Below are 71,802 nucleotides of genomic sequence, written 5' to 3'. Positions count from 1 at the left end.
GATGAAGCTCCCACAACTTCCAAAGGCAACTTCTGTTCCATTTGGTTGATTGTTCTCCCTGTCAGAAAACTTCTCCTTATTTCCAGGTTGAATCTCTCCTGGTTCAGTTTCCATCCATTGTTCCTTCTCTGGCCTTCGGGTGCTTTGGAAAATAGCTTGACCCCTTCCTCCTCTCTGTGGCAGCCCCTCAAATATTGGAAGATTGCTGTCATGTCTCCCCTGGTCCTTCTCTTCACTAGACTAGCCAGGCCCAGTTCCTGAAACCGTTCTTCATATGTTTTAGTCTCCAGTCCCCTCATCATCCTGGTTCCCTCTGAGGTTCCCTTCCAATTCTGTTATTCTGTACCTTGATTTACAACGGTTCATTTAGTGACTGTTCCAAGGTACAACAGCACTGAAAAAAGTGACTCAACAAACATTTTTCACACCGAAGACTCTTGCAGCATCCCCGCGTCACATGATCAAAATTTGAACCCTTGGCCAATGACTCATATTTATGACGGTTGCAGTGTCCCTGGGGTGGGTGGGTGTCGCATGATTTCCTTTTGCGATCTTCTGACAAACAAAGTCAGAAGGGGGAAGCCAGATTCACTTAACAACCACGTGGCTAACTTAAGGATGGTAGTGATTCACTTAACAACCGTGGCAAGAAAAGCCATAAAACGACGCAAATTCGCTTAACCAACATTTTACTCGGCCACCGAAATGTTGGTCTCGATTGTGTAAACCTCAGCACTGCCTGTGTTCGATTCTGAAATGGGAAATTCGCTTCAGCCAATCGAAACAGGCGTTTTGTAATTCTGCCGGATTTTATTCTTTTATTTTTAATCGTTGCAAATCGTGGCGTCGGCATTTTGGGGGACAGTCAGTGGCAAGTGGTAGATAAGCCAGCCTCAAAAGAAGCCCTGATAACTTCACTGATTTTCTCTCTCTCTCTCTCAATCTCTCTCTCTCTCTCTCTCTCTCTCTCTCTCTCTCACACACACACACACACACACACATACACACACACACACACACACACACACAGAGGACCCCCTGCAGTGATTGTTGTCATGCCTACAGTTGATGCTTGATGCCTCTCAACAGGATGTTATTTTTAATTACCCCTTTCACTTTTGTGTTGTGACACTTTCATTGCAAACTGAGGTGCGGTTGCAATGGAGACGCCATGCCTTGCAGAGCGGAGGATGCAACGAGGGGCCAATTTCGGAGGCTGGAAGTGTCAAAGATTTCAGCCCATGCGCTAGTCAAGACAGGTGCCATCCATTTTCTCCTCCAGTGAAATTTTACATCCCACGTTTGGGGACCGGTGCTTGGCAAGAAAGGAAGAGAAGGAAGAAAGAAAACAAAAAGAGAAGAAAGAGGAAGGGGAGGAGGAGATGAAGGAGAAGGAGGAGAAGGAGGACGGAAGGGAAAGAGGAAGGAGGGGAGTAAGAGAAGGAGGAGAATAGGAGAAGGGGAAGGAAGGGGAAAGAACGAGAGGAAAGAGATCATCAAAATACGGGACCACCCCCTTTGGTCCTTGCAGAAGGCGCTCCATTAGGCTTTGGAAAATGCCCGGGGCCACACTGACGTCAAATTGCAGTCTTTTGCATTTTAATGCCCCCCTGTGCGTCACAACTGTCTGTGCCTCTGCTGTTTCGGGGTCGACTGGCAACTGTTGGTACGCTTGCGCAAGGTCGAGCTTCACAAAAACTTTTCCTCCCCCCAATGAATGTAAGAGATGCTGGACCACTGGAACGGGGTATGCGCTTGGTTGTAGCGCGTGGTTGAGGGTGGCCTTATAGTCTCCGCAGATGCACATTGACCCATCTGGCTTAACGGGAGTCAAAACTGGAGTTTCCCATCTCGCGTGATCGATGGGTTCCAACACCCCCTGTGGGATGAGTTTATCCAATTGCTCATCGATTTTCGCTTTTAGCGCGAAGGGAACTCGTCTGGCTTTTAGCCTGATTGGGGCTATATTAGGGTTCAAATTAAATGATATAGGGGTCCCTCGGTACTTGCCTAGCTTCCCGTCGAATACGTCCTGGAACGCCTTCATCGGGCTCTCCTCCCAGTCCGTCTCGGTGACGCTGTCGATTCCGGTCACTCCGATTCCCAGGGCTGCGAACCATTCGAGTCCAAGCAGGCTAGGGCGATCCCGGTCGACGATCGTTAATGGGAGGATTTCCGTATGTCTCTTGAACTTGACATTGAAATGTCTGAGTCCGACTACAGGGATCCTGTTTCCCTGGTAGTCTTTCAGGATCAGGTTTTGTTTTTCCAATTCTTTTCTTCGTATGTCTGGTACCAAGTTCTTTATGGTATTCCATGATACCATGGATAGATATGAACCGGAATCCATCTCGCATGGCTGCCCTTCTATGTTGACTTTGATGCGTACCTTTCTTGCATCGGTTGCGCTTGAATGGCCAATGATTATTGTTTGGTGTGTTTCCTCCTTTTCGTTGAACCGCTTACTTCTGTTTTCTTGGCTCCAATGATTCCCAGTCTGTCTCTCTCTGGTTCTGGGAGGGTGGTGCTGCCTTGTCTCTTAGGGCTGTAGCTTTTTCTGTTCCGGCAGACTCTAGCGATGTGCCCCCGTCTCTTGCAGTGTCTGCAAACGGCATCGAGGAAACGGCACTTGGAACGTGGTTGGTCTCCTCCGAACCCGGCTCAATGGAATTCCGATTTCCTTTCCTTCTTCATTCGCCAATTCCGTTCCGACTGGAGCCTATGTATGTCTTCTTCCTCGTCGTTGGTGTCGGCCGAGGAATCGATGTCCTCATGGTGGGTGGTTGTGGTGGTGGCGGACTTCTGAATGCCCTCTGATTTCTTGTCTCGGGCTTGGCTCGAGTCGGCCTGAGTTTCTTGGTTTGCTGTATTCATTAGCCGCATAGTGGCTGCTGATTTTTTCACTGCTTAGCGGCAGTAGCTTCAGCGATGGCCTCAGTCACGGTGATATTGGGTCGGGTCAGCAGTCGGCTTTGTAGGGTAAGGTCTCTCAGTCCGAGGACCACGCGGTCTCTCATGGCTTCGTCCATGTTGAGAAACTCGCATGCCCCTCCAATGTCCCTTAGAGCCACCACGAAATCCCCGATGCTCTCGCCTTCTCGTTGGTCTCGTTTGTAAAATTCGTGTCTCCGGATAAGGCTGGAGACAGCTGGTGCGTAATGGGCTCTCAGTAGCTGGTTCAAATCTGGCCACACCATCTGTTTAACGTCCTGGGGTTTGGTCAATGCCTTGGCCATTTTGAAGACTGTGGGCCCACAGTGCATCAGGAACACAGCTCCCTTCCTTTGATCGGTTATCCCCTGTAGCTTGTTGCTCTCAAGGAACATGAGGAATCTGTCAATGTACGATTCCCAGTCCTCTTCCGCTGGGTTGAACGGTGCAGGTGGCGAGTTGTTGCCGGCCATTTCGTCGGTTGCTCGGCTCTCGTTGCCACGTGCTCAACCGGCCTCCTTGTTTCAGAATCCCACCTTCGTCGCCAGTGTTCTGTCGCGGGAACAGATCTGACTCGAGACCAGTGTGAAAATCGGCTCTTTAATTTGCTCTCAGCAACTTTAACAAAACCGGAGCCGCGGCAGCCTCTTTTATAGCGTCTGCTCGCGGCTCGCGGCCAATGATGTCTTCTTAAACTTCCCGCCGTCAGGCGGACCAATTATAAAACAGTATTCAAGCATTCAGGAAGAACCAATCAGTAATCAGCATGGGCGGACCAATCATAATGCAGTATTACAAGTATGCAAATATATAACAAAAACGTGATTGAGCAAAGAGGAAGGGGGGAAAATCAAGGAAAAGTTGGTTTGGATGGTATTGAGGAGAGCCCAAAAGGAGAGAGGGAATAAGTTTTTTTTGCAATACATGATGTGTGTAAATATGATGGCAGCAATGACAATTTGCAGAGATGAAGACTTAAGAAGAAATATAGAGAATTTGGTATTTGATATTTTTAGCCTATTCCCAAAGGTTTGAGATAACACAGTGTTTTGCTATGTGCTGGTTCAGGCAGACCAAATTAATCTCTTTCAAGGGTTTGGGGAAATGTCAGGATTTGAACTTGGGACCCTCAAACTAGTAGATCTATCACTAAGCTATAGTCTGGCCTATTAGCAATAGAGGAAAGCCCAGATAAGGGCTCTGAAGAACAATAATCAAGCACAAAGAATGTTTAAATCACTCTTGACAACTTTAAATCCATATGTAGGTGCTCCAAAATGAATTGATCAATTCGGTTTACTGCGTAATCTCATTTGTTGATTCACAAAGGAATGAAAATTTTCCAGTTGATTTGCAAGACAGGGAAACGGCAAATTCCAAGTGATTAAAAGTGACGTGGAAGCACGCAGTTTGTTTGTTTTTTATTTGCACCCCACTTTTATTACAGTATTTTTATAAATAACTCAAGGCGGTGAAGATATGCTTCCTTCCTCCTATTTTCCCTTGCAACAACAACCTTGTGAGGTGGATCGGGTTGAGACTGGCCCAAAGTCACCCAGCCGGCTTTCACGCCTGAGGCAGGACTAGAACTTTTCTGTTGCTGCTTTCTAACCTGGTGCCTTCACCACTAAACCAAACGGGCTCTAGCTTCATTTAAATGTAAATATAACATCGTATAAATGCTACTGTGTAAGAAAACCATCGTGAAATGCAATACTGAAGCGGGAAAAAAAACACAAGAGCTGGATAATAAACTCTCAGACGATGTAAACAGATGGGAAATTAAATTACGTTGTGGTTTATTGCTTTGCTTGCATAACCCAAAGCCAAAAGGGGCGGGGGAGGGGACAAACTATATATTAAAATTGGAAAAAGGCTGAACAGCTGGAAAGTTAAAATGCCCAAGGTTTGTGAATTACCTAAACAGAATAGTTTGATCTAGTTGGTTAAGGCAGATGAGAAAAGAGGAGGCTGCAGCTGGGTGATTTTGGCCCAATCACCAGGAGACGGTGAGTTCTTGTCCCGTCTTAGGCATGAAAGCCGCCTGGGTGACTTTGTCCCGATCTCTCAGCCCAACCCATACCACACAGGGTGGTTGTTGTGGGGAAAATAGGGAAGAAGAAAATGCGTCGCCTAGGTTCACTATCTGGAGTTATTTGTAAAAATAATAAAAGTGGGATGTAAATAATAATACTTTAAAAAAACAAAAAAACCAGACTGGGTGTTTCCACATCTTAGACGTTGCCCATTTCCCTCCCATGCAAATCGACCCAACTTGATTTTTAAATATTTTGATACCTTTTTGAATCAATGAATGAGGGAAGGAACTTCAGTTCAGATAAAAGGAATTGTTCAGATTTGAGGATGTGGACGTGGATCCAATGCTATCTAGAGTGATTTAAATATTATTTGTGTTTGGCTTGTTATTTTTCAGAGACATTCCTCCCTCCCATTTCCTTCCTTCCTTCCTTCCTTCCTTCCTTCCTTCCTTCCTTCCTTCCTTCCTTCCTTCCTTCCTTCCTTCCTTCCCTCCCTCCCTCCCTCCCTCCCTCCTTCCTAGTCCCTCATTTATTCATTCCTTTCTTGTTCCTTCCCTCCTTCCTTCTCTCTTACTCCTTCTTTCCTTCTTTCCTCCTTCCTTCCTATTCCCTCCTTCCCTTCTTTTCTTGCTCCTTCCTTCCTTCCTTCCTTCCTTCCTTCCTTCCTTCCTTCCTTCCTTCCTTCCTTTCCTCCCTCCCTCATTTGTTGTCTCCCATCTCCCCCTTCCTTCCTTCCTTCCTTCCTTCCTTCCTTCCTTCCTTCCTTCCTTCCTCCCTTCCTCCCTTCCTTCCTTCCTTCCATCTCCTTCCTTTTTCCTTCCTTCCTTCCTTCCCTCCCTCCCTCCTTCCTATTCCCTCATTTATTCATTCCTTTCTTGCTCGTTACCTCCCTCCCTCCTACTCCTTCTTTCCTTCTTTCCTCTTTCCTTCCTATTCCCTCCTTCTCTTCTTTTCTTCCTCCTTCCTTCCTTCCTTTCCTTCCTTCTTTCCTTCCTTTTCTTCCTTCCTTCCTTCCTTCCTTCTTTCCTTCTTCCCTCCTTCCCTCCCTCCTTCCTATTCCCTCATTTATTCATTCCTTTCTTGCTCGTTCCCTCCTTCCCTCCCTCCTACTCCTTCTTTCCTTCTTTCCTCCTTCCTTCCTATTCCCTCCTTCCCTTCTTTTCTTGCTCCTTCCTTCCTTCCTTCCTTCCTCCCTCCCTCCCTCCCTTCCTGATTTCTTCCACATCTTAGACGTTGCCCATTTCCCTCCCATGCAAATCGACCCAACTTGATTTTTAAATATTTTGATACCTTTTTGAATCAACGAATGAGGGAAGGAGCTTCAGTTCAGATAAAAGGAATCCTGCAACTACCTTAATAGGGTTTGGAGAAGACAATTTTTCACTTAGTTTTAAAAAATGGAGCTGTCTTGTTTGCTGCCTTCTTTAATGGCTATTTGTGCTGCTTTGTTTGAGTCTATGTCCCCCGCGCTGAAGAGAGAAGAGACAGCTTAAAACAATAAAGCACTATTTTTGAAAAGTGCACTGGGTTTTGATATAACTCTAATTGCCTGCTGGCGCACACAGGTGTGGGACATCTGGCTTAGATCTCTACACATTTCAAAGAAGGCATCCCACGTGGCAGTCTGCCTTTTAGTTGATACCTCTGAAATATACAACCCTGATCACAAAACTACACTGTGTTGTCGTCCCCACCTCCGCGATACAACCTTGTCTCCAATTCTCAAGGATATGAAGTTTTTCCACAAACATCAGAACTTAGAGATATGTTCAGACTCTCAACAGGATCCAATAGCGGTCTTCCAATATTTGAGGGGCTGCCCCAAAGAAAAGGGAGTCCAGCTATTCTCCAAAGCCCCTGAGGGCAGGACAAGAAGCAACGGATGGAAACTAATCAAGGAGAGAAGCAACCTAGAACTAAGGAGAAATTTCCCAACAGTGAGAACAATTAATCAGTGGAACAACTTGCCTCAAGAAGTTGTAGGTGTTCCTTCACTGGAGGCTTTTAAGGAGAGACTGGACAGCCATTTGTCTGAAACGGGATAGTGTTTCCTGCTTGAACAGGGCATTGGACTAGATGACCTCCAAAGTCCCTTCCAACTCTGTTATTCTGTTATCCTTCCGATTTGTGCTTTTGTTATTTTTAAAAATATTATTTCAGTTTCAATTTAATTTGGGGGAAATTGCAAGGGGCATTTGGAGAAGGAGGGAGCATCAGGCAATAAGCAACTCGTTACCTGCCTTTGATCCTGAAAAATATCCTTTTCATTTCCTGCTGTCAATGATTCACAAAATTTACAAATTATACAACCCAAAATGTAAGTCAAACTGGTAAGATATCATGCCAGCATGACAGGGAGTCTCTGTAATAAAAGTGTAGCGCAAAGCTACTGTAATGGTATACATTAATTAGCACATTTAAGTCTACAATATTGCAATCTATGAAATAATTTCAGCGGAGATCCAGCTGTCCAGCTGTTGATGTAGTCCCCTATTTATTAAATTACAACCATGAATGTATTGTTTAAATACAGGCTCCAGATATTCAGAAGACAATGAGAGCCAAGGACATTTCTGAAGGTCTTTGCCAAACTCAAAGACTTTTTCTCATAACAATACAATGACATCCAATTAGACAATGTAACCTGTACTAATAGGGGGAGGGAGAATTCTACACTTTAATTATGTGGGTTTGAGCAGGAATTAGCTAGAGTTGGTTTTTCCCTAATCAGTGCCGAAATGATGTATCCAATAACGTTTTGCATTCAGAGATTGGATCGTCTTGACTGTGCTTGCCTTGGTTGGGTTGGTCAGTCGAAATGTCGACACTATGTGATTCACTTAACAAGTTCAATGATTTGCCTAACAACCGTGGCAAAAAAAACATTGTAAAATTGGGTGTGACTCATTTACCAACTGCCTTGGCAATATAAATTCTGATTCCTATTGTGGTCGTAAGTCTAGGACTACTTGCAGTTCGATGTAGTGGCTAATGTGCCAGTCTAGAAATGAGATTATGAGTTCTAGTTCTGCCGTAGCCATGAAAGCCAGCTGGGTGATTTTGGGCCAGCTACTCTCTCCTGGTTCAACCCACTGTGAGACATTGTATATAAAAATATATATTTTATTCTTTATACTGTCTGTATCTTTCCTTAAATATTAATTCTACAAATCAGTATCTCCACTAGATAATCAACAGTCAAGCTGAAACTAAATTAATTCAGTAAAAATAGCAAACAAGGGGAAAACATTTACTCAAATTTCCACAACCCCCCTAAGAAGTTATCCATACCTAATCCACATATCAAAGGAGAAGGTCTGTAAACATAAATAAGAGTTAATTAAAGTGGTTTCCCTGCAGAACTGCATGTTCACAAGAATAAACATCAGATAACCATTGGATAACCATTTGTCTGAAGTGGTGTAAGGTTTCCTGCCTAGGGAGTGGGTTGGACTAGAAGACCTCCAAGGTCCCTTCCAACTCTGTATTCTATTCTATTCTATTCTATTCTATTCTATATGACATGTGCCTACAACCAACCATGACCTTCAAGGGTTCCCTTAGAATCAGCACATATGCTCGAGTTGGAACCCCAAATTATTCTTCTGACACCACCTCACAAGTTTGTTGTTATGTGGAAAGTAGGAGGAGGAAGGTGTATCACCATCTTGAGTTACTTATAAAGTAATAAAGGTGGGATAAACAAAAATCTAATAAATAAATAACTATTTTTACGTTGCTTCCATGATGAAACTTGGCAACCTCTTATTCTGAAGGCTCATCCATTCTTTTGACCAGATCAGACCGCATGCTTCCAAATATAATGTCCTATCTGGGAAGATCCAAACCTCCTCTTTCCTTCTCATCTTGAAGTAGCTTATATTTAATTCTTGGTATTTTTCCCCTTGCCCTATGAACTTATAAATATCCTTCTGACATTGTTTAAATGGATTGTCAGTTGTAAGTACTGGTAATGTCTAAAATAAAAAAGCATATTTGCTAAAATATTTATCTTGATTACAGAGATTCTACCCAATAATGATAAGTGCAGTTTAGCCCATCTTTGTAAGTCCTGTTTAATATTCCTCCAAAGAGGAACATAATGGTTTTGAAATAGTTTTATATTTGTATTTGTCAACATAGCCCTTAAATATTTCACCTTTTTCTCAACCCTAAAACCCGACTTTTTCAATATATCACTATCCCGAGAAAACATATTCTTGATCAGCATTGTTGTTTTCTGATTATTTATTTTGAAACCTGCCAAAGCCCCAAACTCATTCCATTTCTTCGTCAAATATTCTATACTGGGGTTTTTAGGTGTGTGTGTGTGTGTGTGTGTGTGTGTTTGTGTGATGGTTCCTGTAAAAATATAACCAGATCATCAGCAAATGCCCTCCATTTATAAACCTCTTTCTTAGTATTTATACCCCTTATTTTATAATCTTGTCTGATACCTTCTTAGTACCTATCTCTTCCCATTTATGACCATAACCATGTTGATTGTATCTTTACAATTTATATATTGTTTTATTTGTTTCCTACTATGATTTGATTGCATATTAGTAACCTATGACTATCACTAAGTGTTGTATTTTATGATTCTTGATAAATGTATTATTTTTCCTTTATGTACACAGAGAGCACATGTACAGAAGACAAATTTCTTGTGTGTCCAACCACACTTGGCCAATAAAGAATTCTATTCTATTCTATTCTATTCTATTCTATTCTATTCTATCCTATTCTATTCTAATCTTTATCCCATCTATTCTGTTCTGTTCTATTCTGTTCTGTTTTATTCTTTATCCCATCTATTCTATTCTATTCTATTCTATTCTATTCTATTCTATTCTATTCTATTCTATTCTATTCTATTCTAATCTTTATCCCTTCTATTCTATTCTATTCTATTCTATTCTATTCTATTCTATTCTATTCTATTCTATTCTATTCTATTCATCTTTATCCCATCTATTGTATTCTATTCTATTCTATTCTAATTCTATTCTATTCCAATCTTTATCCCATCTATTCTATTCTGTTCTGTTCTATTCTGTTCTTTTCTATTCCTATTCTAATCTTTATCCCACCTATTCTGTTCTATTCTATTCTATTCTATTCTATTCTATTCTATTCTATTCTATTCTATTCTATTCTATTCCTCTACTCAGAACTTCCAATATCAAAAGAAACAACAGAGGGGACAAGGTTCCTGCTACAATAAGCTGGGTGGTTGACTGTGTAACCCAGGGGTGTCAAACTCAGGACCTGTGGGCCACATCCAGCCCACGGGGTAGTCAGATCTGGCCCACAGGGCTGCCCTGGAAACAGCGAGGGACTGGCTCTTGGTGCCTCTACCAGCGAAAATGGAGCACAGGAAGACCGCACAGTTCCCTTTTCGCTGGGAGAGGCTGAGGGAGGCCATTGTTCTGACCTGGCCTTCGCAGAAGCAAGAAACAGACTCCCCACAAAGAAAAACTTATTCTCTCCTTATTTGCACCTTGGGAATTAACGGCATTCACCAGCAGAAATTCTCGGCAAGAGTTTTGCAAGGAGTTAACTGAAGCAATAGTCCTTATCAGCTCGTCATAATAAATGCAAGGCGGTGAACTCCCAGATGCAAGGCTGCAAATTCAGTCAGAGAAATAGAGAAACCTCCGTTCTGGCAAGGCAGTCTTTGTCACGCAAGGAGTAAACTTTCTAGAAATGCCGAGTGGTTGTTTGCTACAATCCAACTACTCCCCTTTCCTCCTATTTATTCCCCAGCCAGGCAGGGGCCATTCAGCGTCCACGTTTGTTTGGCTTCTCAAGCCGACTCATTGTCCTCCGTTGTTCACCTCTCCTATCTGCTCTGTGCATACGCGTACGTATGGAACGGGCCCCAGCTGTTCCTCTTCCTCACTCATCTTTGACTCCAAAGGCAGCTGCCTCTCTCTGACTGGGAAATGCTGGACGGCCCTGGCTCTATCTCCGTGTCCAATGCTGAGCATCCATCAGAGCCTTCCTCAGGCTCCAGAACTGGTCCAAGTTCTCCCCGGGTCTGCGGCCAGGTCTGCTGGCAGCTGGTGGGATACAACAGCCATCACATCTGAAAACGGGACCCAGAAAACGGGATATGCGTGACCTACCCGAGCTCTGTTTTTACGGGCAGAGGGTTGCCGGAGGCTGTGGCAGCCCAAAAGTGAGATTGGGAGCCCATTTTCGTTGGCAGAGTGCTTGGGCACCCCAGGTGGCACCCGCTAGCTGGCCACGCCCAACCTGGCCCCCGAGGTCAAACACAACCCTGATGCGGCCCTCAATGAAATTGAGTTTGACCCCCCCTGAGGTAAACCTATTCCTCTGTCTCCATCTGTTTCTCTCTGCCAACCTCCACCGGCAAGGAAGATGAGACACATCTCCCAGTCTGCTCCGTCTTCGGAAAAGGAAAGGAAACTTGAACTAATGAGCAAGACTAATTAGATTGTGGGCATTTGCCAAAGCTGCTTATTCTTCTCTCTCGCTGCACCTGGGGATATTCGTATCCCTACCTCAGATTGGCTTAAAAAATCTAGTTGCTGGCTCAGCCCCCAGAAAGCAGAAAGAAGACAGATTTGGCTTTCTTCAAAGCCAGAGGAGAAATTCGTATTTATGTATCGTTGACTCACCGCATTTAATCATATAGGTGGGGCTGCAGGTGGTATTAACCAAAAAATGAATTGCCGTTCAGGTTCCGCTTCCACAGGTTCGACTCGGATTTGATTTTAGGCCATTCTGGAAGGCAGGAAAATGCCTTTCTCTGGTTATGTCTCCCCCGAAGCATCGACTAGCCAAATTCATTTATATCTACCGAATCCAGCCTGGAGGTTTGTTGCCAGCTGTGAACTCAGCCCTACAAAACTGGTTAATTTGTGCAAACCCGGTACTTCCTTCCAAGTAGATAAATGAGCTGTTTTGAGGAGCTGGGGTGTTTTTTGGTTTTTTTTTTTTTAGCCAATGTTGAATCCTTCTAACATTTGTAGCATCCATCCTGCATTTGACAATCCTTTTCAGAAGAATATCATGTGAGACTCTGCTAAAGTCTGAGATATATTATGTCTACCAAATTCCCCTGATCTACTAACCCAGGGGTGTCAAACGCGAGTCCCACGTCAAACCCACTGTGACTACCCCCACCCCCAGCCATCCCCGGCCTGCCGAGGTTGAACACAACCCTGATGCGACCTTCCATGACATTGAGTTTGACACCCCTGCCTTATCACAAGCACACTAACTCACAATCCATTTGGAGACTGGCCCAGACTAAATTTCCAGCCCCCTGGTTCTGTCATTTTGTGGTTTCACCCAGGGTGAGATTCAAATTTTGTAACAACCAGTTCTATGAGTGTGGCCAGGTGGGTGTGGCCATGTGACTGGGTGGGCGTGGCTTTCTCCCCCCCATTTTTTGACAGCAACCCCCCCACTCCATTTTTTGGGCCTTCTGGGCCTCAGGGAAGCTTCCTCAGGGGTGTTTTTTGCTCCAGGAAGGCTTCTCTGGGGCGCAAGAAGGAAAAAAACAGACAGGGTGGGAAGTGCTATGCCCCCTCCTCCATTTTTCGCCTTCCTGGGCCTCAGGGAAACCGCCTGGGTGAAGCAGTAAGCAAGCGAGGGGAATCTAGGCACGGCTGATCATAGGAACAGCTGATCGTCGGGAGGGGGGGAAAAAGAAATACCTTAAGGAGTGACAGGGCGGGGAAGAATGCAGTCAGTGATGTCGGGCATGCACACAATTTTGCGCATGCACGATAAGGACTGATGGGGAGGGGTGAGGCCAGCCAGGGGCACGATTTGTCAGTTCCCCAAACAGCACAGAATCATAACAACCAGTTCTATAGAACCAGTCTGAACCGGTAGAATTCCACCCCTGGTTCTACCTCAATCTCACCCCAGATCTTCTGGGCCCGTTCTTCAGAGTTTCCAAATATTATGGGCGTCTGTTCTGTGATCACCAGTGCTAATTCCTTCAGACCCAAAGAGTTCGTTCATTTGGTCCTAGAAAATTTGTCTAAATTAGCTTATTTTTCTATTGCTCTTTTTCCTTTTCTTTTGTAAGTTGCACTTTCCTTCGTCCCCCAATAGTATATAGTCCAGGTAGTCCTCAACTTATGACTACCCCCCGGGAGCAGAATTCCTATTGCTAAGTAAAGCAGTTGTTAAATGAGTCGTGCTCAACCGTGACTTTTGCCCTGGTTGTTCAGCAAACCGCAGCAGTCTTTAAGTGAATCACATGGTTGGTAAGCAAACCCAGCTTCTCCCATTGACTTTCCTGGTCAGAAGCTGGTTGGGAAGGTCACCGTTAATGATGATATAACCCCAGGATGCTGCCGCCATTGACAACACATGCTGGTTGCCAAGCACCCAGATTTTGATCATGTGACCATGGGGGAGGGATGCTGCTAACATTTCCCCTGATCTTGACTCCATCCCCCTTGTTAATTGGCTGTTTTGGCTGCCACCACACGCAGCTGGATCCTATTTAAGTGATTGTCCACGAGGACTACAAGATCTCTATCGCAGTTACTGCTGCTGAGCCAGATTTCACCTTACCCAGAGGTGTCAAACTCAATTTCCTAGAGGGCCGCATCAGGGCTGTGGTTGACCTTGGGGGGCTGGTGTAGCTGACTGGATGGGTGTGACGGGATTCTTTTTTTTTTTTACTACCAGGTCTGTGGGTGTGGCTTGGTGGGTGTGGTTTGGTGGGCGTGGCAGGGGAAGGTTACTGCAAAATCCCCATCCCACTAACCTGCTTTCCAGCTCCGGTCTCCTGCGCAGGGTGACCAAAGGAGACCCAGCCGATCCACTGGGACTCAGGAGGCAAAGAATAGATGGGGGCAGGACCAGTCAGGGGTGGGATTTGCTGGTTCTCTGAACTACTCAATGTTTCTGCTACCGGTTCTCCGGAACTGGTCAGAACTGGGTGAATAACCACCTCGGGTGTGGCCAACTGGTTGGGCATGGCCAGTTGGACACCACTCCCCAAACTTCTGCCGTGTTTCCTCTTCGCATTGGGTAGACCGGGCCGAAGCGACGTGGGGCCAGCCCCTTACATTTTCCAGGACGGCCCCATGGGCTGGATCCAACCACATTGCAGGCCCAGTCCAGCTCACAGGCCTTGAATTTGACACCCCTTGACCTAAACCGTGAGGAAGCTATCAGCAGCCAATCCCAAGCCTTCCGGGGATTTCCAGTGGCTTTTAGCCATCGATCCATCAGGGCATTATGTTTCTATTCCTCTTGGTGCTCCATCCCTCTTTTGCTCACCTTGTCAACTTCCTCGGTACGCTCTCAGCTGCCACATGTCCCTTCTGGAGATCCTGGAGTCCTGCTAGAAGCTGTGCTATCTTTTCTGATCCAGGCCACAGCAGCTGGCGTGTTGGGTTCCTTCGCCAACGGCAAGTTCTGGCAAGCTTCTCTTTCTCACACTGTGCTCGGGGGAAGCCCTGCCAAGCAGGAGGGGAGGGAGGGGAGGGGGGGGGAGAGCTCAAAGCAGAGAGCCAGGGAACATGTGGCCAGGCAGATGGGCGAGGTGCTAGGCCATATGGAGGAATGCAGCCAGCAGGACTGAGAGCTATTCTGGGGCTGAGATGGCCCTGCAGCTGTCTGCCTGTTGCAAGCGGTGGGCCCTGATCCAGAAAAGGGAGAATTATGGGTGGGTGGCCCCCCCTCAGGCCCTCCATTTGAAATCCACACAAAGAGCCTAAATATAACCCACTTAAGGAGCCTGGCGTTATTTAAAGTGGGCAGGGAAAACAAGATGATTAATGGCTCCCACGCTGTCGTAGATAGCCTTGGTGTGTTGGGTTTTTTTAAATGCAAATTTATCTGTGTGATTAAGGATAGAAGGTGAGAATGAGGCTTTGAGAAAGAAAGAAAGAAAGAAAGAAAGAAAGAAGAAAGAAAGAAAGAAAGAAAGAAAGAAAGAAAGAAAGAAAGAAAGAAAGAAAGAAAGAAAGAAAGAAAGAAAAGAGAGGGAGGGAGAGAAAGAAAGAAAGAAAGAAGAGAAAGGGAGGGAGAAAGAAAGAAAGAAAGAAAGAAAGAAAGAAAGAAAGAAAGAAAGAAAGAAAGAAAGAAAGAAAGAAAGAAAGAAAGAGAAAGAAAGAAAGAAGAGAGAAAAAGAAAGAAAGAAAAGAGATGGAGGGAGAGAGAGAAAGAAAGAAAAGAGAAAGGTAGGGAGAGGGAAAGAAAGAAAGAAAGAAAGAAAGAAAGAAAGAAAGAAAGAAAGAAAGAAAGGAGAAAGGAAGAAAGAAAGAAAGAAAGAAAGAAAGAAAGAAAGAAAGAAAGAAAGAAAGAAAGAAAGAAAGAAAGAGGGGAGAAAGGAAGGGAGAGAAAGAAAGAAAGAAAGAAAGAAAGAAAGAAAGAAAGAAAGAAAGAAAGAAAGAAAGAAAGAAAAGAGAAAGGGAAGAAGAGAGAAAGAAAGAAAGAAGAAAAAAGAGAGGGAGGAAGAGAGAAAAAAGAAAGAAAGAAAAGAAAGGGAGGGAGGGAGAGAAAGAAAGAAAGAAAGAAAGGAGAAAGGAAGAAAGAAAGAAAGAAAAAGGAGAAAGGAAGGGAGAGAAAGAAAGAAAGAAAGAAAGGAGAAAGGGAGGGAGAAAGAAAGAAAGAAAAGAGAAAGGGAGGAAGAGAGAGAGAGAAAGAAAGAGGTAGGGAGAGAGGGAGAGAAAGAAAGAAAGGTAGGAAGAATGAAGGAAGAACAAGGAGACTGCTGACATGTGCTGATGGCTATTAAGGAAGGTGGCTTTCCAAGAGCAAATTTTTCCATTTCTCATTAAGGGAAATATAATATTCTGCCTTTTTAATATTTCTTAAAACATCTCATTCTTCTAGGAGGCTTCCCACAGTTTGAAATGTCAGAAATGCTTATTTGTACATGTTGAGTTGCTTGTTTATTATTCTCACCTCAACAGATGCAAATAAAGGAGTGAGATGGGCAAAGTTTCATAATGGTTCACATATAAATATTCTCCTAAGAAAGCCAAAAAACCTCACTTTTACTTTCTTAAATATTCAGGTTTGATTTTTTTTTAAAAAAATTAACATTTTGGATTGACTGAAAATGCTGCAGTTGTTCGGTAATAAAATTAACCTTCCAATATACAACTGGCCTAATCCTTGTGCTCACAGTGTACAACTTCCGGAGGCAAGTCGTTCCGTTGATTAATTGTTCTCACTTGTCAGGAAATTTCTCCATAGTTCCAGGTCGCGAACTCTCCTTGATTAGTTCCAGTCAACCAGAATAGAGCGGGAAGGGACCCTGGAGGTCTTCTAGTCCACCCCCCTGCTCAAGCAGGAGAACCTATACCATTGCAGGCAAGTGACTGTCCAGTCTCTTCTTAAAAACCTCCAGTGACGAAGCACCCGCAACTTCTGGTGGCAAGCAGTTCCACTGGTTAATTATCATCACTCTTAGGAAGCTTCTCCTGAATTGCAGTTTGCTTCTCTCCTTGATTAGTTTCCATCCATTGTTTCTTATTCTCCAAATCCTGCAGATTTTCTGACTTGGCTTGTCCAGAATGGAGACAGTTAGTCACTTTGCAAAGGCGATAAGCTCACCCAGTCGCACTTCTGGGCCTTTGTTCTTTCCATTCCTCCTTTTGAAGAATCAGCTGGTCTGTTTCCACACCGGTTTCTAAATCAGAATTCCTTCGTTCCCGCTGATTTCCTGTTTCAGACCCCACTCCCCCTAAAAAAAAAACAAAAAAAAACAAGGAAAAGCGACAGAAAAGTGAATTTTTAAAAAAATATTTATTTCCTTTTGACTTCTTTCTGCATTCTGTTTGGAATGCTATTCTTTTTTTTTTTTAATTTTATTTTCAATTTTCACCCAGTAAATTCACCCGCTTGTGGAGATGCAACAAGGAGACAGGCACCCGCAAGTGAAGAAAATAAACTGGAATTTCTCACTGTTTTTGTACCTGCGTCCCTGTCTACACGGGTAGGTGCCCACGGAAAGTGCGGTACGACTTTCGAAGTATTTTTGTTTCGGTATTTTGTTTTCAAATCAAGGCTGCGTAATCAAAGAGGGGGAATTATGGTTCAGCACAGCGTTGAATCAAAGGAAGTGACCGAAAGACGGTGGGACAAAAGACTGCTGGAAATCCCAGGAGAGCAAGCTGCGCCCTGGGATTTATTCAGTTTGATGGAAAAAAATAAAGGTCTGAAGAAAGAAGAAGGGAGAGCGCTTGGCAGACTATGTTTTGGCGCTCATTTGGGGACTAAGGGATAACCAGGGGTTTTTGCAGAAATATTCTTTCTTTCTCTCTCTCTATCTCAAACACACACACTTTTTCTTTCTTCTTTCCTTCCTTCCCTTCTTTCTTTTTCTTTTTTCTTCCTGTCTCTCTTTCTATTGTTTTTGTCGTATATCTCATACGAACAAAGGACGCGAGTCAGTGACTTGGTTCAGCTCATTTATTGGGGTAAAAACACAAGTGGGGAGAGTGGGGAAGAAGCGCGGCTTAAAAAGGCTTTCTGCTGAGTGCTGCGGCCAATCGGGTCGTTTTGAATCGCCCGCGATCGGCTCAGCCAATCGCGGTCGATTCCGAGCGACCAATCAGTGCCGCGCACTCAGCCAATCCGGTGGCCGTGCGCTTTAGCCAATCCGGGCTGCCGGATTTCGAGTATGCAGATGTCTGTACAGAACACCCCTCCCCTCTTGGTTTGGTCCTACGTGACGTAGTCCCGTAAGTAGGCGGGGCTCCGTATTTTCCGACTTGACTTGCGCTGGTCAGTTGTCTCCTGTTTGTCGGCCGGTTCGGGTGGGACTCCTGTCGCTCTCCGCCTCGTTGATGGAACCGCCTGGAAGGGTGAGTCAGGCCTCTCGCCGCGGCTCCCTCCTGGTCTTCCCGGGTCGGTCGAGCTGCTGGCTTCGCTGCTCCCGCTCGGCTTTTCCGGGCTGGTTGAGCTGGCTTGGCTGCTCCCGCTCGGGCTTCCGGGGTCGGTTGAGCTGGCTCGGCTGCTCCTTCCAGGTGAGGCTTCGAGTGGGTCGCTCTCCGGTTCTTCAGATGGTGAGTACTGCTGGTTCCTTTTCGGGTGGGTTTGTTCTTTTTGTTCTTTGGGGGCTTCCCTCCCCTCTTGGTTGGTGTCTTGCCGGTTTCCTTCTGTACCTGGTGTCTGCGTGTCGGTTGTGTTTCCCGCGGTGGCTCTTGATCTCAGTTGGTCGATGTGGCGTTTCCACGCTCGTCCGTCAGCTGTTTGGAGGCGGTACGAGAGTGGGCCTGTTGCTTGGGTGATCGTTGCCGGTACCCAGAGGGGGTCTCCGGTGAGGTTTTTTGCGTAGACCTTGTCTCCCGGTGAGAATGTTCTGTGTTTGCTGGTAGAGTCAGGGGGTCTTTCCGGGTTGTATGTGGGGTGCAGGCGGTCGAGCGGGGATCGCAGTTTTCTTCCCATTAGTAGCTCCGCTGGGCTTTTGTTCGTTGTGGTACTCGGGGTTATGTGTTGAATTAGGAGCATCCGATTAATCTTGTCCTGTATGTCCCCGGTTTCGATCTTTTGAATGGTCTTTTTTGTAAATTGAACCATTTTCTCCGCTCTACCGTTCGCCGCCGGGTGCGCCGGTGCCGTTAGTGCGTGCCGGATCCCTCGTTCTGCTAAGAATTTCTCGAACGGTAGTGCGGTGAACTGGGGGCCATTGTCTGATACGATGACATCAGGGAGGCCGTGGGTTGCGAAGAGTTTGCTGAGTTGTCTGATGACGGAGTCTGTGGTGGTTGTCTTCATGTTGCTTACCTCCAGCCAGTTGGAGTAAGCGTCTACGGTTACCAGGAAGGTGTGTCCTCTGGTTGGTCCCGCGAAGTCTACGTGGATTCGGGACCATGGCCCCCTGGGGGTTTCCCACTCCCGGATTGGGGCGGCTGGGGGGTTTGGTCTTGATTCCTGGCACTGCTTGCAGGAGGCTACCCAGGCTTCGATCTCCTTGTCCATCCCTGGCCACCAGGCGTGGCTTCTGGCCAGGGCTTTTGTCCTGACGATGCCGGGGTGCCCTTCGTGCAGCATGCTCAGGACTCTTTTTTGTAACTTTTCCGGGATTACGACCCTGTCCCCCCACAGTAAACAACCTTTTTGTATTGACAGTTCTATTTGTCGGTTCCGGTAAGCTTTGAACTCGCTGTCCCCGTCTTTTTCCGGCCAGCCTTTCCCCACCCATCTCAGGACCTGCGCCAGACGTTTGTCTTTATTGGTTGCTAGGGCAATGTCTGACGCGGTCAGGGGTAGGTTGGGTAAGGTCTCGATGCTCAGGGTTGACGTGGTTGGTGCTGGGTCGGCGTCCAGGGTTGGCAGTGGTGTGCGGCTGAGGGCGTCTGCGTGCGGAATTGTCTTACCGGGGCGGTGGATTAGCCGGTAATTATAGGCGGCGAGAAATTCAGACCACCTCGTCATCCTTGGAGAGAGGATGATTGGGGTGGCCCGGTCTCCTGCCAGTATTCCCAGCAGCGGTTTGTGGTCCGTGATTATGGTGAAGGTCCTGCCGTAAAGGTATTCGTGGAATTTCTTTACGGCCGCGACGATGGCTAGGGCCTCTTTATCCAATTGGCTGTAGTTTCGTTCGGGTTTTGAGAGGGTCCTCGAGAAAAAGGCAATGGGTGCTTCTTTTCTGTCGGCGAGGGTATGGCTGAGGACGGCTCCTACTCCGAAAGGGGATGCGTCGCACGTTACCGTGATGGGGAGTGTCTCGCTGTACTGGATGAGGACAGCGTCTGATGTGAGAAGGTCCTTGGTTCTGTTGAAGGCGTCCTCTTCTCGTCTCCCCCACGTCCAGGTGGCTGCCTTGTCGAGCAGCCTATGCAACGGCTCCGCCACGGTCGCCTTTTGGGGCAGGAAAACATTGTAGAAATTAATCAACCCCAGGAACGCTTGTAATTCCGTTTTGTTTCGGGGCTTGGGGCTTCTTTAACGGCTTTTATTTTGCCCTCGGTGGGGTGGATTCCATGCCGATCTAGTAAGTACCCCAGGAACTCGACCCGTGCCGTGTGCAGTTGGCACTTCTCTCTCTTAACCTTGAGCCCCGCACTTTGGAATCTCCTCAGTACTTCCCGTAGGCGGTCCTCTAATTGTTTCTGGTCAGCCCGGCTACCAACACATCGTCAAGTAAGGCACTACCCCTTTTATGCCCCGGAGGAGTCTTTCCATGAGGCTTTGAAATACCCCGGGGCTACGCTGACTCAATTGGAGCCTCTTGCAACGGAATGCCCCGGTGGGTAACTATTGTCTGCGCCTCGGCGGTTTCCTCGTCGACCGGCAATTGCTGATAGGCTTGGGCCAGGTCGAGTTTGGCGAAAACCCTGCCCCCTCCCAGCGAGTGCAAGAGGTGTTGTACTACTGGGACGGGGTAGGCGCTTTGTTGTAGTGCGCGGTTCAGGGTTGCCTTATAGTCCCCGCAGATTCTCACAGACCCGTCTGGCTTTATCGGGGTGACTATAGGGGTCTCCCATCGGGCATGGTCTGTGGCTTCGAGGACTCCCTGTTCGATGAGCTTGTTTAGTTGCTCATCGATTTTGGGCCGGAGAGCGAAAGGCACTCGCCGGGGTTTGAGGCGGATGGGAGCAATGGTGGGGTCTAGGCTGAAGGATATTGGGGGGCCCCGGTACTTGCCTAGGTTGCCGTCGAAGACCTCCTGGAACTCGCGCACGAGCTGTTCCTCCCAGTCCGCCTCGGCGACGTGGTTGGTGCCGGTCACTTCTAGTCCCAGCGGCGCAAACCATTGCAGTCCCAAGAGGCTGGGGCGGTCTCGTTCGACGACGGTTAGCGGAAGTATCTCGGTGCGCCCTTTGAAGGTAACCTTGAAGTGCCCGGTCCCTACCACGGGAATGCGATTCCCTGGTAATCTTTAAGGATGAGCGTCTGGTTCTCCAGCTCGTGCCGCTTCATGGAAGGTACCAGTCGCTTAATTTCCCGCCACGCGACCATGGACAGGTACGATCCGGAGTCGACCTCCATTTTGCAGGGGCGGTCCTCGATTTCGACCTCCACGTGGACTTTCCGGCCGTCCCAGTTGGAGGAATGGCCGACGATGACCGTTTGGTGGGTTTCCTCGCGCTGGCGGCCTTCGTGGAAACGGCGGCTCCTCGATTCCCGGCTCCAGCGGCTCTCACCGTCCCGATCGCGGTTCCTCGGCGGGGTGTTGTTGCGCCTGGCACTTTCGCGTCTCCGGGGGGTGGTGTCTCGGTGGCGGGGGCTGTGGTTCCTCTTGAAACGGCAGACCTTGGCGATGTGTCCCCGTTTGTCGCAATGGCGGCAGATCGCGTCGAAAAAACGGCATTCTGACCTTGGGTGCTCCCCCCCGCAGCCGGCGCACTGGAACTTCGATTTTCGGTTCCGTGGTTCGCGCCTGTCTCGTCCCGTCTGCAGGCGATGGACGTCTTCCTCGTCGTCTTCCGATCCGGAGGGGGACTCGAGGTCGCCGTGGTGCGTGGATGTGGCCTCCCGGTAGTTGTCGTCGGTCCGGTTTTCGGTTGTCGCGGCTGCGGCGGCCCGTTCCGCGGTGCCGGTTTGCTTCAGTTGGGCCGCTGATCTCCGGGTTGCTTCCGCCGCTGTGGCTTCTGCGAGGGCATCGGTGAGGGCGATGTCGCCTTTCGCCATGATCCGGCTTTGCAGGACGGTGTCCCGGAGGCCGAGGACGACGCGGTCCCGTAGAGCCTCGTCTAAGTCGGTAAACCCGCACAGCCCTCCGAGGTCCCTGAGTTCAGCCACAAATTTGCTGACGCTCTCACCCGGCTTCTGGTCGCGGCGATAGAATTCGTGCCGCCGAATGAGGGTGGGCACAGCGGGCGCGTAGTGGTTCCTCAGCAGAGGTTCGAGATCGGCCCAGTCCATGATCTTCACATCGATCGGCTTGGCAAGGGCTTTTGCCATTTTGAAGACCGCGGGGCCGCAGTGTGTGAGAAAAACGGCTCGTTTCCTCTGTCCATTTGCGTCCTTGAGATTGCTACTCTCTAAGAACATGAGGAATCTGTCGATGTAAGATTCCCAGTCCTCGGTAGCCGCGTTGAAAGGAGCGGGTGGCACGTTGCCGCTGGCCATGTTGCCGGTTGCGGTTCCGTGGGCCACGTGCGATGTGGAATTTTGTTAGAATCCCATCCTCGTCGCCAGTGTCGTATATCTCATACGAACAAAGGACGCGAGTCAGTGACTTGGTTCAGCTCATTTATTGGGGTAAAAACACAAGTCGGGAGAGTGGGGAAGAAGCGTGGCTTAAAAAGGCTTTCTGCCGAGTGCTGCGGCCAATCGGGTCGTTTTGAATCGCCCGCGATCGGCTCAGCCAATCGCGGTCGATTCCGAGCGACCAATCAGTGCCGCGCACTCAGCCAATCCGGTGGCCGTGCGCTTTAGCCAATCCGGGCTGCCGGATTTCGAGTATGCAGATGTCTGTACAGAACAGTTTTCTTTTTTCCTTCCTTCCTCTCTCTTCCTTCCTTCATTTCCTTCCTTTTTTCCTCTTCTTTCCTTTCCCTCTTTTTTCTTTCTCTCTCTTTCACTTTCTTTCTTTCTTTCTTCTTTCTGTCTCTCTTTCTTTCTTTCTTTCTTTCTTTCTTTCTTTCTTTCTTTTTCTTTTTCCTTCCTTCCTTTCCCTCTCTTCCTTCCTTTCTTCCTCTTCCTTTCTTCTTTCTCTTTTTTCTTTTTTTTTTCCTTCCTTCCTCCCTCCCTTCCTTTTTTCTTTCTCTCTCTTTCACTTTCTTTCTTTTTCTTTCTTTTTCTTTCTTTCTTCTTTCTGTCTCTCTTTCTCTTTTTTTCTTTTTCCTTCCTTCCTTTCTCTCTCTTCCTTCCTTTCTTCCTCTTCCTTTCTTCTTTCTCTCTTTTTTCTTTCTTTTTTCCTTTCTTTGTTCTTTTTCTTTCTCCCTCTTTCACTTTCTTTCTTTCTTTCCTTCCGTTCTTATTTATTTGTATCCGGTCTTTATTATTTTTTTTACAAATAACTCAAAGTGGCAAACCTATCCAGCACACTTTCCTCCCCCAATTTCCCCCACAACCATTGGACTGGATGAGAGTGACTGGCTCAAGGTCACCGCGCTGACTTCCGTGCCTAAGACAGGACTAGAACTTGCTAGTTTTCACCTGTTGCTTCTTCTTCAGATGCTTTGGAGAATAGGTTGAACACCCTACCCACCCCCACTCTTCTTTATGGCAGCCTCCCAGATATTTTAGGCTTATTTAGTTTCCTCTCGAAAACAGATGGACGATTGATTGCACAGGGAACTGAAATTGTACTCCAGGAAATTTAGTTGCTGAGTTTTGGCTCCGAGAAAGAGGTTAGAATGCCGAGCGCAGCCCCGAGATCAAGATGGCTGAAGGAGGATCACTTAGAGGGGGATACAGTCAGCGGTCAGAGGAGCCTGTGACCCTGGTGGACAAGGGAATTTAATTCAATTTTAGAAAGTCGCAGCCAGTTGAAACAGGAAGGCCCGGCGCTACAGAATCAACTTTGCCTGTCCCTGGGTGAAAGGTTTTTTGGAAACAGATGGTCCGGTTGAGCAACTTGGCAGCCTTGGTGGGGGAGTAAAATACTAAGAAGAACAGAATGAGTAGATTTTATAGGCTTCTTGCATGTCCCAAGACCATTTTAGCTGAGGATCAGGACGCTGGTTTAAGATAGCGATAGATCTAAATGGAGAGGAGGAGGAGGAGGAGGAGGAGGAGGAAGATAGGCATGAACAGATTTGCAAACACTTCTTGCATCTGAATGTAGCTACAGTAATTCGGCAAAATAAATTATTGGAAAAATTATTAAAGACATGAGGAACAAAGATAATATTCCTTCCTTCCTTTTCTTTCTTTACTTCTTTCTTTCCTTCCTCCCTCCTTCTTTTCCACTCACCCTCCCTCTCTCTCTCTTCTCTTTTCCTTCCTTCCTTCTCTTCTTTCTTACTTTTCTTCCTCTTTACTTCTTTCCTTCCTTCCCTTCTTCCTTTCCTCCTTCCTTCCCTCTCTCCCTCTCCCTCCCTCCCTCCCTCCTTTCTTTCTTTTCTTTCTTTCTTTCTTTCTTTCTTTCTTTCTTTCTTTCTTTCTTTTTCTTTTTTTCTTTCTTCCTTCCTTCCTTCCTTCCTTCCTTCCTTCCTTCCTTCCTTCCTTCCTTCTCTCTCTCTCTCTCTCTCTTTTTCTTTCTTCTTTTGTTTTCTAAGGCCGCCCAACCAGTGGTGGCATTCAATTTTATTTACTACCAGTTCTGTGGGCGTGGCTTGGTGGGCGTGGCAGGGGAAGGATACTGTAAAATCTCCAGTCACAGGTGGGATTTTCCGGTTCTCCAAACTACTCAAAATTTCCGCTACCGGTTCTCCAGAACTGGTCAATATCACCTGTGCTGAATATCACCTCTGCACCCAACTCTGCACTGTGACTGGGTGGCATACAACCAAATAATAAGCCAGAAAACCTCAAGTCATACATGGGCATGTGTACAGTATAAACACACTTGTGTTTATACTATATATACATTTTTTCTCTCTCTCTCTCTTCTGTTTAATTGTGTTTGATTCTCAGGGACTGCCTAGACCAGAGTCTGCCATTTTCTTGGCAAGGTTTTTCAGAAGTGATTGGGCATTGCCTCCTTCCTGGGGTTGAAAGAAAGTGACTGATCCAAGACTGGCTTTTTGACAAAGGCGAGACTAGAACTCCCAATCCCCTGGTTTCTAGCCTAATGCCTTCACCACTGCACCAAACTGGCTCTCTTCTATATATGGATAATAAAAGTTAAAAGAACATGAGAACACTGCTAGTGTTTGTCTCAGCTCTGCCTGCTTATAATTAAAATATTGCATTTGGAGTTCCACCTTCCCTTTGAGACTTAAGGTGTTGTATATGGCCGGGGTTTCCAAACACGGTAACTTTAAGGTTTGTGAGCTTCAACTCCCAGAATTTCTCAGTCAGGGGAGTTGAAGCCCTCAAATTGTAAAATTGCCAAGATTGGAGACCCCTGGTATATGGAAAATGTTTCACATTGAGCCCTCACAATGTAGGATGGGCTGGAATCGAGAAGAAGGGACTGGCTCAGAAGTAGCCAATGAACTTGTGTGACTGAGGTTGGATTAGAACCCAGGTCTCCCATTTGATTCAAATCCTACCTCAGTGTTGGAAGAAAAATTCGGTCGAATTCCAAGCTGGGAGAAAGACGCTGGAAATAAAATGGAGGCAGGCTGCAGGAAAGGAAGTCTCTGCTTATTTGGTAGCCAGAAACTAGAGACAGCAGCATGTTTCTGGGGTGACTAACAAAATGGGGTTGAGAGTAGATGAGCTTTTATACATTCTTTGGGGCTTTGTGATTGAAATGCCCATTCCTGGGCAGGAATAAGTCCTTCAATATACTCTATTCCGAGGTGTAGCTAATATTGATTGATTGATTGATTGATTAGTCCTTGGGCCATATCAAAGTGCAGAGTTCCAGAAACAAATTACTACTAAAATTTGATAACAGCCATTTAAAATGGAATTGGCCAAAAATGCAATTTAAAGTATAAATAAATATGAGCTATTCTGCCTCTTTTTAATATTAAGAATAAAGAATATTTTATTCTGGGGAGGAGAGGAACCTTCCTACATCAGTCACGGAAGCTCACTGGCTGTCTCTGGGTCAGCCCCTCCCTCTCAATCCAGCCCCTTCCTCATTGTAAGGACACCTGTAACTTCAAAACAGTCACTGACCAAATGGTTGTAAATTGAGGACTGACCTGTATGCAGTTTGTATGTTTGCCTGATGCTATCGTGGCTTGTATGATGTCATTGTGGCTTCCACTGAGAACTGGGAACAGTGGCAATAATAATCAGAGTTTCGGAGGGGGATTTAATTAATCTAGATTGTGGCTGCCATTTCGGGGTGAGCTTCTGGAGGTTTGCATAGAGGGCCCCTAGCTAAGATCCTGTGCAGTTTGGAGACCCCCCAAATCCCATTCCTGGCTGGCCCCGCCCATCCTGCCCCTCTCCTCCCAGGAGTCCCCACACGGCCTGTTTTGGATGCAGGTAAGGGCAGGGCATGCACAGAGGCTCAGGGCGGGTGAAAACGGGCCTCTGGAAGTTCAGGGGGAACAGAAATGGGCCTTTTCTGGGTTCCAGAGAGCCTCTGGAGCCCAGGGAGCCCATTTTCGCCCTCCTGGAGGCTCAAGGTGTAGCATTCGTAATGGACTAACCCGCAGTCTTCACTCAGGTCCGTGTTTGTGGTTTTAAAAGGAGCTGTCAAACGGCATCAGCTGTTGCCGCCAGCTGACTGCCCTGTTAGCCCAGCAGCCGGGGCAACCCTTTATTCTGGCAATAAAGTTACAGTTGAAGTTCGCTCCGAGTTTTGCCTCAGGTTATTACCACTGCTCCACAACACAAGGAAAGCCTCCAGAGTCCGGGGAGGGCAAAAATGCACCCCCCCCCGCAATTGCGGTGCAGGAGGCCAACTAGGCCACGGCCACCATGGCCACGCCCACCCAACAACCAGGCAGAGAACCTGTTGCTAAAATTTTTGAAGCCCACTCCTGCTGCCATTCCTGTTCAATATGCAACACGCAATAAGGCAGAGCAGAACGTTGATCGCACGGTGATGGGCGCCATCTTGAGTTTCTCGTCCTCCGACCCCTGGTTGCCACGATTACTGCAGCAGACCCTCTATTTATCTTTACCCTCATCTTCTCGCCACCCCCAACCCCCGACTGCCTTTGAAATACATTTTGCTTTTCAATATTCCTTCCGTATGCAAGTCCGGCGAGGGAAAAACAGAGATTAAGAAAAGGATAAGCAAAAATATAAAAAATAAAAATTCAGGAGGTTTTAGGTCTGGGAAGGAGGAGGGTAGGGAGGAAAATTTCTGAGAGATTCTCAGGGGCTTTTGAGTTCCAAGTGAATAAAATCTTTTTAATCAGCCCAGAACAGCCAAAAGAAGAATTTTTGCATTCAGTAGAGTCTTCTGCTGAAGAATGCCTGGTTCTTAACAAAAAAATAAATAAAGCAAAGAATTGGAACTTGCACGCCTGGCTGAGGAAAAACAACTTAATTCTATCTACCCCAAGCTATAATCTGGATGAAAATCTCTTCCTGCTTCTGTCTGCTCTGGAAGCAAAGATGCTAATTCACCCAAATCTTAACATGAATGTTTGTTTCAATAGTTTAACTGTTTCACAGATAGTCCTCCACTTACGTGAGCCCAAAATTTAAGTTGCGAAGTGAGACATTTTTGAAGTAAGCTTTGTCCCGTTTTGCGACTTTTCTAGCCACACTGGTTAAATGAATCGCTGTAGTTCCTAAATTAGTAACATGGTTGTTAAATGAATGTATTTTTTCCCCATTGACTTCACTTGTCAGAAGGTCACAAAAGGGAATCACGCAACTCCAGGACACTGCAACCGCCATAAACATGAGTCAGTTGCCAAGCATACGAAAGTAAATCATGTGACTGAGGGATCCTGCAATTGTCGTAAGTGAGAGTAAAGGTAATGTCACTTTTTTCAGTGCCATTGTAACTTCCAACGGTCAGTGAACAAACTGTTGTAAGTTGGGGGCTGCCTGTCCTTGGCTGTAAGTTGCTCAGAGTAGCCTCAAGTACTGGAAGGCAGCTATCATGTCACCCTTAGTCCTTCTCATTGTTAGACTAGCCCAGAGGTCTCCAAACTTGGCAACTTTAAGACTTGTGGGCTGCAACTCCCAGAATTTCAACTTCTGGGAGTTAAAGTCCACAAGTCTTAAAAGTTGCCAAGTTTGGAGACCTCTGGACTAGACTGTTGAATATCCAACAGGAGTGAGCCTTGACTCCAAGACTTCACTCATTGGTTCATCTTCCAGGCAGGAAAATGAAAGAACCACGATGGCTGAGTTGCCACTTCACTTCTTGTACCAGTAGACTAAATAAAGATCACCCTACTAAGAGTCCTGCCCCTTCAATCAACCCCAAACTTAACATAGACATACCTAGGTCTCTGAAGGCACAATTGCCTGAGTTGGAAGGGGCCTTGGAGGTCTTCTAGTCCAACCCCCTGCCCGAGCAGGAGACCCTGCACCATTTCACAAAGGCTTGTCCAATCTCTTCTTCAAACCCTCCAGTGTTGGCGCATCCACAGCTTCTGACTTTGGATGACTTTGGGCCAGTCCTGCTTTACAGATTAACAGAGTTGGAAGGGACCTTGTTGGAAGGGACTCTAGTCCAACCACCTAGATTTGTTTATTGACCACATGATTCACTTAAGAACGGCAGTTTTTGGTTCAACCATTGCAAAAACTGTCATAAAAATCAGGTGCGACTCACTGAACAATGGTCTTGCTTAGCAATCAAAATTCTGGCTCCAATTATGGTTGTCAGTCATGGATTACCTGTGGATAATCAGAAGAGAACTGGAAGGGACCTTGGAGGTCTTCTAGTCCAACCCCCTTGCTCAAGCAGACGACTATATAGCATATAACAAATGGCTATCCGATCTCTTATTAGAAATCTCCAGTGTTGAAGCACCCACAACTTCTGAAGGCAAGGAGTTCCACTGGTTAATTGTTCTCCCTGTCAGAAAATTCCTCCTTAGTTCTAAGTTGCTTCTCTCCTGGATTAGTTTCCATCCGTTGCTTCTTGTCCTGCCTTCTGCTGCTTTGGAGGATAGATTTACTCCCTCTTCTTTGTGGCAGCCCCTCAGATGCTGGAATTCGGCTATCATGTCACCCCTAATTCTTCTTTTCTTTAGACTAGACAAACCCAAATCCTGCAGCCATTCTTCACATGGTTTAGTCTCCAGGCCTTTGATCATCTTAGTTGCTCTGTAGACTTCAACTCCCAGAATTCTCCAGGCAGTAGGCCAGCTGAGGAATTCTGGGAGTTGAAGTCCAAGATTGTTGAGGGCAATATGTTGACTCTGTAAAACCACTCAGAGAGGGCTGTAAAGCACTATAAAGCAGTATATAAATCTAAGTGCTATTGCTAATGCTATCTTGACTTCTTTGACACTTGCCCGCAGATAGCCTTGATTATCTCCCAGTCCTGACTTTGCCCAGATGCTCCATTAAGCCTTTTTAACCCTCATCCATCCTTCACTGCTGATAACATTTTAACCTTGCTACTGAATTGTCCAGTAATTTCTACTGGACGGTCCAGTTATCAGGATTTATCCAGCTCTGTTCACTGCAACTTCTTAGATCCCATTTAAATATATTAGAGAAACCTCCTGATCCAGTCTCCAGTGGAATAGTTTCCATATGAGGATTGGTGGCTCTGGGGTTTTTTTTTTAAAGAAGAAACTGGACAGTCACTTCTCAAGATGGTAGTATTGTTTTTTCCTGCAGCGGGATGGAATAGATCAGGGACTACCAACCTTTTGGACCTCAGGGACCACCAAACTCATAATTTTAAATCCCGCAGACCGCTAATATGAATTTTGACTGACGGTGGCCTGCTGACGTTGGTGGGAAAGTCGGTCCCTTATTCCAGAACTGCAGTAGTCACAGTCCCTTTGGTCATCCCACAGCTCCTCCACCCGGGTGCACCGGCCTGCCATGGACTGGAGGAGCTGCTCCCAGATGACCAAAGGGCTAGTCCTGTGACTACTGCAGCTCTGGAATATGGGACCGACTTTCCCACCGACATCAACAAGCCACCCCGGGGCGGATTTCCCTCCCCCGCCATTGGTCTTACCTTCCAGTTCTAGCTTGCGTGGCTCTACTCAAGGTAAGGTTTGCGTTTGGCTGGAGGGTGGGGCCAGAAAGTGGGCAGGCCATGTGGGCAGCGCAGCCTTGTTTTCCCACGCAGCCTGGATTAATTGCTTTTGGGGGGCACATTTCTCTGTGGACCACTGAAATTTTCTCGCAGACCCCCAGTGGTCCCCAGCCCATCGGTTGGTGACCACTGGAGTAGATGATCCTTGGGAGACTGTACGATTCAGATCCCAGGTAAACCTAAACAGATTCGTTCTGAAATATCCATGCTATATTCCCTCCAAGGGTGTGTGGGATATGTGCACAAACATCCCTGTGTGCTAAGCTCAACTTGTCAGTTTTGTGTTGTTTGTTTTTTGGGGAGGTTTTTTCCTCTCCTTCATTCTCTCAGGAGCCACAAGCACCAAAATGTTTGTTTTCTATGTTCCTTTTTAAAAATTGATTGGTATCAGTTTTCAGTGGCAAAACGGTGCTGTATCTTCTTAGGAGAGCAGCAAAGCACACACACACACACACACACACACACACACACACACACAAAGAGAGAGAGAGAGAGAGAGAAAACAAACTATAATAATGTTAGCACAATATTGGTACAGACCAAAAAAAAAAAAGAAGGAACGTATCACTTACTGTTTTTTTCTTCTTAATTGAACCAACAAAGCATCAGGTAATGCTAAAACGTGCAGGAGAATGAAACAAGAACATCAACAGAAAGCAAACACGCGGAGAACATGCGCATCTAAGAAAATGAAATTCAGCGAGGAGAAAAGTAAACAGGGATGAGATTCAAATTCTTTAACAACCAGTTCTGTGGCCTTGGCTTAGTTGGTGGGTGTGGCTTAGTGGTCATGTGACTGGGTGGGCATGGCCAACTCGACGTCACTCTCATCAAGGGGCGCTTCTCCTCACCTGGGCTCTCATGCCAGTGGGGATGCTGCAATGGTCATAAGTGTGAAAAACGGTCATAAGTCACTTTTTCCAGTGCCATTGTAACTTTGAATGGTCACTAAATGAACTGTTGTAAGTCAAGGATTACCTGTACAAAAATACAAAAAGCTTCTTTGCTTGCAAAAAGCTGCCCTAAATACCAATCATTAGATTAAAAATACCTGCAAGGCGGAGTTACAAATCAGGCAGGGTGCCAGAGCACCTTGAAGAATTAAAATGGTTAAAATGTAATGATAACTATCAGTAGCCAATTCTTGCTTATAAAGTGAAACCCTTTAGCAGAGAGGTCATTTCAGCTCTCCACACCCAGGAAAAGCAACCCTTAGATCCATTTGCACCACTTAAAGATACCAGCTGGTCTCACTCACCTCGCAAGATATCCTAAGGAAATCATCCAGAGTTAAGGAAAGGTCACATGCCCCCCAGAAAGGCAGTAAAAGAATCAGTGCCAAGCTTGCATCCTGCCTCTTGGAAATACACCCCAAAAGGACAGTGCCAGATACCACTAAAGCAGTGAAGGAAGACCCCCATCCCCAGATAGAAAAAGAAACCACGGGGCAGGAAAAAATTCAGACAAAATACAAATAATTAAATCACAATAGCTGTTGCTTGTTAAACCAGATATCAGAACAAATAGACACAGGAACTAGCCAGATTTTTCAACCCAGTTTCTTTTCAGGAACAGAAATTAATCTCTTTCCTTCCAAACAAAGCTGAATAGGGAAAATTATCCCATCAATAAACACAGAATTAAATGTCACCAAGCACAGAATTAAACTTCACCAAAAACCAGTTTTAGACCAAAACTCAGAAAGGGTATGTAAACTCACTTTTGAATGTCAATCTTTCTTGCTAGCCAAGAAGCCTTGCTGGGTGTCACTCATCTTGGCTCCTTGTCATTAAAAAGCTTCTTTCTGCAGCTCTGCTTCATATTCAGTTATTTCTTCAAAGTGCTGATCATTGCATGCCGGCTGGAAGTATTTCCAGGGGAGTATTTCCTCCCAACAGCAGTGTAAAAAGCTTAAAGCAACCCTTGCCCTTTAAGAAAGTTTCAAGAAAGAAAGAAAAAAACCTCCTTCTGAGACAGTAAGTCTACGCTGTCTGCCAAGAATGTAATAAGGGCGGAAAAAAACAAAAGGAGATTTCTTCTAACTACCAGTTCTCCGAACTGTTAGAAAGTTAACAAGGGGTTCTATAGAACCGATCAGAACCGGTAGAATCCCACCCCTGAAAATAAGGTTTTACACTTTACCTAGGCAAGAAAAACCAAATGAAAAAGTATATAGTATATATCGGATGCCTGGCTCAATAGTAGTAGCTGAGAGAGGGATCTTGGAATCACAGGGGACATTCACTCAAATATGAGCCAGTGGTGCGATGCAGCTGCCCAAAAAGCCAATGCAGTCCTTGGCTGCATTAATCATGCAATAGAATCAAGAGCATGTGAAGAGTGAATACCACGTAATAATGCCTTGGCAAGACCATGCTTGGAATAGTGCATCCACTTTTCATTGCCATGATATAAAACAGGTGTTGAGGCTCTAGAAAAAAAATAACCTTGTGAAGTGAGTTGGGGTGAGAAAGAGGGATTGGCCTGAAGTCACCCAGCTGGCTTTCTTGCCCAAGGCGGGGCTAGAACTCCCAGTCTCCTGGTGATTGGCCCAAAGTCACCTGGCTGCCTTTCTTGCCCAAGGTGGGGCTAGAACTCCCAGTCTCCTGGTGATTGGCCCAAAGTCATCCAGCTGGCTTTCTTGCCCAAGGCGGGGCTAGAACTCCCAGTCTCCTGGTGATTGGCCCAAAGTCGCCCACTGTTTTTCTTGCCTAAGGCGGGGCTAGAGCTCCCAGTCTCCTGGTGATTGGCCCAAAGTCGCCCAGCTGGCTTTCTTGCCCAAGGCGGGGCTAGAACTCCCAGTCTCCTGGTGATTGGCCCAAGTCGTCCACTGGCTTTCTTGCCTAAGGTGGGACTAGAACTCACACACTTTCTATCCTGCCACTAGACCTTAACCACTTAGACCAAACTATCCTGCTTTTAGGATAGCCTCCCTTTTTTTATCCCCCCAAAGCCCCATTGTGTCTCTTTTCCCTTGCTTACCACTCTTCTAATTCTTAGGGGACGAGGAGGGGACATGGTATTTCGGTTATTGTTTCAGGCAGGCAGGCAGGCAGGCAAAAAAATAATTTAAAAAAAAGCCCAGCAAAGTTTCATTATGTTGCTTAGCAACCCATGGGTGGTGGGGAGTGGGGGGAAGGCAAAGCCTCTACAGACTTCTGATGGTTGGTTGTTGGGATTTGTGTGTGTGTGTGTGTTTGAGGAGGGTGGGACTGATGAAAAACAACCAGGTTTTTTTAAGGGGAGAGGAAGATGCTGGATGCCTTCTCTGTCCCCATCAGTCATCATGGTGACAGGAATTGGCCTCTTTTAGCAACCTGGGACCCCAAGACTGTTTAAACCCCTGGGGTTCCAACAAGACTCTCTTTCTTTCTTTCTTTCTTTCTTTCTTTCTTTCTTTCTTTCTTTCTTTCTTTCTTTCTTTCTTTCTTTCTTCCTTCCTTCCTTCTTTCTTTCTTTTCCTTCCTTCCTTCCTTCCTTCCTTCCTTCCTTCCTTCCTTCCTTTCTTTCTTTTCTTTTTCTTCCTTCCCTTCCTTCTTCTTCCTTCCTTCCTTCCTTCCTTCCTTCCTTCCTTCCTTCCTTCCTTCTTTCTTTCTTTTTCTTTCTTTCTTTCTTTTTCTTCCTTCCTTCCTTCCCTTCCTTCTTCTTCCTTCCTTCCTTCCTTCCTTCCTTCCTTCCTTCCTTCCTTCCTTCCTTCCTTCCTTCTTTCTTTCTTTTTTCTTTCTTTCTTTCTTTTTCTTCCTTCCTTCCTTCCTTCCTTTCCTTCCTTCCTTCCTTCCTTCCTTCCTTCCTTTCTTTCCTTTCTTTTTCTTCCTCCCTCCCTCCCTCCCTCCCTCCCTCCCTCCCTCCCTCCCTCCCTCCCTCCCTCCTTCCTTCCTTCCTTCCTTCCTTCCTTCCTTCCTTCCTTCCTTCCTTTCTTTCTTTCTTTCTTTCTTTTCTTTTCTTTTCTTTCTTTTTCTTCAAAATAAAATCAACCTTAAGTCTCTAGTCCCTTGGCTTTTCAGACACAGCAGCCAAAGAGCCATCCAATGCATTTCCCCTCCCAAGCAGAATTGCATAATCTTTTCTTCTGCATGAGACATGCCACCAAACCATTTCTTGACGTGTGTGGGGGGAGGGATTAAAGGATCAAAATATAATATTTATTTCTTTGGAAGATTAATACAGATTAACAGATAATCAGAGTTGGAAGGGACCTTGTAGGTCATCTAGTCCAACCCCCCATCCAAGCGGGAGACCCTACACCATTTCTGACAAATGGCAGTCCAATCTCTTCTTGAAAGTCTCAAATGATGTCGCTCCCACAACTTCTAAGGGCAAGCTGCTCTACTTACAGCGACTCTGGAAACTTACAAACAATAAAAACCCAGTATAAACAAACACACACACAACCGCACACACACACACACACACACACACACACAATCCCCCCTCCCCCACTCTCCTGGCGACAACACAAAGTCAAATGAGCCTCTTGAGGGCTCCATCTCACGTTGGGTCAGCCAGCAGTGCTAAATCTTCAGCGCCTCCAAGAAGAGCAACCAAGATGATGAGGGGATTGGAGCAGAGGTGGCCTTCAGCAGGTTCTGACCAGTTCTGGAGAACCGGTAGCGGAAAATTTGAGTAGTTAGGAGAACCGCCAAATCCCACACCTGACTGGAGATCTTACAGTATCCTTCCCCTGCCACGCCCACCAAGCCACGCCCACAGAACCGGTAGTAAAAAAAAAAAATCAAATCCCACCATTGCACTGGAGGCTAAAGTATACGATGAACGGTTGCAGGAACTGGGCCTGGCTAGTCAAGGGAAGAGAAGGACCAGGGGAGACAGGAGAGCAGCCTTCCAATATTTGAGGAGGGGCTGCCCCAGAGAGAGGAAGGGCTCAAGCTATTTTCCAAGGCACCCGAAGGCCAGACAAGGAATATTGGATGGAAACTGAACAAGGAGAGATTCAACCTGGAAACAAGGAGAAATTAATTCTAGGGTCTCCTACTCGGGCAGGGGGTTGGATAGAAGATCTACAAGGTCCCTTCCAACTCTGTTAATCTGTAAAGCAGGACTGGCCCAAAGTCATCCAAAGTCAGAAGTCGTGGATGCTCCAACACTGGAGAGATTGGACAAGCATTTGTCTGAAATGGTGGAGGGTCTTCTGCTTGAGCAGGGAGGTTGGACTAGATGACCTGCAAGGCCCCTTCCAACTCAGTTATTCTGTATTCTATTCTGTACCTTCCCCTGCACACCAAGGGATATTCCTAGTTCTTGTTCTCTACAGTGAGTTCTCGACTTATAACCAGCCACTTAACGACTTTCAAAATTGTAATGGCCCCCTCCAAAACGTACTTACGACTCAGTTCAATCTCTGGGGCCACTTGATCACATTTCAGACACTCAGCCACCTGCTCATACTTATGGCGGTTTGTGGTGTCCCACAGCTTAATGAACATGTAGCGATTACATTAATGACTGTAGTGATTTGCTTAACCCAGAGGTTGGCAACCCGAGGCTCTGGAGCCACATGTGGCTCTTTCATCCCTCTACTGCAGTTCCCTGTCGCCGGCCAGCACCACAATTTTGAGAGAAGCATCCAGTTGTGGGGGGGAAAACCACGGCGTGCCAGGAGGAGAATCAGTTAGAACAGGTAGAGGAGAAAGGACACCGCATTAGGAGGAGACACGATGGTGGGGGAACTGGACTTCCGGTTGGCTCCAGAATTGAACGAGGGACTTCCGGTTAGGGCTTTTGTGGCTTCTGGTGTTTTCCTTTCACTGGGAAACGGGTCCAAATGGTTCTTTGACCGTTTAAGGTTGCTGACCCCTGGCTTAACCACGGCCACAAAAAAAAAAAAGGTTGTAAAATCAAGTCAGTCATGCGATGACCTACTTTATGACCACCAAGCATAATGGGCCAGGCTCCATTTATGGTTGTAAATTGACGACTATCTGTATGTGGAGACATATTTACCATCCCTGTAAAATTTCATAGCTCTTCTATGGAGAATGCTGCGTTCTCTTTGGTTTTCTCCATCTGTCTTATCCTAAGTAAGTAAGTAAGTAAGTAAATGGAAATGGAGGGGGGTGGGGAAAGGAAGGAAGTGAGGGATGGAGCAAGGAAAGAAAAAAGGAGGAGGGAGGGAAGAAGGAGAATAGGAGGAGGGAAGGAGGAAGCAAGAAGGAAGAAATGGAGAAAGGAAGAAAGTGAAAGAAGGAAGGAAGGGAGGAAAGAAGGAAGGAGAAATGGAGGAGGGAGGGAGGCATAGAAGAAGAATAGCTACCACTTTTCTTCTACACAGATACAAATATATTAATCTCTTACTCTAAAATCAACAATAATATACGCTATGCCCAGATGTGGTATTCAGCCGATTCAGACCGGTTCTGAAGAACTGGTGGCAAAATTTTTGAGTAGTTTGAAGAACTGGCAAATCTGACTGGCCCCGCCCCCATCTCTTCTCTGCCTCCCATTGAGTCCCAGCTGATCAGCTGAGTCTCCTTTGGTTGCCCTGCACAGGAGAACGGAGCTGGAAAGCAGGTTAGTGGGGTGGGGAGGGAAGGGGGATTTTGCAGTATCCTTCCCCCGCCACGTCCATCAAGCCATGCCCACCAAGCCACACCTACAGAACTGGTAGTAAAATAATTTTGAATCCTACCACTGACTATGCTTCTCATTTTAAGCAGAAGTATTGAAGATAATACTTCTTAATAAAAGTTCAGTTCCTCTACAAATTTTTAGCCACATCTTTCCGCCTTGCTGTTTCTGGCTGGACCAGCAGTTCATCCTTCTATCAACCTGCCAGCATAGGGGCTCTCCAAGCCCATATGGAGACTGTTAAATGCAGTGGGAAGTCCTCCAACGAAGAAATATTGGAGTCAAAATGTCACCGTCCGTGCAGCTTTTATTTTAAAAGCCCAGGCTGGGGGGAAAAATGGCCAACAGTGAAAGAAAGTGAAATAATTCATATCAGAAATATCAGAGTTGCATAGCGTAAAGCCACACACACAAAAAAAGAATTAAAAATGCCTCTGACTACACTTGACTAGTGAAATTCTTTTTCACAGCAATGCTGGACTGGGGAATTATGGGAGTTGAAGTCCCATATCTTAAAGTATCTGACTGGGGAATTATGGGAGTTGAAGTTCACATATCTTAAAGCATCTGACTGGGGAATTATGGGAGTTGAAGTTCACATATCTTAAAGCATCTGACTGGGGAATTATGGGAGTTGAAGTTCACATATCTTAAAGCATCTGACTGGGGAATTATGGGAGTTGAAGTCCACATATTTTAAAACATCTGACTGGGGAATTGTGGGAGTTGAAGTCCACATATCTTAAAGCATGCTGGGCTGAGGAATTCTGGGAGTTGAAGTCCACAAGTCTTCAAATTGCCAAGTTTGGAGACCTCTGTCTTAAAGTATGCTGGATTGGGGAATTCTGGGAGTTGAAGTCCACGCATCTTAAAATTACCAATGTTGAGTGTGGTGGTCTGACATTTGAAATGAGACGCAGGGAAAACGTCTGAGCAAATGCCAGCCCTGAGTAGACCCAGGTACCAGCTTTTATTGAGAACAAAATGCATATACGGAAAACAAGTGACCTCAACAGGATGTTATTTCCACAGGATATATAGGATGAGAACAAACAGGATGAGAATATATATCTGCGGAAATTCCCATGGGAATGGCTCAGCTATATACTATGACCTTTCACCGACATATCTGGTCCTCTAAGCTTCGCAGGTCCTAACAGGACAAAAACACCCATAGCAGGCGGAAATGCCCCCCCACCAGGGGCATTTTTTAGTCCCTAGATCTATGCAAAGCTATACAAGGACTTGCAGAATAAAATATTTTACCACATTCCCTCCTTTTTTATTTATTCAAGGATAGGGGGTGTTTTAGTGGCATAATACACAGTTCCCTCGCGACTTTCGCGACTTTGTCTCGTACGCTGAAAAACTGAGGTACATATTTGAAATAGATTAGGAATACATTGAATACAGCAACATAACATAATAAGTATAATAACAATTGTCACAACTAATTGAAGCAATGAACGTAACCATGAGCTGTCAGGAAGCCAATCCCATAGCAAAGCCCAAGGTGACTTATCAAAGCCATCTTTTCCTGCTTCGTGTTCAGCTATGCGGTCTTCCATATCATGAACAGTTCTTGTAATGTTAGGCTCATAATTATGTATGAAAATACAACAATGTGAATGAATTAAGGCACAAACTCCTCCTTTAGCAGCTAATATTATGTCTAAAGCATAACGATTTTGTAAAGTAATTTGGCGAATTTCAGACACTTCTTCATTTAACATCTTAATGCTCTTAACAGTATTATTAAACATAGCAACAGTGAAATTATTTAAAATATGAATATCTCTATAGTTCATAGCTATTCCCAAAGGTGGGATAGAGAGTCTGTGTAAGGTAACTTAGGCAACTCCAATTGACATCTATATTGTCCATAGTCTGAAACAGAAACATTAAACAGGATCAGAGTTGTAGCACAGGCTGAAGATATAATATCCTTATCAGGTCCCGAATAAAGAATGTCTTGACCCTTATGCCAGGACCAATATGCTGGAAAAATCAAAGGATGCCGCTGTTTGCAGACCAATTTAGTCCGATTCCCCAAAGGAACCTGCTGCATACAAGTTGATAACCTCAGATAAGCAGTCATCTTTTCCCAGCCTTCACAGCGCCGCGCCTGGATTGCCGGCATCAAGAGAATCAGGAACCACGGAAACGCCATCCTGAGAATCAGGAACCTCCCTCATTGGCACCTGCGAAGACGCCTGTGAATGATCAGGCCGAATACATCGACCAGGAACCCAACGAATTTGACCAAGATGTTCTACTGCTGCATAACCACGTCCCCACGTAATCAGTTCAGCGGGAACCCATGCCGGATCTGGAAGGAATTGCACCAACACTCGAGGCCTCACTGCATCTGTAGAAGGAGAAGAAAAATGCCTGCTGGCCGCACTCGCAGGGGGGTTACCAGACAAATTTAAAAAATTTAAAGTATACAAAGCTAGATTTAATTGATCTTGAATTGCCGGAAGCCCCAGGAGCTTCCCTCCTTTTTTATTTAATTTAGCTAACATGTTCTTGAGCGTGCCATTATAACGCTCTACAATAGCCTGTCCTGTGGAATTGTATGGAATTCCAAATTTATGTTCCACGGACCACTGTTTGCAAAACTGATCAAAGACTGTGCTCCGATAAGCTGCACCATTGTCTGTTTTTAAAGTTTGAGGCGTACCAGCAACTGAAAATGTCTTAATGCAATGATTGATGACATGTTTAACCGCTTCACCTCTTTGAGGAGTAGCCATTAGGAATCCTGAATAAGTATCCACAGTCACATGTATATACTTCCAAGGTGCAAATGATGGATACTGAGTAACATCCATTTGCCAAATCATTGAAGGTTTCAACCCCCTGGGGTTGACTCCCATAGGAATAGCCGTGCCCTGTTTTGAACAAGTTGGACATTGTTGAATTATGGCAGCAGCTTCTGCAGCAGTAAGCTTGAATTGATGTGCCAACGCTTTAGCATTTTGATGAAAATAACTATGGCTGTCCCATGGCTGGACAGTGAGAACTGAAGTTACAGCACTGTCAGCTTTGGCATTGCCTTGTGATAAAATTCCAGGTAAATTACTATGGCTACGGATATGGGCAACAAAACACACATTCACACGCTGCTCCAAACATCCTTGCAACAACAAAAGCAAACGTAGAATATTAGGTGATATTCCAGGAGACAAATAAGAACCTGCTACAAAGGGTAACAAGTTATATACGTACAAAGAATCCACTATTAGATTAAAATCCTGATTTTGAAAATTTTGAAAGGCCAAAACTACAGCAGCAAGTTCTGCCTGCTGGGCAGACTTCTGCTCTGATGTCACTTTTGTATGCCAAATTCCAGATTTATCTTTCCAAACACAAGCACCAAATAAAAACAAAAAAAAATGTTTCTCCATCAGTAAAAACTTTAGGAGCATCTGATATACTGATTTAGGTCACATCCTGTCCCATTGATCTCTCATTTTGCTGACTTTGACCCCCTCCAGGAGCCCAACATTGTGCTTTAAAACGTCCAGGCTTCCCACAATTGAAAAAAGTTTCTTTTTTAGCATTTCCTGCCTGGAGAGCCAGAGCTAAAGTTTCCATGTTAAAAGTCTGACTCCCCACCTTCCTACATGCGTTTATCAAATCTGTGATCTCTCGCTTTCCACTCGCAATAAGTGGATTAAGGATCTTTTTGCGATCTACATTAGCCTGATCTACCGCTAACTTCAAAAGCAATTCATTCCGGGCAAATTGATTGTCAATTTGCCTTTCAATAGCCAATTTCAATCTGCTAATGAAATTTTCATAGGGTTCATTGTTTCCTTGTTTGATGTTAGTAAAGGTTTTCTCACCACCTTCGCCATCAGGGAGAGCCCGTACGGCTTGGAAATTAACTGGGAGAAGAACGAACCCCTCCTCAGGCATTCTATCTCTCTGTTGATTTAAAGCAGCATCTACACCAATTTCTACTGGATTAAGTTGAATCTCCACTCCAAATTCTACCAAATCATCTCCTGATAATTCCCCTCTATTTGTTGCTTCCTGAATAGCTGCAGTAACTGCATCTGCTTGAACTCTTAAAGGCAAACTTTTATCTTCTGACAAAGTATTTTCAGTGCCTGACAGTCCTCTGGATTTATCTGGAGGTGCTGTCAGTGGCAATATACGTACCACATGGTAAGGCGGCAAACCTTCTTCGGGGGGTGCTAGGAGCGGTTGTTCATGCGTAGCTAATGCATCCATAACCACCCTCCAGGTTAACAAAATTGAAGAAGGGGCACGAGGCTCCTCGTGCAAAAATTTCCCTATCTTTTTCCAGGACTCTACTTTAATACTACCTCCCTCTGGATAACACGGAATATGTTTCCAAACATACTGTAATAAGTCCTCAATTTCTTTCTTTCCTACTGCATGTCCTCTACTATGAACTCCAAACTTAAACCTATTCCCAGTGATTTCTCTCATTTCCCTAATGTGCCCTGTCTGAGCCTTCGAGAAATCTCCTCCCATACTCACGAAAAGAATCTGTCTCCGTCCAGCGAAGAAGATGAGGGCCCAGTCGACGTCCGCGACGATGAGTATAGGATGCAGGAAACGTATAGCTTTCAAGCTATCACGCCGAAACGTATAGCCTTCCAAACTATCACGTCGGGGTCACCACTTGTGGTGGTCTGACATTTGAAATGAGACGCAGGGAAAACGTCTGAGCAAATGCCAGCCCTGAGTAGACCCAGGTACCAGCTTTTATTGAGAACAAAATGCATATACGGAAAACAAGTGACCTCAACAGGATGTTATTTCCACAGGATATATAGGATGAGAACAAACAGGATGAGAATATATATCTGCGGAAATTCCCATGGGAATGGCTCAGCTATATACTATGACCTTTCACCGACATATCTGGTCCTCTAAGCTTCGCAGGTCCTAACAGGACAAAAACACCCATAGCAGGCGGAAATGCCCCCCCACCAGGGGCATTTTTTAGTCCCTAGATCTATGCAAAGCTATACAAGGACTTGCAGAATAAAATATTTTACCACATTGAGAAACACTGATTTAGTAGTTGCTTGTTTCTCTGTTACCTGAGAAGCAATTTTTAGATAGTTTTTTTTTTTAATTTAAAAATTGCTTGGTTGGGTTTTAATGATGGGTGCGTTAGATTTAAAGATGGTTTCAATTGTTGCTGCCAAATGTTTTTTTTTGTCCATTTTTCAAATGCCAATGGCTGCATCAAGTCTATTACTCTAACCTTTCCCCCCTGAAAAAAAGATAAGCGCTGCGCCTTTGCCATTTTTTTTTAATTAAACGAAGTGACAATCTCAGATGGCCAAACATTTGATCTTAAAATACAGCAGAAATTCAGATGCTTTAAGATATGTGAACTTCAACTCCCATAATTCCCCAGTTCAGCATTGCTGTGAAAGAGAATTTCACCAGTGAAATTTTTCAAATGCCAACAGCTGCATCAAGTCTATTACTCTAACCTTTCCCTCCTGAAAAAAGGTAAGCGCTGCACCTTTGCCATTTTTTTAATTAAATGAAGTGACGATCTCAGATGGCCAAACATTTGATCTTAAAACACAGCAGAAAATTTACAGCAATAATCAGCGTGCAGAAATAAAGGTGGCCAAACCCAGTGGGTGTTACTTCTGAGTAGGCACACACATAATTGCACCAGGCATCCGAGGAGAATGAAAGCTAAGCAGGTGTAACTTATTTTGTGGATTTGTTCCATTCTAGAAAACCATAATGAGCATGTATTTTTTTTCAAAGTCACATAATCTGTCAATTAAAAAACATACAAATTGCAATTTTCTTCAAATTACAGGCCTCCAGATTTTTCAGCTTTCTTGTAATGCAGCAAAGTGAGAGCTGAAATCTAGTTTTGGAAGTAGAAAAAAACTGACTTTTTTCCCTTGTTTGTTGTTTCCAAATCACACAATAGTTGCTTTCCACCTTCTCTCTCTCTCTCTCTCTCTCTCTCCCATTCTCATTTTCTCTCTCCCTCTCAATCTCTCTCCCTCTTTCTCTCCCTGTCTCTCTTTCATTCTCTCTCTCCCTCTCTCTTCCTGTCTCTTCCTCTCATTCTCCCTCCTCTCTCATTCTCTCTCTCTCTCACTTTCCTTCTCTCATTATTTCTCATTCTCTCTCTCCCTCTCTCATCTCTCTCTTTTGCTCTCTCCCTTTATCTCTCATTCTCTCTCTCCCCCCTCTCTTTTAAATCACCTTTGCTCTCTCTTCTCTTCCCCCAGTTGTGCATCTGTTCTTGAGAAACTGACAAAAGATTCCCACTGTGCCGTAGCATTAAATACAAGTTAATTGAACCCTTCAATTTCTCACCAACCTCCAAAGCTTGGAGGACAAAAATTGGCTTCCACCAAACCATAGGATGGTGCTGAGATGAGATTCTTCAGCTAAAGGATTCTTTCTCCCATAAACGTCCCTGAAAGGTGAAAAAACATTTTAATCTGCAATTGCAGGCTAGAGTGTGCTTCCAAGAATGGGTGGTCAAGATAAGGTTCTGTGGGTAGAAGTGTGAAGAATTGAGTCTACTCATCCTGGAGGTGAATGAAGAGGTGAGTCCAACTCACAGCTCAGGCAGGAAATTCTATACCGTTTCAGATAAAAGGTTGTCCAATCTCTTCCTAAAAACCACCAGTGTTGAAGGACCAGCAACTTTAAAAAAAAAAATTATTACAAAATTTTATTGAATAAACATTAAAAGCACTGAACACCGTATGAGTTTCCTGGCAATTATTTTGCCATACAACAGTTGATCTCCTATTTATTTTACATTACTAGGTTTAACAGATTTAACAGATAATCAGAGTTGGAAGGGATCTTGTAGGTCATCTAGTCCAACCCCCCCGCCCAAGTGGGAGATCCAACACCATTTCTGACAGATGGGAGTCCAATCTCTTCTTGAAAGCCTCCAGTGATGAAGCTCCCACAACTTCCGAAGGCAACTTCTGTTCCATGGGTTGATTGTTCTCACTGTCAGAAAGTTTCTCCTTGTTTCCAGGTTAAATCTCTCCTTGTTCAGTTTCCATCCATTATTCCTTGTCTGGCCTACAGGCGCTTTGGAAAACAGCATGACCCCCTTCCTCCTCCCTGTGGCAGCCCCTCAAATATTGGAAGACCGCTATCATGTCTCCCCTGGTCCTTCTCTTTACTAGACTAGCCAAGCCCAGTTCCTGCAACCGTTCTTCATATGTTTTAGCCTCCAGTCCCCTAATCCTCCTGGTTGCTCTTCTCTGCACTTTTTCTAGAACCTCAATATCTTTTTTATAATGTGGTAAACAAAACTGGATGCAGGACTCTAGGTGTGGTCTTACTAAGGCTTTATAGAGTGGTGTTAGTACTTCCCTTGATCTTGATTGTATCCCTCTGTTAATACAACTTAGGATTGCATTGGCTTTTTTGGCTGCTGCTTTATAGAAAAGGAATGTGAAAGGAAGACATGCTGTAAATATGAATATAAATGGAAACGAATACGTCAATATGAAGCATCCACAACTTCTGAAGCATCCATTGATGGAACATCATGATAGAATTTCATGTTTTATCATGAAATTTCTCCTTAATTCTAAGTTGCTTCTCTTCTTAGTTTCCATCCATTGTTTCTTGTCCTGCCCTCTGGTGCTTTGCAGAATAAGTCAACCCCCTTCTCTTTTTGGCAGCCTTTTAAATACTGAAATATTGCTATCCTATCCCCCCTAGTCCTTCTTTTTTCTAGACTGGCTATACCCAATTCCTGCAATCATTCTTCATATGTTTTCAGCTCCAGGCCTTTAAAATCATCTTAGTTACTCTTCTCTGTACTTTTTCCAAAGTCTGAACATTTATTTTTTATTTGCAATGCGGTGACCCAAATTAGACGCAATATTCCAGGTCTGATCTTACTAAGGACTTATAAAGCGGTACGAACACTTCAAGTTTCCTATGAGGCAGTGAACCTGCTTTAATTTTGCAACCTGACTCGCTTGAGTATCAGGCTGCTTCACCCGAGTCTGCCAGCAAAAATCGGGTTCAGCTGCCTTGGTTATTTCGAGCACCCTTAAGTAAATGGCCTGGCAGCTACCGGGGAGGATTTTAAACGATTCTCGGCTTTGTCTAAACGGCAGCTTGAGTAGCCAAGTTAATACGAGGGGAGGCTTGAATGCTGCAAGAAATGCTGTCTCCAGGAGAATGGAATAAATTAAATTAAAAGTTGACAATCCCAGGGCCAGCCGGCAGCCTCTGATGACCATTTCTATAACCCCCTTCAAAGCAGGTCCAAATGAGTTGGCTAACATTCGGCTGCAAAATGCCAATTTTTGTACGATTCTCTCGTTTCCTGCCTCGATTCTGTGGCGTGGCCTCTTTCGACCCCTGAAAACGCTCAAACTCTCTGACAATTTGGAGCTGGGGGTGTGTGTGTCTCCGATACCCTTTTCACCACAGGGAAAGTGTTTGTGGGAGATCAAGGGAGCAGAAATCCTATCTATCCCAATGGGTGTCAGAATGGGGAAAGACACAATATTGTTGTCAGTTGTGAAGTCGTGTCCAACCCATCGCATCCTTGGGTATGGCTTGGCTTGGTGGGTGTGGCTGGGGAAGGTTACTGCAAAATCCCCATTCCCTCCCCACCCCACTAACCTGCTTTCCAGCTCCGTTCTCCTGTGCAAGGCAACCAAAGAAGACCCAGCCGATCAGCTGGGACTCAGGAGGCGGAGCATAGATGGAGGCGGGGGCCAGTCAGAGGTGGGATTTGCTGGTTCTCTGAACTACTCAAAATGTCCACTACCAGTTCTCCAGAGCTGGTCAGAACCTGAAAAATAACAAAGGACCATCCCGTGGTGGCTCTGTCACTCAAAAACGGACCTGAGGGGGGGAAGCGCCCCCCCCCGAGCTCTGTTTCCGCTTACAGAGGGCTATCGGAACAAACTAGAAACGAAACAAAAGGAGAAACGTTTCCCCTTTTGCATTTGAGCACGCAAGAAGGGACGGAAAAGAAGAAAGGGAAAGGGGAAAGACAAAGGGAAAGAAGGGAAGATGGGGAGAGAGCAAGGAAGGAAAAAGAAGGGAAGAAGGGAAGGATTATAATGAGAAGGAGGGAGGCTATCAGGGAAATCTCGCCTTGGTCCTTGGCCACCACACCACTTCTAGTGAACCGGTACGAATGAAGATCAGTTGCCCACCTCAGTCCTGCCCTATCCTGTCTTACATTTCCTTCTTCTGCAGCTCAGCTGATTCACGTGACAAAGTGGATTACTGCGCTGTCAGGGCTCCAACAAATCCACCCCCATTCAAATCATAAGTCTCTAGCCCAGGGGTGTCCAACCTTGGCAACTTTAAGACTTGTGGACTTCAACTCCCAGAATTCCTCAGCCAGCAAAGCTTTGCTGGCTGAGGAATTCTGGGAGTTGAAGTCCACAAGTCTTAAAGTTGCCAAGGTTGGACACCCCTGCTCTAGCGTACATTTCTCAGAGTAAAAAAAAAAAAAGTTTGATTAGGAGAGTCCATGCTGGCATTAGCTGGGTGCAGCTGACACTAAAATACATCATTCATTTCTCCCTTGACCCTGGTCTTCCTCCCCGCCCACCCCCTGGATGTATATTCTCCAATGGGACACATCCATAGCCAAGAGTCATCAATCCTGCTCTCCAGTAATAATCTTGCGTGCCAACAGCTTTGGGCTGCCAGGGCGATTATCTGAGGCACTTGAGGAATGCACTGTTTTCCCCCTCACTCCCTTTCTGCTGGCAACTAAAAAGACCAAAGGAGCATATCAATATAGTAAAGCAACAATATATTTAATGATACACGTTGTAACTGCTGCAAGATTGCTTTATGCCCAAAACTGGAAGATTGGAAATACCCCCGCTGAAAGCGAACTAATAAAAAAAAATATTGGTCTGTGCAGAGATGGACAGACTAACATTAGAGATGAAAGATAAGGGTGAGATAGAATACTATGAAGTCTGGAACAAAATGTACAAACGGTTGGAATCAAGGAAAAGAGGTGAGCTGGAGAGGTTACAATTGCTTTTTATTTCACAGAACCAGTTGTTAAACAGGTCGCAGCCCACCACTGCCCCAACACAGGTGACATCGAACTGACCGTATGCTGACCTCCCCCCTCCCCCCAGCCCTCTGAGGTCAAACACAACCCCGATGCAGCCCTCAACGAAATCAAATTTGATACCCCTGAGGTAGAGCATTGATTCCTACATTAGGGAGTGCATTACGGTATTGGGTCCTTGACTGATGGAGCATTCCTGCTCAGTTCTGCTTATTACCCTCAATTCTTTATTGTTACCCTTTGAAAATATATATATATATATATGAGATTGCAGCTGCTTCTTCTCACATCACTCTGAGAAGCACAGAGCCAAAGACAGAAGCCTGAAGATGATGAATGAGACTTCATCGAAACGTTGCCTAGATACTTCGAATCTTACGCGAGAGAAAACCCGAACAACCAAAGATCCACATACAAATACCCGCGAGAACCTCAGAAAACACACACACACACATATATATATGTGTGTGTGTGTGTATGTGTGTGTGTGAACTCGAAGCCAAACAGCAAGATCACAGCTCACCAACTCAAATCCCCCAGCAACTAAGACTAACCTGAGCACAACCAAGCCCCCACCTGAACAGAACACGCCTCCAGCCAATCAGAACACGGCCAACCCCCAACCAATCAGAACACAGCCAAACCCCTACCAATGAGAACACACCCCCACCCAATCAGAACACAGCCAAGCCCCCACCCAATCAAGTCCCACCCCACTAGCAGTTAAAAGGAAGAAGCAGCTGCAATCTCACATCACTCTGAGAAGCAAGAGCCGAAGACAGAAGCCTGAAGATGATGAATGAGACTTCATCGAAACGTTGCCTAGATACTTCGAATCTTACGCGGGAGAAAACCCGAACAACCAAAGATCCACATACAAATACCCGAGAACCTCAGAAAACACACACACACACACACACACACACACACACACATATGTGTGTGTGTGTATGTGTGTGTGTGTGTTTTCTTAAGTTTTCGCGGGTACATACATGTATGGCATTCAGCTTTGTTCGGGTATTTTCCCACATCATTGTAGTTGTGCTTTTAAAATACCCGAACAAAGCTGAATGCCATACACACACACACACACACACACACACACACACACACACACAGCAATAGCAGCACAAGTAAGAAGTAAGATCCCGAAATAAAGATGGATAGACAACCCTTTTGAAAACAATATATATTGTATTAATTCAGTACATCAGTTTGTAGTATTGTGACCTGTGGGGTATTGCTTCAGAGATATTTCTTTTCCTAAACATAGAAACAGAATAACCACAGGTGGGAAAAAAAAAAAAAAGGCAGTGGAGGCAGAAGTGACTTCCGATTTCCTGCTGGCTTCCCCATTGATTTTCTCGTGCAAAGCTGGCAGGGGGCGTTGGAAATGACAAATAGAGGACCATGGCTGACTGCAGCGGTGCCATAGCATGAAGTGGCTACATGTAATTGGATAATCGTTTGTCTGAAATGATATAAGGTTTCCCTGCTAGAGCAGGGGGATAGATTAGAAGACCTCCAAAGGTCCCTTCCTACTTTGTTATTCTGTTCTTACAACCCCCATGGGAGTCTTGGGTTCCATTTTGGGACATATTTTTAAATTAATATTCTTTAAGAGCAACAAAGATGATTAGGGGACTGGAAGCTAAAACATGTGAAGAACAGTTGCAGGAACTGGGTACCCCTAGTTTAATGAAAAGAAGGAACCGGGGTGACAGGATAGCAGCCCTTCCAATATCTCATGGGTTGCCACAAAGAAGAGGAAATCAACCTCCTAAACTGGGGTCACCAACCTTTTGGACCTCAGGGACCACCAAACTCATAATTTTAAATCCCAGGGACCACTAACCAGTTCTGTGGGCGTGAACTAATTTGTGGGTGTGGCTTGGTGGTCATGTGACTGGCTGGGCATGGCTTGTATGTAAATATTATGAATATTTCTATAAATATTGAATTTTTATTTATTAAAAAAGAGCAACTTTTACCCAAAATCAGGCAAAGCAGCCAGGCAAATTGAGTTGCTCACAGAATCACAGATTCATTCAGTGATCTATCTATCAGCCATCGGTTAGCTCAGTCTCTCCCACCGGTTGGTGACCACTGTCCTAAAGCCCCTGAAGGCAGGACAAGAAACAATGGATGGAAAATAATCAAGGAGAGATCCAACTTAAAACTAAGGAGAAATTTCCTGACGGTGAGAACAATGAACCAGTGGAACAGCTTGCTTCCAGAAGTTGTGTGTGCTCCAACACTTGGAAGCTTTTAAGAAGAGATTGGACAGCCATTTGTCTGAAATTGTATAGGGTTTCCTGCCTGAGTAGGGGGTTGGACTAGAAGACCTCCAAGGTCCCTTTCAAATCTGTTATTCTATTCTATTCTATTCTATTCTATTCTATTCTATTCTATTCTATTCTATTCTATTCTATTCTACTCTACCCTACCCTACCCTACCCTACCCTACCCTATTCCATTCCATTCCATTCCATATTTTCTATTCTATCCTATCCTATCTATCCTACTCCACTCCACTCCACTCCATCTATTCTGTTCTGTTCTGTTCTGTTCTATTCTATACTGTCCTATCCTATCCTATCCTATCCTATCCTATCCTATCCTATCCTATCCTATCCTATCCTATCCTACTCTATTCTATCCTACTCTACTCTACTTTATTCTATTCTATTCTATTCCATTCCATCCCATATTTTCTATTCTATTCTATCCTATCCTATTTATCCTACTCCACTCCACTCCACTCCATTCCATTCTATTCCATTCCATATTTTCTCTTCTCTTCTCTTCTCTTCTCTTCTCTTCTCTTCTCTTCTCTTCTCTTCTCTTCTCTTCTCTTCTCTTCTATTCTATTCTATTCTATTCTACTCTACTCTACTCTACTCTACTCTACTCTACTCTACTCCACTCCATCTATTCTATTCTATTCTATTCTATTCTATTCTATTCTATTCTATTCTATTCTATTCTATTCTATTCTATTCTATTCTATTCTATTCTATTCTATTCTATTCTTAGTCCATTTGAGGTATCTGGCTTCAAAAATTGTTACCCTATGATATACCATTTTGCCCAACTGAAGGTTACAAACAGACAAACAGATAGGAGACGTTTAGTAATACCAGGTAGTCCTTGACTTACAACCATTCATTTAATGACCATTCAGTTACAACGGCACTGAAAAAAGGGACTTGTGAAAAAACACGATTGTTACCGCATACCCATGATCATGTGATCAAAATCCAGCCGTTTGGCAACAGGTTTATATTTAAGATGGTTTTCTGTCCTGGCTCCCAAACACGACAAACCCGCTGTAGTTAAATAAGTGTTGCCTTTATTAGGAGCACCAGCAACCCCGGCAGAAAGTCTCTTTCTCTCTCTCACTGCGGGCTAACAAGTCCATCCGGCAGGGAGATGAATAGTTGTCTGCCACATCTATTCATCTCCGCGCTCTGCCTTTTATCCCCAGAGCTAGTATGGGGCTTTGCTAGCAGCGGTAGCTCTCTGGTCCCAAGGACCGGCCCATAGATTTCCACTGCTCTCCTCTCCTCTGCCTTCTGCACATTGGCGCGTCAGGCACTGGACCCAGCTGTTCTTCCTCTTCCTCATCAGCCACCTCCAGACCTGGGGCTGTTGACTCTCCATCTGAGGGCTGACGGGTGGCCCAGGCTCCGCCTCCCTCTCCCTCTCTGCCAGCTCCATTTCCTCTTCCGCCTCGGAGCTCTCAGGTTGCCTTGATGCTGACCCTGACTCCTCTGCCCCCTCCTCCTCTGATTTGGCCGCTGGACAGGCCACAATGGATGGTTGTAGCATCCTGGGGTTAAGCAAAGCGAACGGGGAAGCCAGATTCACTTTACAACGATGTTACTAACTGAACAACTGCAGCGATTCCCTGAACAACAGTGGCAAGAACCGTCATTAAAAAAACTCACTCAACTATTATTGTCTTGCTTAGTGATGGAAATTGTGGGCTCAGTTGCGGTTGTAAGTCCAAGGCTACCTGTAAACAGATTTCAAATCTGAGTGTCCGTCCATGCCTGTATCTCTGCTATGCTCTGAACTAAGAGAGTCCTCGGTTAACATCGATCAAATCATTAAAAGTCAGTAAAAGCTGGTAATTGGTGCATTCTATCAACACTGTAAAATTATGTAACAGGATAAAATATCAGCTCCGTAACCTACCAGGTTAGAAGTGTAGCACAATTCCGCAGAGTCCGAGAAGGGCTTCCATTAAAGTTAAATTCTACATCCAATTTACTTTTTAGTTATTCTAGACCTGGAGTCATACGCCTACAATTTAATGAGCTACTTTTCCAAAGACGAAAAGGAAAACCTTTTGCAATGCCAGGTACATAAGATCTGCAGTCACTAGCGTACACAGTTCCAATTCACTCATTTTGAAGAGATGGATGGAGTGGTAAGCTGTTCTTATGTCATACAGAAGAGGTGTCAAACTCGATTTCATCGAGGGCCGCATCAGGGTTATGTTTGAACTCAAGGGGCCAGAGTAAGCATAGCCAAGTCAACAGCACTCATGTCGGGGGTGCCTGTGGTGGTCCCAGCACTCTGCCAACGACAACAGGCTCCCAAGCCCCGTTTTCGGCTGTGACAGCCTCCTGCTGTCACCTCATAAAAGATTTCTCTGGTTTTTTAGAGTTGCCAGCAGAAAGGGAGTGGGGGAGCAATGCAGCAGCTTGCAAAACTGAAAGTGCATCCCATAAATATTTTCACAGATAGTTCCTAGGCGACTGATGTTTCTGCCACGCAAAATTCTAACTGGAGAGTACGATTGATGACTCTTGGCTATGGACGTGTCCCATTGGAGGATATGAATTATGATACACCCAGGGAGTGCGAGAAAACCAGGATCAAGTGTGACAATGAGTGATGTGTCTCAGAGTTGGCACCACCGGCATGGTTACACCTAATAAATCGTCTTTAAGCTCTGGAAATCTGGCTAGAGACTCGTGATTTAAATGGGGGTCAACTGAGCCCTGTCCACTGCAACCCTCTGCCAGTGAGAACAGAGCTCCGTTGTTGCTGGCAGAGGCACTGTTATGGTTAGTTGGCAGCAGGTGCAGATGGCTGAGAAGAGCGAGGACTCGGATGAGGGGCCAGGACCATCAGGGAGTGGACGGCTGCCTTCAGAGATTGTGGGGGCTGGCAGCAGTGAGGAGGAGGTTCCCGAGGAGCCTGTGCCAAGTGCACGTGCGCAAAGGATTACTCGGAGGAAAGAACAATTACGGCAGCACAGGCGACTCGGGAGCAAAGCTGCAAGGTAATGGCCCCTCCCTCAAGAGGATAAAAGCCAGGTTTGAAAAAGCATTCTTTGCAGAGAGCAAAGAAGCTCTTAGCTGAACCGGCGGACATCTTAGTTCGTGAATTTTGTAAATTAGTTCTTATCTCTGGGTTTCTGGCAGCCTTGACGAACAACTTGGCAAGGCTCTTTCTTGTCGGAGATAATTGTCGGAAAGCAGGCTTTTATCTGTAAAGGAACAGCATTCGCGATTAAACCTTGAAAGGTGGGGGCTGCTGCCTTGTCTGTGTTTGCTCTCTGGGAACCTGGCTGAGTCAGAACAACTGCAGGCCGGTCCGTCATTGTTTCCAGGGCAGCCCCGTGGCCCAGATCTAAGCACCCCAGGGCCTAATCCCCCCCCCCCAGGCCTTGAGTTTGACACCCCCTGTCATACAGAAATCATCTTGAGCTGTTTGTAGGATACAGATTGTAAAGAAGTCGAGACGTTGATTGTGATTGAGGCTCCGCCATCTTGACTTTTTGGACCAGATGCCGTCTTTGCAGTTCATTATTGTTGAAGCTTTTAGGACAGGAAGTACCTTGTCTTACAACTGCAACTGAGCTCGGCAATTATGGTCGTAAGTTGTGAGAGTCATAGAATGGACCACCACGGGACCAGGTCTGTTTTTACAACTTTTTTTGTGGTCATTTTAAGTCACTGTGGTGGCTGTAGTGCAAATGTTGGTAAGTGAATGTTGCAGTCATTAAATGAACCCATGGTTCTCTGTAGGCCATTTTTGGGTTTTTTTGCCAGAAACCGGAAGTAAATGTCTGTTTCCCAGCAAAATCATCACAAATCATAGTCACAGGGCTATGGGGCACTGCAAAAGATCTTAAATGCTGACCAGTTGCCAAGTCCCCCAAATAAAGTCACACAACTGTGGGATATTTGGGGGTGGGGTGATGTCAGAACTTCCCAACACTCCTAAATCCTTTTGGGGTGGGTCTGTTGTAACTTTGATCGGCCGTTAAGTGACTGGTCATCAGTTGAGAACTACCTTTAAAAAGAAACAACAGCAATTCATGAGGATAAGAATGAGGATAGCTATATGTATATATGTGATTCGCTTAACAACCGTGGCAAAAGTGGCTGTAAAATGGGTCACGGTTCACTTAACAACAGCCAAGCTTAACAATGCAAATGTGCGGTTCCATTGTGGTGTTAAATCAGAGGCTACCTGCATTTGACTATATTTGGTATGAAAAGGGGGAAGAATCAGAGGTGGTATTCAGCCGGTTCGGACTGGTTCTACAGAACCGGTAGCGGAAATTTTGAGTAGTTTGGAGAACTGGCAAATCCCACCTCTGACTGGCCCTGCCCCCATCTAGTCTCCGCCTCCCGAGTCCCATCTCATTGGCTGGGTCTTCTTTGGTTGCCCTGTGCAGGAGAACAGAGCTGGAAAGCAGGTTCGTGCGGTGGGGAGAGAGTGGGGATTTTGCAGTATCCTTCCCCTGCCACGCCCACCAAGCCATGCCACACCCACCAAGCCACACCCACAGAACCGGTAGTAAAAACAATTTGAACCCCACCACTGGGGCAGATATACCACTCGCTCCCGATGAACATGACCTGTCCTTTGCTCTCTTTTGTGACGGCTTCACCCATTAGCGTCTTCGGTGGCTGTCAATCATTCTCCTCATGGATTCGGGAGTCATTATCCGTAAGAACAGTTTTAAAATCTGCCATATGGCAGTTCTGAAACTAGAGAGGGTTGCTCGCTGATTGTGCCTTTAAGGAGTGAGCGCACGCACACACACATGCACACACACACACAGGCTGCAGCAAAGAAGCTGGTAATCACTAAGCTAGTAAGGATTTGCAGTATTTTTTTGTTGTTGTTGTTGAAAAAAATGATAAGGTGGAAGAGATGTGTTATAATGAACTCTCTTCTAAATTGCGATTGTTCATACACTCTTCGAGTTTTGCAGACTTGTTTGACGACGCATTGCTGGATGGAAAAGTCAACAATTGGTGATCACAAGGGACCCCGGGACATGCAACCATTGTAGGTGCATGCTATTTGCCTGCCAAGCACCTGAATTCTGATCATAATAGAATAACAGAATTGGAAAGGACCTTGGAGGTCTTCTAGTCCAGCTCAGGCAGGAAACCCTAAACCATTTCAGTCAAATGGTTGTCCAATCTCTTCTTAAAAGCCCCCAGTGTCAGGGCATTTACAACTTCTGGAAGCAAGTTGTTCCACCGGTGGATTGTTCTGACCGTTACGGAATTTATCCTCAATTCCAGGTTGCTTCTTTCCTTCATTAGTTTCCATCCATTGTTTCTTGTTTGCCTTCTGGTGCTTTGAAGAATAGCTTGACTCCCTCTTCTTTGTGGCAGCCCCTGAGATATGTGACAGTAGGGATGTTGCTATGGTCGTAAGTATGAGGATCGCTTGTAACTCCCTTTCTTCAGTGCTGTTTAACTTTGAATGGTCACTAAACGTGTCATGCCCTTGTTAGAGTCAGGCTCTGAGGGAGAGGAGGAATAGCCAACAGGGAGTGGAAATGTGGCTCCGGAGGTTGTGGAGGAGGCTGGGGAAGAGCAGAGGCTGGCTGGGCAGTCAGAGGAAGAGCCAGGCCCATCCCCTCTTCATTCTAGGACACGCAGGGAGGAACGGAGAAGGCAACAACTTGGCTTATGAGAGAGGAAGCGGCCATGATCGCCCTCATTGGTTGCAGTTGGGGAGAATAGTATATAAGAGGGACGGTTAAAACACAGCATTACAAAGCGTGTGTTATTTTGGGCTGAAGTTATCTTGGTTGGCGTCCTTCCAACAGACTGTGCCTTGTTATCTCCTTGAAGTTGGTAATTACTTATCCTGGTCCGTTGTGGAAATTCCTTCATTGTAGTTTGTTTTTGTTTTTTATTTCACCTCTCTCTGCTCATTAAGCTCGGACTCGATTGCTTTTTTTTTTTGAAGACTATTTTGGAATAAGTTTTATCTCCAACTGAGAATTATTGAACAGTGGGGCCAAGTTGGAGGCATTAAAGGACATTTATTTACTTTTTGGATTTTGTTACATTTGTGTTACGCTCCGGGTCATCACAAAACGCATAGTTGGAAATCAAGGACTACCTGTACACTTCTTATCTTTCCGTGGTCACGAAACCCTGAAGCTCAGCATTGGCCAACAGATACCTATCACAACAAACCTACAGGAATATATAATCTATATTCCATGTTGATTAACAGGTGAGAAGAACATTTCGTTCAAGTATTCCGCTGTGTTGTACCATCTGTACTTCAGGGGGTGGTTGATTTTAACAGGGACCCCTGCCTCCCCCTCACAGATCAAATATTAAATACATGCTTTGAGGTTCGCTCCACCCAGTCATAATTCTGATTAGATATTTATAGAACCTCAGTAGGGGACTGGAGACTAAAACGTATGATGAACGGTTGCAGGAACTGGGCTTGGCTAGTCTAGGGAAGAGAAGGACCAGGGGAGACAGGAGAGCAGCCTTACAATATTGGAGGGGCTGCCACAGAGAGGAGGAAGGGGGCCAAGCTATTTGGCAAAGCACCCGAAGGCAGGATGAGAAACAACGGATAAAGTGAGGGTTGCAACAATATATTATGGCAGAAGATAATAGAGATAATTTGGATGCATGATATAATAGAAGCAGAGATTAGCGTTAAATAAGGAAAGATTAACAAAATACATATATACAGTGACAGGATAAACATTGTAAGAAACTGCATTATTGTATTATTGAACTGTACAAGAATGTAGTATGAAGTGCACAAAGTGAGAATTGTAGTAGCGTAATACGGTAGAAATGAGTAAATAATAGTGATAAATTGGATGTATAACATGATGGAGAGAGTATATTGTATGACAAACATGGTTTGAGCTGTTTGGCGATGGGTAGGCATCCAGCTGTATATACTGCAGCCACAGCTGTATATTGAATAGAATAACAGAGTTGGCAGGGAACTTGGAGGTCTTCTAGTCTAACCCCCTGCTTAGGCAGGAAACCCTCCTTCATTTCAGACAAGTGGATGTCCAATATCTTCTCAAAAACTTCCAGTGTTGGAGAATTCACAACTTCTGGAGGCAAATTGTTCCACTGATTAATTGTTCTTACTCTCAGGAAATTTATCCACAGTTCTAGGTTGCTTCTCTCCTTGATTAGTTTCCATTCGTTGCTTCTTGTTCTTGCCTTCTGGTGCTTTGCAGAATAGCTTGACTCCCTCTTCTTTGGGGCAGCCCCTGAGATACTAGAAGACTGCTATCATGTCTCTCCTAGTCCTCCTTTTCATTAAACTAGACAAACTCAGTTCCTGCAACTGTTCTTCATATGTTTTAGACTCCAGTCCCCTAATCGTCTTTGTTGCTCTTCTCTGCACTCTTTTCTAGAGTCTCAACAACTTTTTTTACATCACGGCGACCAAACCTGGATGCCGGATTCCAAGTGTGGCCTTACCAAGGCCTTATAAAGTGGTATCAACACTTCACCTGATCTCGATTCTCTCCCTCTGTTTATGCAGACCAGAACTACACAAACCAAAAGGCGCCTGCAAAACAGCCAAGGATGCAACTGGACAATTCAAGCTCTCTGCCGTGTTGCTTCGGATGGAACCGAAGGAACCGAATATTGCTGGAAGAAACATCAGCCCTGCTCAGATATGCTGATGATTGACGCCCCTTTGATGCTGGAGAGGAGAAAGTCTGTGGGATCGCTTGCTGAGGATAAAGGGAGGAGAGTGCGAAAGCCGCTTTGCTCCTTGGCATGAAAGAGAGGGAGAAGATGTGAACAAGCCTTGCGGAGTCAGAACAAACAGGCAGAGAAGCTGTTGAAGTGATCGCAGGGGTTTTCAAAGGCATCGGGAGGGTTGGAACATGAAAGGAAGAGAGTCCTGCTGTTGCTTTCTCTCTCCGCTAAGAGAGAAAGGCTATCACCTAGGCCTTCTTTGGCCTCAGAGACGTCACAAGGACAACGAGGAGGAGAAAAGGAGGAAGAGGAGGAGAGGGAGGAGGGGGAGGAGGTGAAGGAGAATAGAATAGAATAGAATAGAATAGAATGGAATGGAAGGGAAAACCTGGAAGGGACCTTGGAGGTCTTCTAGTCCAGCCCCCTGCTGAAGCAGGACACCCTATACCAGTGGTTGCCAACCAGTGGGCCAGGCACCACTGGTGGTCCGCCAGAAAAGTTTGGTGGTCTGCAGAGAAATGTCACCCCCACCCCCAAAGCAATTAATCCAGGCTGTGCAGGAACACAAGGCTGCGGTGCCCACATGGCCCACGGGAACACAAGGCTTGCATTGCTTGCATTGCGAACAACACAAGGTAGTGAGGGGAGGGGGGAAAGGGGGGGGGACTTGTCCCACATGCCCCACGCACTTTGCCTGGCCCCCGGGCTGCTTCTTTCCGCTTCTTTCTTCTTCTGCTTTTGGCTGCACTCAAGGAAAGCAGCCAAAGTCTTTCTTTCTCTCCCGCAAACTTCACCAGAAATGAGTCTTTGGGACCCTGCAAGTCATCCTGCTCCAAGAGGCTGCAAAGACTCATTTCTGGTGGAGTTTGGGGGAGAGAAATAAAAACTTTTGATGCTTTCCTTGCATGATGTCTCTCTCTCTCCCCCCGCCCTTTCTTTCTCTCTTTTATTCTCTCTCTGTGTTTCTTTTCCTCTCATTCTCTCTTTCTCTCTCCCCCTCCCTCTTTTTCTTTCTTTCTTTCATTCTTTCTGTACTTCTTTCTTTATGTTTCTTTCTCTCACTCTCCATTTCTTTCATTCTCTGTTTCTTCTTTCTCTCTCATTCCCTTTCTCCCCCTCCCCCTCTTTCTCTCATTCTTTCTGTGTTTCTCTCTGTGTGCTTCTCTCTTCCCCCATTTCTTTCATTCTCTCTTTCTTCTCCTCTCTCTCTCATTCCCTTTCTCCCCCTCCCCCTCTTTCTCTCATTCTTTCTGTGTTTCTCTCTCCGTGCTTCTCTCTTCCCCCATTTCTTTCATTCTCTCTTTCTTCTCCTCTCTCTCTCATTCCCTTTCTCCCCCTCCCCCTCTTTCTCTCATTCTTTCTGTGTTTCTCTCTCCGTGCTTCTCTCTCTCCCCCGTTTCTTTCATTCTCTCTTCTCTCTCTCTCATTTTCTCTCGCCCTCTCCCTCTCTCTTTTTCATTCTCTCTTTCATTCTTTCTGTGTTTCTCTCTGTGTGCTTCTCTCCCCCATTTTTTTATTCTCTCTTTCTCCTCCTCCTCTCTCTCTCATTCCCTTTCTCCCCCTCCCCATCTCTCTTTCTCTCATTCTTTCTGTGTTTCTCTCTATGTGCTTCTCTCTCCCCCGTTTCTTCTCCTCTCTCTCTCATTCTCTCTCGCCCCCTCCCTCTCTCTCTTCCATTCTCCCTCTTTCATTCTTTCTTTCTTTCTCTCTGTTTCTCTCTCTCCCCCTCCCTCCCCTACCCCCTCTCTCCCCCTCCCTCCCCCACTCTCTCTCTCTTTCTCTTTTCCTGGCATCCTCCTCATGAGGATACCTCCAGCCTGCCTGCTTCCCTTCCCTCCCCAAATTCTGTGTGTTTTTCTGGGTGGCAAAGTGTAATCCAATTCTATTTGCATCTCCTTCTCAATTTCCATTCTCGCCGCTGCTTCTTAACGCATCCTGGTTTGGGTGGCTCTCTAATTTCATGCAGCTCCGGGAAAGGACGGCCGATAAAAAAAAATCAGCGAGACCGAAAATCGGAGACACGGTGGTCAAATCTCTCCAGAGATTTTTTTTTCCTGGGTGGTGGGCGAGAAGCAATTATAGGTGGACAACGGGGTGAATTTATGCTGGCAAAAAATCAGAATGGCCATGACAGCCCCTCTTCTGACCACAGGTAGTCCTTGACTTACAACCGCAACCGAGCTCCATTTTTCTCTTGCTAAGTGAGACGTTTGTTAAGTGAATTTTGTGCTCATTTTACCACCCTTCTTGCCACTGCTGTTAAGTGAATCGGCACAGTTGTTCATGACGCAATTATTAAAGGAATTTGGCTCCCCCCCCCATTGACTTCGCTTGTCAGTAGGTCGCAAAAGGGGATTGCGTAGCCCCGGGGACACTGTGACTGTCATAAATAGGAGTCAGTGGCCAATTTTGATCACGTGACCAGGGGGATGCTGCAACAGTCGTAAGTGTGGAAAACAGTCCTAAGTCACTTTTTTCAGCACCGATGTAACTTCAAACAGTCACTAAACGAACTGTTGTAAGTCGAGGACTACCTGTACAGGTATTGTAACTTTGGGTCAAAACTTTGGGTTGTAACTTTGACCCATCATTAAACAAATGATCATAAGTCGAGGACTATAGTCCTCGATGTCAGGGCTCCAACCCCCTCATAAGTCTCTCGCCACATCTCTCAGAGTTTTAAAAAAATCATTTATTACGAGTGACCATGTCGGCGTTACATAGGTGCAGCCGACATTAAATTACATCATTCATTTCCCCCTTGATTCTGGTCTTCCTTCAGCCCCTGGGTGTATATTCTCCAATGGGACACATCCATAGCCAAGAGTCATCAATCATGCTCTGCAATAATAATCTTGCGTGCCCACAGCTTCGGCTGCCTAGCAATTATCTGAAGCATATAAGGAATGCACTGCTTTTCCCACTCCCTTTCTGCTGGCAGCTAAAAAGACCAAAGTTTTTCTTTTTTTTAGTTGACACCTGTAAAGGTATTGTAACTTTGGGTTGTAACTATAGTCCTCGACTTATAACCATTCATTTAACGATGGGTCCAAAATTATGACCAAGTTATAAAGATGACTTATGACCTATTCTCAAAGTTACGACCATTGCGCCATCCCTGCGATCATGTGATCACGGTTTGGTTGCTTGGCAACCAGCTCAACCGGCCACGGCTGCAGAATCTTGCAGTCCCATTGTTACAATTTGCAAGTTTCCCAGCCGGCCCATGACCGGGAAGTCAATTATAAGAGTCAGATTTACTGAATGCCTGGGTGATTCACTTATAACAACCGTGCAATTCGCTTAAGGACCATGGTAAAAATGGTTTTAAAATCAGGCTGGGTCAACGTGATAACTTCTGTAAAGCCTTTGAATCAGTGGTACATGACAAACTACTCCTAAAAATAAAATCTTATGGTATCTCTGGACACCTACATAACAGGATAGAAGCATTCCTGTCAAACAGACAACAAATGGTCAAAATTGGGAGCATCCTATCAAATTCTGTACCTGTAAACAGTGGTGTCCCCCAAGGCAGTGTTTTAGGACCAACTCTCTTCGTACTCTACATAAATGACCTCTGTGATTATATCAACAGCAACTGCGTTCTCTTCGCTGATGATGTAAAGCTATTCAACACCACAGACAATACTGCTACCCTTCAAAAAGACCTTGACTATGTATCAGAATGGTCAAACAAATGGCAACTTCAAATCTCAACAAATAAATGCTCTGTCCTACATATTGGCAAAAAATATATAAAAAAATACAATACAGGCTGAACAGTCAAGACCTTGTTGATGATCCAAACTCTGTCAAGGATCTTGGAGTACTCATCTCTAATGATCTAAGTGCTAGAGCCCACTGTAACCACATAGCCAAAAAGGCATTAAGAGTTGTTAACTTTTTCTCTGGTAATATTACACTACTAACTAGAGCATACAAAACATTTGCTAGACCAGTACTCGAATACAGCTCATCAGTCTGGAACCCACATTATGTATCTGATATTAACACAGTTGAGAAAGTCCAGAAATATTTTACAAGAAGAGTTCTCCACTCCTCTACTCGTTGCAGAATACCTTATGCCACCAGACTTGAAATTCTAGACCTAGAAAACCTTGAATTATGCCGTCTTCGGTCTGATCTAAGTATGGTATATAAAATCATACATTGCAATGTCCTACCTGTCAATATATACTTCAGCTTCAACCATAACAATACAATAGATACAAACCACACAATAGATACAAACTCAGGGTTAACCGCACCAAACTTGATTGCAGGAAATAACACTTCAGCAACAGAGTGGTCAATGTCTGGAATACTCTACCCGACTCTGTCGTTTCTTCCCCAAACCCCAAAAACTTTAACCTCAGACTGTCTACTATTGACCTCACCCCTTTTCTTAAGAGGTCTGTAGGGGGCATCCATACGCGCACCAACGTGCCTACCATCCCTGTCCTATTGTTTCTTTTATTTTCCTTATATGAATCCATTTCATATATTCATAACTATGTTTTTACTTATACCTAATATCTGGTAAGCAATTGACAAAACGAATAAAATAAAATAAATAAAAATAAATAACTTTGCCTAACAACCACATTGGAACTGAAATAGCAGTCCCAATTGCGGTCATAAGTCTGAGACTACCTGTAATCAGAAATTTAATTAAAAAAAAAACCATTAAATTAAATAAAAAAATCAAATTAAATAAAAAAATCAAATCAAATTAAAAAATCAAATCGAATCAAATCAAATTAAATGGCAGAAGCTTTCATGTGCTGCAGCTCGCCATCGGATGCATCTGCTAGCTGGAAAAGATGATGTGGTGAGAAACGAGAGAAGCAAAAAGGGGCTTGCAATGCGTCGACTAAGTCTCCTAAAGTTTGCACAAAGAAGGGGTGTGGGCAGAGGGCAGCCTCAAAATGGTGTAAGTGAGGGCTGCAAATCACATGATCAAAGCCCCGCCCCTTGACATGCACCCGTCAATCAATAGCGGGGATCCTACCGAGATCAGCAAGAGCGATGAATTTGTGTCTTCGCTTTCCCATTTTCCGGTGAAAGCCAGCAGGCTCTTCTTGTTCAGAGAAACGTGCACTAGAGAGAGTTTTTGAAAGGATCAAATTGGGAATGGTTAAAGGGGCCAATTTGTGATGTTGGACGAAAGGAAGGATGTTCAGCTAAGGAATACCTTAAAGTAATATTAAAATATTGGCACCCGTCCCCTCTTCTCCTCTAACTCTTTCCTCCTCCCCTCCTCCTCCTCTTCTTTTTCTTCTCTTTCTTCTTTTTCTTCTCCTCCTCCTTTTTCTTCTTCTTTTTCTTCTTTTTCTTTTTCCTCCTCCTCCTCCTCTTCTTCATCTCCTCCTCCGACTCCTCCTCTTCTTCTTCATCTCCTCCTCCTCTTCTTTTTCTCCTCCTCCTCCTTCTCCTCCTCCTCCTTTTTCTTCTTCTTCATCTCCTCCTCCTTCTTCTTTTTCTTCTTCTTCCTCATCTCCTCCTGCTGCTCCTCCTCCTCTTCTTCTTCATCTCCTCCTCCTTCTTTTTCTTCTTCTTTTTTTTCTTTTTCTCCTTCTCCTCCTCCTCTTCTTCTTCATCTCCTCCTCCTGCTCCTCCTCTTCTTTTTCTCCTCCTCCTCCTCCTCCTCCTCCTCCTCCTCCTCTTCCTCTTCATCTCCTCCTCCTGCTCCTGCTCCTCCTCCTCCTCCTCCTCCTCTATCACTGAGATAAGGTTATTCCCCGTACCATAACACTTCCACAGTCGTAGGCCTGCACCCATGTTGATGGGACACGATCCAAGGATGTTTGGCCTGCCTGCGTGTATTCACCTTCTTCCAGTGTTGGGATTCAGCCAGTTTGCCCCTCTTCAGGAGCACCGGTTGTTAACTTTCTGAGCCTTTCGGTGAACCGGTTGTTGGAACAAGTCATTAGGGCAGAGAAGCGGTTGTTAAATTATTTGAATCCCACCACTGCCTTCTTTCCCTCCCATCCTTCTTCTCACCATCTACTTTTTAAATTTTGTTGTTATTGTGTTTGTTTGTTTTTATGAAACATTAAGGCTGCCCAGCTCCACGGTGTCACGGTTCACCTCTCGCAAACAAACATCCAGGGAGAAAAGATTCGTTCCCTCCCTTCCTCTGGCAGCAAATCTCTTGTAAAACTCACCCCAAATCCTGGCGGAAGAATTTTCCTCTCTTGCAAAACAGACAAAGAAGTTAGGCAAAAAAAAAAGGGAGGGGGGACTGGGGGAAGGGAAGGATGGGAAAAGAAAGGAAAAAGAGGAGTGGAGAAGAAAGGAAAGGAAAGGAAAGAGGAAAGGAGAGGAAAGGAAGGGGAAGGAAAGATTAAAAAAGGAAGGAAAGAACAATAGAAAAAGGATGAGGAAGGGAGGAAGGAAGGTAGAAAAGAAGGAAGAGAGGGAGAAAGGGAAGGGAAGGAAAAGAAAAGAAGGGGAAGGGAAGGAAGACTGTGAAAATGCTATTCCAACCCAGGGTCACGGGATGGAAGGGTGACTGGCAAGCCCAGGCCAAAGGCTGAAGTAGGAGGTGAGGGCTAATATTACAGAATATTAAGGGAGAAGAAAGCAAGCTGGCGGCCGAGCCCGACTAAAACCAGCTCTTGAAAGCCGCAATTTCTAGTGCCGCCGCGTTATTTATCTATATTAATGTTGCTTGAAGGCAAATTAAGCAGCCGGGAGAAAAAGAAAGCGCTCCACAAAAACAGCGATGAAAGAAAAGCAGCGCCTGGCGTTCAGACCCGGAGCAAGCCAAGAGCAGCGGGGTCTGGCCTGTCACCTCTGAGAGGAACCGGTGGCGTCTCTGGCTGTCAAAACAAGAGGGAATAAAAAGGGAGCGACCGGCTGGGTTTCTTTGCACCCGCCGTGGGGGACTCCCACCGTACAACGATCCCTCTTTCCCTCCCTCCCTCTCCCTCTCTTTCATTCTCCCTCTGTTTCTTTTCCTCTCTCATTCTTTCTCTCTCTCTCTTTTTCTCTCTTCCTCCCCCTCTCTTTCTTTTCCTCTCTCATTATCTCTCTCTCTCTCTGTTTCTTTTCCTCTCTCATTATCTCTCTCCTTCTCTCTTTGCCGCTCGTTTTCTCTCTCCCTCTTTCTCTCCCTCCCCCTCTCTCTCTCTCCCCCTTTCAATCTCTTTCATTGTCTCCCTCCCCTTCTCCCTCTCCTCTTTCATTCTCTCTCTCTGTTTCTTTTCCTCTGTTTCTCTCTCCCTCTTTTCTCTCTCCCTCTTTCTCTCTCCCCCTTTCATTCTCTGTTTCATTTCCTCTCGTTCTCCTTCTCTCTTTCTTTTCCTCTCGTTCTCCTTCTCTCTGTTTCTTTTCCTCTCTCTATTCTCTCCCTCCCCTTCTCTCCCCTTTCATTCTCTCTCTCTTTTCCTGTTTCTCTTTCCCTCTCTTTCTTTCTCCCCCTTTCATTCTGTTTCTTTTCCTCTCGTTCTCTTGCTCCCTCTTTCCCTCCCTCCCTTTTCCTCTCTCTCTCCCAACCTCTCCCTCTCTTTCTCTCCCTCCCTCTCTGTTTCTCTTTCTCTTTCATTCTCTCTCTCTCTGTTTCTTTTCCTCTCCCATTCTCTCTCTCCCTTTCTCATTCTCTCTTTTCCTCCCTTATTCTCTACCTCCCTCCCTCCCTCCCCTCTCTCTCTCTTTTCCTTTCATGCCATGCATTGCTCTCAGTTTCTGAATTAATCCATTTCCTGGATTTGCACTGCTGAAGATGACCTGGGGTGGGCAATGATGGAAGAATATGCTACAGATAATCCTCCACTTGCAACTATTCATTTAGTGAACCGCTCAAAGTTACAAAAGTTACACTGAAAAAAGGAAAGGTTTTCACACTTACGACCGTTGCTGCCTCCTCAGGGTCACGTGATCAAAATCCAAACGCCTGACAACTGGTTCGTATTTATGACTGTTCCAGGATCTCCCAGGATCACGTGATCCCCTTTGGTGACTTTCTGACCAGCAAAGTCAATTAGAAAGCCAGTTTCCCTTTACACTGTGTTGCAGGTACTCCTCAGCTTGCAATAACTTGTTTAGCGCAGAGGTCTCCAACCTTGGCAACTTTAAGACTTGTGGACTTCAACTCCCAGAATTCTTCAGCCAGCATAGCTGGCTGAGGAATTCTGGGAGCTGAAGTCCACAAGTAGCCAAGGTTGGGGACTCCTGGTTTAGTGACTGTTCAAAGTTACACCACCACTGAAGAAAGTGACTTATGATTGTTTTTCACACTTACGACCACTGCAGTGACTCCATGGTCACATAATCATAACTTGGACACTTGGCAACCGGTCTGTATCTTAGGATGGTTGCAGCTTTCCAGGGTCATGTGCTCGCCACTTGCAATCTCCCCAGCTGGCTTCTGACAAGCAAAATCAAGGAGGAACCTAGATTTGTTTAAAGACCACGTGGTTCACTTAAAGAACGGCAATTTTTGGTTTAACCACTGCAAAAAAACGGGTCATAAAATCAGGAGCAACTCACTGAACAACGGTCTTGCTTAGCAACAAAAAAATCTGGCCCCGGTTGGGGTTGCCAGTCATGGATTACCTGTGGATAAGCATGTTGTGGTTAGCCGGCAGCAGGTACGGATGGCTGAGGAGAGTGAGGACTCTGATGAGGGGCCAGGACCATCAGGGAGTGGACGGCTGCCTTCAGAGATTGTGGGGGCTGGCAGCAGTGACGAGGAGGTTCCCGAGGAGCCTGTGCCAAGTGCACATGCGCGAAGGATTGCTCAGAGGAAAGAACAATTACGGCAGCACAGACAACTCGGGAGTAAGGCTGCGAGGTAATGGCCCCTCCCTCAAGAGGATAAAAGCCAGGTTTGAAAAAGGCAAAGACATTTTGAAACTCCGCCTCGTGGACATTACAGTTGGCATTTGAAGACTCTCGTGTTGGAAACTATTTCTTATCTGTTGTTTTTTTGGCAGCCTTGCAAAAACTTGGCAAGGCTCTTTCTTGTTGGAGCGAATCTTGTCGGAAGTAGCCTTTTATCTGTAAAGAAACGGGATTCATAGATGAAACATTAAAAGGTTGTGCTGCTGCCTTTGTCTTGTGTTGGCTCTCTTGGAACGAGGTTTGGGTCAGAACAAAGCAGAAGAGAGTTGGAAAGAATCTTGGAGGTCCACTACACCAACCCCTTCCTCAAGCAGGAGACTCTATACCATTTTTGACACATGGCTATCCAGTCTCTTATTAAAAACTTCCAGTGTTGGAGCATTTAGAACCTCTGGAGGCAAGGAGTTCCACTGGTTAATTGTTCTCCCTGTCAGAAAATTTCTCCTTAGTGCTAAGTTGCTTCTCTCCTGGATTAGTTTCCATCCGTTGCTTCTTGTCCTGCCTTCTGGTGCTTTGGAAGATAGATTTACTCCCTCTTCTTCGTGGCAGCCCCTCAGATGCTGGAATTCGGCTATCATGTCACCCCTAATTCTTCTTTTCTTTAGACTAGACAAACCCAAATCCTGCAACTCTCTGTGTGTGTGTGTGGTTCCCCTACTGTTGGAAGTTAAAACCCACCCCTCTCCTAGGAAAATGAAATATTTTAGGATATACTAAAAAGGCAGAATATTTCCCCTAAAAAGAAAAATAGAAACTCAGAGATGCAGAAACTCAGCCCTCACCCCACCTTTGCTAATGGACCATTACTCTGGCCTAGGCCACTCTATTTGACATAACAGCTTCCAAGAAGCTTCTTCAGTTCTGACAGGATGGTGTGGACTGGAAGGACTTATATTCTTCCATTCCCCACCATGCAGTCAGAGCTGAAGAAGCTTCTTGGATGAGAAGCGAAACGTCTTCAAAAGAAAAAAAACAAGGAAAGTCCAGTTGCCTCCTGAGAAAAGCACCTTTGGGACAGCCGTGACCTGGTTGACTGGGAATCTCTATAGACTCTCAGAGCAGACGCTGCATTCACGCGTCATGGTGTACTATGATTTTTCAAACCACACGGGCTACGATTATGCCATCGTGTCATTCATCTGGGTTTTGCTGGGACTGAGAGCTGTGTGTGTGTGTGTGTGTGTGTGAATGCTTCACAAACATCAAGATGGCAGCCACAACCAATTATTCATCACTCCACTCCATTTCTTTGCGGATTGTCCCGGGGGGGTGGGGGGCTTCGGTCCCACCATTCTGGCTGCCATTTTGTTTTTGCCCTTTTCTTTTTTAACCGGCCCTCCTGGTGCAACAACACAACCAGGGTTAGGCCAGATTGAGGCTCCAGATTTACAGCAGCCTTTCTTGGCATTGTTGGACGTTAAAACCTCTCCTAGGAAAACGAAATATTTGCGTGTGTGTGTGTGGTTCCCCTACTGTTGAAAGTTAAAGCCCACCCCTCTCCTAGGAAAATGAAATATTTTAGGATATACTAAAAAGGCAGAATATTTCCCCTAAAAAGAAAAGTAGAAACTCAGAGAGGCAGAAACTCAGCTCCCCCACCACCTTTGCTAATGGACCATTACTCTGGCCTAGGCCACTCTATTTTACATAACAAAGATCTACTACAGGTAGAGCTATAATAGGAATTGCTCAAACCCTTTTCATTATATCATCATCCAGCAAAGGCTCAGCCAAGCCTGGGATTCAGGACAGCCTACAGAGTGGCCCCTGTATGGCCCCATGGGAGTCTGACAACCGATCAGAATACAAGCTCAAATTCAAATCCCAACAGAGGACATAAAACCCAGGGACTCTCAGCATTTCTGCCCTTTTTTTCACCCAGGAGCTCCAAGGCATGTGGTCCTGTCCACCATTAAACCCTCTTTCCAAGCGGTCAGCATGCTTCCAGTCTCTTTCTTCCCCACTTGGAACTGAACCCAGAAGGCTATTTCTTCCAACACTACGATGCAGCATTTTGCTCAATTGAAGTTACAGACAAACAAACACAAGAGTTTGTGATGTCTCTCATGTCATAAAATGTTTTATAAAAGCGTGCCCAATTTCACTTCTGCAGGAGCCACGTCGTCTCAGGTTTTGGAAACATTCTGAAAGCCTATTTTGACGTCCCTTTGGTGAAAAAGTTTTGCCTGACGCTGTACCGTTTCACCCAGTTAAAGGTGACAGACTCAAGAGTTCTGCCAGAGTAGCACACATATAAATATAGATGGGCTTTTATCTTTAGGTGTCTGTGGGTGGCTGATTTGTCAGAATGCCAAGCTTCAAGGGCCCTTCAAAGCTTTAAGCATCTTCACTCAGAACAAGAATGATCCTTTAAAAATGGTCCAAACATGTAAACCTTATTGATTTGATTTCTGTAGCTGCCCATTTCAACAAGAGACTGTGGGCGGCGTACATCATAATTTGGTTGATACTCCATTACAAAGAGAGGAACAAATCAAGGACCAGCGTTTTCTGTTCCCAGCAAGCAAAGTTTAGTTTAGTTTACTTTATTGTCAATGCACCTTGTACAACGAAATCAAACACCATCCTCAGTGCACACTATGACAGTGAAAACAAACGCAAACACACATCCTTCACATCCTATCCATTGAATTGAAAACCCCTGATATTGCATTAATATTGCACTATACAGTAGAATTCAATAGAGTTACTGCCCTGGGATAGAAGCTGTTTTTCAGCCTATTTGTCCTTGTTTTTATTATCCGGTACTGTATGCCAGATGGTAACAGGTAAAAAAAAAAAAGGGTGCCCAGGATGAGATGGATCTTTGAGAATGTTTTGAACTTTCTTAAGGCAGCGGGAGCTATAAAGCTCTTCCAAAGTGGGGAGAGGGCAACCCATGATCTTCTGGGCAATGACATTAACCCTCTGGAGTGCTGTCCTATCTGCCACTGTGCAATTGGCAAACCATACAGAGGTGCAGTATGTTAAAATGCTCTCTATGGTGCAGCGGTAGAAGGTCACCAGCAGTTTTTCATTCAGTTGCTGTTTCCTGAGAAGTCTCAGGTAGTCTAATCTCTGCTGAGCCCTTTTGACCAGGGTTGCAATGCGGGCACCCCAGCTCAGGTCCTCTTTTAGGGTAACACCCAGAAACTTAAAACTGGCCACTTGCTCCACTCGGTCTCCATTGATAAGTAAGGGCTGGATGTTTGATCTGTTCCTTCTATATAGGCCACTATAAGCTCCTTGGTCTTATTGGTGTTGAGGACCAAGTTATGGTCTCCACACCACGAAAGCAACCGGTCCACCTCATATCATATGAAGGAAGAAGTGTTCACACAACATTTTTTCAAGATCAGTTAGAGTAGGAGTCCCCAACCCTTGGCCTGCGGATTGGCACCAGGCTACGGCATGCCAGAAACCAGGTCACGCAAACAAGTGAAGCCCCATCTGTGGGAATAGCTTTATTTGAAATAACATATTGGCACAGATCTGGTGAAAAACCGACTCTGAAGATTTGCGCGGTTCTCACCTAATTAGAAGTTTGCCACGTTCCCCAAAACAATCAGTCAGTCACATGGTCCAATCATGGCACGGTTTGGCAGCTGGGTGACATCACTCCACTTTCCTCCCACCAGGTGTGAGAATGTCCTTGGTTCCCAAGAGAAAATATTTTGTTTTGGCTACAGAATGTCAACTATCTCAAATCCACCACCACCCCTCCTTATCCCTCAGTTTGGGATTCCCTCAAAGCTCCAGTTTAGCAACACTGAAGCGGTCAAAACCGCCTTCGGTCGGGTCAGCTTCAGGATTGACAGGCAGCAGACGAAACCACAGCCCCTCCGGTCCACGGAAAAACCTCTCTCCACAAACCGGTCCCTGGTGCCCGAAAAGTTGGGGACCTCTGAGTTTTAAGAGATCTAGTCAACTGTCATTCACCTAAAATGACAATCTGGGTTAGCATCAACGTGGCTGGTTGATTTTGGGGTGTATGACTGGTGGGATTGAAACTGTTTTACCACCGGTTTGGTGGGCGTGGCTTGGTGGGCGTGGCTTGGTGGGCGTGCTTTGCCTAACGCGCACGCGCAGCTTTCCCCACACCAGCTGAGACCCGCAGCGCTAATCAGCTAAGAGGAGAAAGGAGAGAAAAGCGCAAAGACGGGTGGGAGGGCCAATCCTTCACTTTTCTCTTCTTTCTTCTCTCTCAGCTGATTATCGGAGGATTTTTTTCCACTCCTCTCAAGTGAACATCGGAGAGTTTGTTTGTTTTTTTTAACTACCAGTTTGGCTGAACCGGTCCGAACCAGTAGTATACCACCACTGGGTGTACGTGTTGCGCAATTGGCATGCATGATGCATGAACCTGGCCCGACGATTTTGATTATGGTTTAATGATTTATTTAGTGACTTTTGTAACCCGATTCCCGTCACCTCTTTTGATGTTCGAAAGCGAGGTTAATCTAAATAACACGGTTGATGTAAAATGTAGTCATTACATTCATTAAATGGGTGGGAGAGGAGCTAAATGCAGCTGAACGAAGAAGCTAAACTACAGGTAGTCCTCGACTTACGACCGCAGCTGAGTCCCATTATTTCCATTGCTAAGCAAGACGGGGCCCTGAACTTTGCCCCCTTTCACGACCTTTATTGCCACCATCGCTAAGCGGATCGCGGCGGTGGTTAAGTGAGGAACGCAGTTGTTAAGTGAATCTGTGTCCTCCGTTGATTTTGCATGTCGGAAGGGCATAGAAGTAGATCGGGTGACCCCAGGGCGCTGCAACCGTCATAAATATGAATCGGTTGCCAAGCGTCTGAATTTTGACCACGTGGAGGCTGCAATGGTCGTAAGTGTGAAAAATGGTCCTAAGTCGCTTTTTTTCCCCCCAGAATCTTTGTAACTTCAAACAGTCGCTAAACGAATGGTTGTAAGTTGAGGACTATCCGTATAAATGAGTTTCTCCGATTCCCACAAGGAACAAGCCAAGAACCCCTAAGCTCTCCCAAGGAGAAGACAAGACGATTATCTGTTGTGTAATAAGGAAGGTCCTGGATTAGGAACGGAGGGATCTGGGTTCTAATCCCTCCTCAGCTGCAGAAACCCATTGGCTGAATTTGGGCCAGTCCCTCCCTCTCGTCCCAAGAGCCAATCAAGTGTGGTGGAAAAGGGTCTGGAGTAGGAGTTGAGAGACCTGGTTCTAATTCCCCCTCAAAGCACGAAAGCTCAGTGGCTGAATTTGGGCCAGTCCCTCCCTCTCAGCCCAAGGACCGGGTGTTATGGTGGGAAAGAGTCTACCTCACAAGACAGTTGTTATGAGGGGGGGAAAAACGAGCAGAAACAATGCTGCATTTTGCTACTTTGAGCTTGAACAACGGCGGGATTCAAATCAAATCCATCACCCATAATCCTTTCCCCACCCCCCACCCCAAACAGCTTCTGGGTTTCTCCTCCTCCCCCCCCTCCTCCTCCTCCCTCCTCCAGGCCACCTGCTGCTTCCTCTTGAGAATTTTGCATATTCATCTTAATTCGACATTTCATTCCCTCCACATCCATCGTCCTCCCTTTGCGTTTTCTTTTCCCAAAGTTGTGAAGCCCACTTTACAGAAAGAGCTATTCGTCTGCTCTTCCCTTTCCCCTTTGCTAGAGTTCTTCCGATGGAGGTCGGAAAGCCATCTGCCGGAACCCCTTTATTTGCACCCCTGCACCAAGCCCTAGGCTGGACTAGATGACCTCAAGGGCATTTTTAACTTCTGGGACTCTTGACCGAGTTACTAAATTAACCTCTTGATTGTTCAATCTTGCAGAAGGGGGGGCAATAGCTAAATTTAGTTAAGGGTTTGATCCCAGCTGAGCAAACAAACGAATGTTTATCATGAACACACACGGCTGGCGCAATGGTCCCCTGGTAATTGGAATACAGAATAATTTTAAATTTAAATTCTAAACTAAATATAAATTTAGATTCTATAATAAATTTAAATTCTAAGTGAAAAGGAATTCATTTTTGCAGTGCCTGAACTCTGGGAAGCTAAGACTTCGCTCAACTCTGGTTTCTTGGATAAGCCACCACAGACCCTAAATCATAATTTATACACCCTCATGCCTACATGTTCCCAGTTGTCCTTGCTAGTCCTTCTTTGAGTCAAGTTTCCCATTTTTTTGCCTGAATTCTGAAAGAAAGCGGAGGGGGTTATTAAAGGGGGGAAGGAATAAAAGAAGGGGAGAATCTGTAGAATTGAGGAATGCAAGTTTTCCTGGAGCCTTCGCTTGCATATGTCTGGTTTTATAACCCTGTTCCTAATTCAGATATCTCATGGATGACTTTTTTCTGCCTGGTTAATCTTTTGTCAATATCTTCAAAAGCAAATAGCAATTGGAAGCTGTTATCAAAGGAAAAGAAAGAAAAAAAACCACCTGACATTTTACTTCCTAATCTACTCTTAGTTCTTCGATATTCTGTTTGCATTGCTCGCCGGGATGAAGAAACGGAGATAATCAGGGGATGGTTTAATTTAGTTCAGCCCTGAGGACAAGCAAAGACTTCTAGGTCAAAGCTTGGTGGTGGTACACAGTTACTATGCCAACCAGCATCCCTGGATGGTCTAGAGCCCCAGCAAGCATGGCTTCTGGTAGCTATAGCAACAGGCCTGGACCATTCTAGAGCGAGTGGTCTACTTGTGTACAGTGCAAGG

At 45.4% G+C, this 71,802-nt stretch overlaps 1 long non-coding RNA gene across 1 annotated transcript; it reads right to left on the bottom strand.

Annotated features, from left to right (window-relative positions):
- Positions 1-16,013: 16,013 nt before the first annotated feature.
- On the bottom strand, positions 16,014-30,489 carry LOC148128381 (uncharacterized). The gene is made up of 2 exons (XR_015741301.1): positions 30,210-30,489; positions 16,014-16,665 (listed from the first exon to the last, which is right to left on the bottom strand). It is a non-coding gene; the product is annotated as an uncharacterized LOC148128381 (long non-coding RNA).
- Between the last annotated feature and the right edge of the window lie 41,313 nt (positions 30,490-71,802).

The sequence above is a fragment of the Pseudonaja textilis genome, chromosome 1 (assembly GCF_049901715.1).
Source record: "Pseudonaja textilis isolate UNSWEBS1 chromosome 1, rPseTex1.2, whole genome shotgun sequence".
Taxonomy (NCBI): domain Eukaryota; kingdom Metazoa; phylum Chordata; class Lepidosauria; order Squamata; family Elapidae; genus Pseudonaja; species Pseudonaja textilis.
The sequence above is the reverse complement of the archived record's forward strand: the minus strand, read 5'-3'. Positions and strand labels throughout refer to the sequence as shown.